This window comes from Carassius gibelio, chromosome B16 (assembly GCF_023724105.1).
Source record: "Carassius gibelio isolate Cgi1373 ecotype wild population from Czech Republic chromosome B16, carGib1.2-hapl.c, whole genome shotgun sequence".
NCBI classification, from domain to species: domain Eukaryota; kingdom Metazoa; phylum Chordata; class Actinopteri; order Cypriniformes; family Cyprinidae; genus Carassius; species Carassius gibelio.
The window spans coordinates 16726070-16787017 of record NC_068411.1 but is presented as its reverse complement, the minus strand read 5'-3'; the positions used below and the strand labels follow the sequence as shown (position 1 = coordinate 16787017).

The following is a 60948-nucleotide window of genomic DNA, read 5'->3' as shown; positions in this document are numbered from 1 at the left end:
AAATGGCATTGCTTAATTTTCCGTAACCTCGGGATAGTGGAATGAGATCGCGTCGCTCAGGTGTACACGCCACATGACGCTGTTCCCGCGGGCTGAGGCGAAACAAACGGAGAGAGCTGCCGAGGCAATGAGGTCACACGACAGATTTCATTCTGACGCTTTGTAACGACTCGTGAAACCTGCGAGAAGAAGGGGAGGGGAGGGGAGGGGAGGAGTGTCTGACAGAACCGTTCAGCTCGCGGCGTGACCTGCTCCGTGGATATTTATTATTCAGCGTGACTGACGATTATCAGAACACAACAACACACAACAGCGACGAGTTCGCGCGCGCTTATCTGACGTTTTTCAGCTACTGTTGTCTTTTGAGTTTTGATACATTCAGCCGAAATGAATCGAATGGGGAGTATGTGCACATTTGATGAAATCAACCGGGAAGACAGAATGGTATGTATCAATTATTCATTACTTAATGTCTGCTACTTCTTGAAAAAACAAACAAATGTGATTGCTTTTAAATTTGTCTGCATAGTTTTGCACCACTCTGGTTGTTATCTGTAATAAAGTTACCCATGCAATTACTGTCAATATATAATAGACGATATGAATATGGTTGAATAAGCACAAGTGAAATTGATTCAAATATGACTAAAATAGTTAGTTTTGAGGGGAAATGTTAACACGTGTTGCCAAAGGTTTCTGGGTCCTCTTCTCATCATAAAAGAGAACTTTGATCCTCTGTAATGCATCTTCCTGGTCAAATATTAAATGCGCTACGTGTTCCCTCAAGCCTGTTTACAAGGACCAGTGCTTCATTCATTTTTATAGTCAAAATGAAGTTTGTAAAGCCAAGTTAACTCAGTTTAAATGTGACCCTTTATTAATTAACAGTATTTATAGTGGCAAGCTGCACGAACCCTCCTTTCCCCCCCTTTGCCCTTCTCTGTATACACAACAGATGCTTAATCTGGTTTAATGTCACTTACTTGATATTTGGCTTCCCTAATAACCTGTAAGAGGCATTTGTGCCAGCACAGGGGACAGTTAAGCCAAATACCAGCTGCGTCCATGTCTGTTCAACCAGTAGGCAACTGTATTTAAAAATTGTAATGGCAGGTTAGATGATTATTAACCTGAGCTTTCCATCAGGTTGCTGGGCAGCCGTGTGCCCTAACTGGTTTTATAGCTTCACATAATATATTTTTCATGCTCTCTACATGCAAAGTGGGCAAGAAAATATAGGAAGTGAGACAGGGCTCAAGTATTTGCTTGATTGTGGAAGGTTTCCTTCCTTTTTAACAATATGGTCATTCAGACTGATTCAAAAGTTTGGTTTGATAATGCACCATATTGTAGCATAATAAAAAACTATGCTTTTCAGCAGCTACTGTTTTTTTTGTTTTTTTTTATAATTTTGCTATTATGAGAGGACATCATTCAACAGGAAGCTCTTTAATGGACTTGTCATGCATCACAAGGTCAAAGACCATTTGAGATGCATTTTTTTGGAGAGTCATGCACTTACAAATTACTTTTAACGGATCCATGTAGTTCTCTAGTAGATCAGGGTAATGAAAACTTGGTAACACTTTAGTATATTGACAAGTTCTCACTATTAATTAGTTACTTAATAGCATGTCTATTATTAACTTATTGGCTGTTTATTATTAGTGTACTTATAAACACATATTCTGTATGACCATATTCTACATCCTTAATCCTACCCAATACCTAAACTATACCTATTAAGTATTAATAAGCAGCAAATTGTGAGTAGTTAATGATTTGTTAATCGCAAGAACTGAACCTTAAAATAAAGTGTGGTTACACTTTTTCACTTTAATACTTAGAAACTGATTTGGAGATGATGAAAAACTCCCCCTAACAACAACAACAACAACCAAAAAACTCCCTGTTTTTTCATATGATGTAAAAGCCAACAATTTTTTTTTTTTTTCAAGATTAACAAGATGATCTGTGGTTATGTAAGGCATTCCTGCTTAAAAATAAGAAAAGAAAACATTGCTCAACGTGCTGTGTCAGTATATTTACTCTTTCTCTACTCCATCTACTCTATATATATTTTGTTTATTTACCGCTCCCTTGATCAATGCTTTTTTCGCTTTTGGCGTAGGCTTGGGAGTCAAACAACAAATATTTACCTTCAAACTTGTATTTACTCACTTTTTATGTGGCTTGTGTGAAAGTACAAATTTTGCCTCTCTCATCAAGTTTATATTATGAAGCAGATTGCACTGATAGTCATTAGCCCTCTGTGTGTCTCTGTTATTTATGCTGGGGTTATAAAGAGTACATACAATACAGTAGTTACAAATATGCAGACTATGCGAAAGCTTGGCTTGGCTGTGTGGCCTTGGGGTGACAGAGTTCCACAGGACACTGCGGTGAAACTGACTTGTGTTTGTCTTGTCTTATCGCGACAATGCTGGAAGCCCTTCTAGTACACTAATGAAAATTAAGAAGAATGTAAACTCCCAATTGAATTGGTATTTATTTACTAATCTAATCTATTTATTTATTCATTCATTTATTCATTCATTCATTAGATTTAATAATTCAATTTTTTTCCGATCTCAAAATATAAGAAAGTTGTAAAAAATCACAACCATATGCAAATACTTTTAAATAAAGCAAAACTTTTGTAAATAAAATTCAAGTACATGCTGTATGTCAATTACAAAAGAAAAAAAAAACGTAATTAATATATTGATAGAATTAATTGAATATTTATAGAACAACATAAAGCCTCCACCCCCAAGTGTGGGATGAGAAATTTTCGATTTGACGATAGTGACTTTTGGCGTTACTTATTAACTTAATATTTTCTTTAAAAAAAAATCCCAATTCTCTTCATTTTATCATGATTAATGGTGCTATCATTAATGTTCCAGTTTACTCAGATTCAGTTTTTGTGTAAAGTCACAATTGTCTATATAACAGTCTCAGGTTTCCAGCAGCTATTCAGATTTCTCGCGTGAGCTATACTTCTCACCGAGGAAAAAACGCTTGTGTGATTAGCCGAGTCTTTTGTCTGTCTCTTTGAGAGGGCCAGAGGCCAGTATCCAATGACACATTCCACTCACGACTCTCATACAATCCCCCTATGTTCCATCTCTTTTTCATCCATCCTTTCTCTATGTCCTGTCTCTCCTGAAGCTCTTCTCGTTCTCTCTCTGCTTTGTACCTCACACCTGCGTTCAGGTTTCACTCTGACCTGGTTTGATTTCCAGTGAACAAAAACACCTTGCGCGCCATCTCTCTCCATCTCTTATTAATCATCTATTTGTTTTCTTAATACCCTGGTGGCAATGCTTTTTATATTTCTTTGGTACACACAATATGCAAATCTCACATAGCTCTTATATAATCTTTAAATAATGACCACTCCTGTCAGTCAGAGACTTTGCATGCATATTTGTATGCATGTTTAAATGTCCATTTGAAAGAGAGATGTCGTGTTATCAGAGTTTTGGTATTTGATGCTCTGTTGTAATGAATAGCCTGTTCTGATGCCCCGAGCATAATCCTTACAAACTTCTTTCCAAACAGATTTTTTTTAATCCTCTCCCATTACAGACAAGAAAACTGTTTTGTGCTTGGTGCGTGTCATTTTGCAGGTGTGTGTTGTGTGTCTTTGTTTTTCTCTTGGGTTGAGGTGTGGTGTTGAACTTGACTGATCTCGAACTCTCTAAATGCTGCTTTGCCTTCTATGGATACACCCGATTCGCACACAGGCACAGGACTTCCCTGCAGTAGTGCCTCTAGATTTGTTCAGGTAAATGTATTAAGGCATAATTCATTGACTTTGAATTAGTTTAGAAATCCTAAGGCACCTTTTGTTGATTTTGTTGTGGTTTTGTTGATACCGCCTATTCAGTTGCCTTAAGTCGAGTCTGTCCGTCTTCCTGCTGCGGTGTCGTTGTTTTGTCTCATTTGTGGGATTACGATAAGTGTGTTGTTTTGGCCAGGTGGGTTGAGGTGTGGCTGTGTTTTGTCTAGTGATTTAGTAAGTGGTACAATAGTAATGTTACTCAGACAGATTGCGTTCACAAACCTGCATCACAGACTAATGATGTAATCCGTTTTTGTGACATGTAATACAGTGTGTAACTTCCAGCTTTACATGGAATGTTTTTGACAAAACATGTTGATTACAGAGTGTTCTGTGGTCATTTGGTGAACTGTATAGAATCATGCTTATCTTGTTTTGTCATGATCATGACTTAATATCTGCCTGATCTCGAAAATTACAACAGATGCTGTCTCATGCTCTTGATTTTAGACAAAAGACTGGTCAGCTGCAAAGAATTCAATCGACATCTGTCCAACATCATTCTGTAAACATGCAAACGTCCTGTTCCCTTGAGATGGCTGGCTGAACTCTGAACCACATGCTCAGAGACATTATAGAGTCTAAAATGTTGTAGCTTCCTCCTTTAGTGTTAGACACTGATTTGCAAGTGCTTTATCTCTGACGGAGTCAGTTCCTGATCAAAGCAAATCTCACAAGTCTGACTTTTTTCATAGAATTGCAAGAAAAATGTGAGAATGTTTTTTTTTTTTTTTTTTTGTATGCATTATGCAAATACATGTTTAGAGATTTAAACTCAGAACAGTGAGACATCAACTTGCAAATCTGATAGGTAAACTCAAAATTGTGAGATATAAATTCAGAATTGTTTATTCAGTTAAAGCTTCAATACTATTGTTAACTCCAGACCAATAAAACAACTTTTAAATCCAATTATTAAGAATATTCTTCAAAATTATAACATACAATGTAGCTAAAATGCTAAACTCTTCCATATATCCCTAATATAGTGCTATAGATTAGTGAATCATATTTTTGCACATACCACAGCTTATTCAATGTTTATTATAGGAATAGAAGTATACTTGATTGCTTAATCACATAATATAATACAATGTCATTTACTATAGTAATTTGCCTTCTATTGTATCTCATATTCTGTCTCATTATTACCTATTACTAGATGATCACGAAGGGATGATATAGTAATAGGTAATAATAATAATTTGCAGTATTGTTATGAATCAATTTAACTAAAACAGTCATCTGCCATTATACCCCATAATCACTGTTCACCTCCTATTTTATTTTCCTTTTTATTTGTACCAAACTGGTCTATTGGCTTCTATACCCACATTATTTATACCCTAATATTGCTAAAAAAAAATACCTGCCCTAATAACAGTAAATATGAATCCCATCTAATCTAATACCGTGTGATGTGTAATGTCCTCTGTCACCTTTGCTCTGACTTTTTAGACTCTTGATCTTCGCCCCAGTGATGACCATTTTCACAGTCGGACTGGGCCTGTCTCACACATATTTAATAAACATGTCACAGTTTGTGCATGCTGTCTACCACACGCTCACTTTCAGGAACTCCTGTCCCGCTGTGACTCACACAGACTACTTTTAGAGTCAGTAGAATGTTCTGGATTTCTGCATGGACACACACAGCCAGCTGCCCAATGTTTACTGTTTTACATATTTTAATCAGATTATGTGCTTGAATACCATATACGGTTGTTCAGTTCAACTTCTCTTCATTTGGTTATGTGGATGTTATCTTATGTATGAGTGTTTTCTTATGAGTGTTTCCTCTCATCTGTTTGTGTGGTTGCCAAAGCTGTATAGTCTCTGCTCTGTCTCTTCCTGTGTCCAACAGACATAGTTTATGTTGTTGATGGGTGTCCCGGTTGTCATGGTGATATTCCGTTCTGCGCTGGAACGCATTGTTCCGTTTAGATTTGTGGCGTCCCGCCTCCATCTTTGTGACGATTTAAATTTACATTCAAACACAAAGTTTTGGCGAAGCCTGCAAGGCTGAAGAATTTTCCAGAAGCTGAGGAACCAATCAAATCAGACTTTGTATATATCCTAGAGACTGGACTGTAAATGCCTTTCGCTTTCACATTAAGTAACCACAGACCTCCCTGCCAAACTTTAATGGGCAACTGGCCTCCAGTCAGTCTCTCTCTCTCAGAGGGCATTACTCAGTTTCTCCTCCCCACATGTTCCACTCATCCACACAGCTCCCACCCTTTTGCTTTCTATAACGGTCTCTTTGTTGCATCCCTCTCTCACATTTGTGCTTCTCTTCATGTCATTATTCAGAATGGTCACAGAAAGCTCAGACTGACTCTCCACGAGCAGAACCAGCACCAGCACCAGCAACAACCGTCTACCGCAGATAAGGTACATGTCTTTCTTTCTAGATTATTTCTATTTTACACAGTCAGATAGAGATGGTCTAGTCTTGACGTGTTCAGATATCACATTCAACTTCAGATTCAGTGTTTTTAAGCATTTATCTATGATTAAAAAATTTTGTTTTCGTGTTTTAGACCATGGGAAGGTTTTAGAAGAATGAAAAAGTGCCTGTTTGAAACTACTCTTGCATTAAATCCCTGATGTTTACGCTTTAGCTGAAGTTATACCAGAATGTTCTACTATAATACCGGGACAATGTTAGTATTATTGAGCATGACGTAAATATATATTGAATATGTATTTATATTTAGATCTGTTTATTCATATCAGTGACTTTCTGCTTAGTCATCTATTTTTTTTTAAAGACATTACATTAAATGTAAATTAGTCTAATCTGAATATGAAAAGTAAGACTTATTACCTATTTTCTAACTGCTAGTTGGTCAGACTGGTCAGCTGGCCACTGATACAGTATTGCATGTTTTAAAACTGTGTATTGTATGCTTATCTCCACTGTTGTTTATGAGCTGATTATTTCTGGTTAAGTTGTGAGTGATTCTTTAGAATCAGATCGGATTAACTTCAGTGGAATTACCCCCACCCCACACACACTCCCCTTGGTCCATTTCCCTCTGTCTGTCTGTCTGCCAAAGCTCTATAAACACAAGGAACATGTGGCTGTGTTCCAGGGGACATTCTTGTAGAACCAAAGGCTCATTGTTTCAGACTCCAGAAATTGCATAACTTTCCATGTCCCTTTTGCCACATTCTGCACCCATTCCTCCCCTTCAGGGGTTTCCTGCTACTCTTTGTGTTTTAGAGTTATTTATACTTATTGTTTAGAGGAAGCTTTAGTTTTCTGCATACCGAGATGCAAGAGATGCCGATGTAATTGCTGATTCTGAGAAAAAGTTTAGATTGGAGTTCAGTTCTTAATTGGAAATATAGAAGAATCATATAAAATATTTTTTGATGTATTTTGTGTCAAAATAATTCTGTAAATTGTAGAGAACTAAGACATCATACTACTTTAATGGGTAGAGGTCCTCCTGATCAAGCCTCTAGCTGTTGCATGACATGAAGGTGAAGTTAATAACACATGAATGCAGTAGGGATCTTATATGGATTGCTCATGTCATTCCAGCCAGTTGGCAGAGCGTTTGCTTTGGTGCAACCAACCTTTGAGAGACAGCCATTGAAGTCTGATTTGATCAAGCAGTCTGAGGACCAGGGCGAGGTCATCAAGGTGGGTCTCTCTTTATTACATTATTATTTATATTTCATTCAGGCCCTTGTTGAAATAAGCGATGTCAATGCCCTTGTTTTTAAAACATTTGTGTTTACTTGTCAGGTATATTTGGAAGACCGCAAAGAGGCACAAGTCAGACACCAACAGAGTCTAAAGATGCTTTCAGAGGAAGTTTCACAAATACAGGAGGTCAGAGCAAAAAATCCTCAGTAACATTTCCCACTTTTCTATGTTAACATGGTTTCAGAACAGGTGTATTGATAATGTTATACTGTGTGCAGGTGAGATACTGTCTGAAAAACCTCAGAGAGCAGATGGCAGCTAAAAGTCACAGGACAGAACACAAGGTGAGACAAAAAACACATCAGTCAGAATATACTTCTTTTAAGCTATATTAATCATAAAATGTTGACCTACTCTTTTTTTCTCACTCTCAGCTGGTGTTATCTGGTCCCAGAAAAGTTAATGGCACTCATTCATCACTAACAAAGGCCCTAAACGGTTTAGAGAGACAGGTGAGATACTGTTTTTGTGACATACTGTGATATTTACAGTATGTGCAATATTGCTTTGCACACACACGCAGCAGGTTATCAGTCGATACTGGATATTTAATAGTGCATGCTCATTCTCCCTATTTTTACATTTAGATGACCTTTATTGCCATCAAATTCTAAACAGTATATAATTTAAGTTTTTCTTCATCAAGCACTAATAAAACTAATAAGAACTATAGAATGTAAGCTTTGGCAAATATCGAAATAAAAAAAAATCATACTTACGTTTATAATAAACTACATAGCATTTAAAACAGATTATTTTAGCATTTAGTGTATTTATTTTATTATTTAGTTTTTTTTAATAAATAAATAAATTTATGCCATTTATTTGTTATCAGACACAACATGGCAATAATTATCAACTTATTAAAGCAAAATGTCAATATCGGTCAGCCTTCATTTTCATAGATATTTCATAACAAAGATATTTTCTGTTCTCCTAAACCCAAACCTATACTCCTCATACAAACGTGGAGAAATGATTAGATTTAAAGTAAGACATGATTTATGAGCAATAGTAAAGAACATTTCAGTTGTTCTACAAACATCTATGTGAAATGACCAGCATGCTTCAGTTCAGCTAAGTTATATAATATACATTTAAAAAATTTCTGTATCCCTTGGGTGTTAATCAGGTAATTGCTTATTCACACCTACGATACAAATCTCAACAATCTGTTAGCACACAACACATAAACAAAACCGCAGTGGTAAACACCCATTAGTATTTATGTCATCCAGGAGACAGGAATTAATTCACCCATGAAACCAAACGAAAATGCACAGCTCAGGGAACACGTTAAGCCACCTGCAATAATTATCCGTGGTTCTTTATAATCTACAGTATTTGTTTAACAGGTTTATCACATTCTTCAAATTCTTAGCTTTTGTTGCTTGGTGAAAGTAAATGTGGCGGCAGCACATTCTTTTTCGGATTGAATAGCGTGGATTAGCCTCCCACCGGGATGTGTGCTTCTGGTTAGAGCAGGAGAGCGGGTGGAAGAGCTGAGCTACAGTATGACAGCGTACATCAGTATTTTACTGTTAGAACACACACCCTGTTGACGCACACACAGAGAAGGCCCCTCCCTCTTTCTGTCTAACTTACATTATCCTCTTGCTTTCACACACGTCTATAAATAAGTGCTGGGAGAGATGTGGGCGTGTATCACATAGACATCATTTGTAATTTGTTATAATTGTAATTTGGAACTGTGGGATAGTGAATTGGTTCAAAATTGAGTACGGTTTGCTCCTATTTTTTATTTTATTGCCTAAACCACTGCGTTGCATAACTAATTCGAAACACATGTGAGAACATGAACACACATACACATTTGACTGTAACCAAACAAATTCCGGATTCTTTGCATTAAAGTTTTGTCACTGTATTCTCTCTCAGGATAGTATGGATGAACAGGAAAAAGAGAAGATGAGGGAGGCCAGTAAACGTCTGTATGCTCAGCTCCAAGAGGCCGAGAAGAAACACCAGGAGGAGAGAGAAAAACTGCTGGTTAGTCACTTAGCATGCACCTTCCACCATCTGTTTCTTTCTTAACATATAAGGATCCTAATGAGAGCACTCAAAGGAACCTTTGTTAGATCGTCTTCAGAGAAGGTGAGAGGTGAGTTTTACTATGCAGTGCCAGACATTCCTGCTGGGCATCTGGGTCAGATCCAGGTTGGGAAAGAACAGTGTGTGCAGGGGTGAGAGCACACATTCTTTCATGATGATGTGCCGTTTCCTAATCGGCTACTGCTTGTGTCTTATACGTCAAGGATTTCAGTGTTAAGCAAACAGTGGATGTCAAAATGAGGCAGTGAAAAATTAAACCGCTTGAAACGTTTAATCATTTTCAACATCTGAAACTTTCTCTGTTTACAAAATGTAGGTGTCACAAAAGCTGTTATAGATTAAATCTTTTTTTACTGATAAGCTGGTCAGGACTGTTGCTTATAGTGACATATAAATAAACATCAGTTGACCAGTCAGAATTGAGTATTGCAGAAAGATAACAGCTAAACATAAATGTCTTATGATGGAGTTTTTCTTTGTTGCTGTAGGCGGAGGCACAGCAGTATAAGCAGCAGTTATCTGAGCAGAGCGAGTATCTGAAGAGGGTTCAGCAGAGCAAAGAGCAGCAGGATCAGCAGATCGAGGATCTACAGCGTCTCATGGGCGGCATGGAGCAGGAGAGCTCCACCCTCAGAGACCAGCTCATGACCAAAGAAGCCGAACTCCTGCAGCTGCGTGAACTGAGGGAGGAGGGCCATGTAGGGAGAGAGAGGTAGGGGACACGATGCATGTATATTTGACAGATTTTGTCATGTTATGTTGCCTTTTTTAACTTTAAGCATCATTTGGGTTTTGCTATAAACAGTCGCTTAATCGTTTGACAGGTCAGAAGAGCTGGAAAAGGAAAATGCTATTCTGAAAGAGAAGATTCATCACTTGGATGACATGCTCAAGAGTCAACAGAGAAAGCTGCGGCAAATGATTGAACAGGTACGTGTTTATGCACACAAAGGCAGACTCTCATGCAAAGTTTGGTCTTGTTTGGTTCGCTTGCTAACTCGGGCTTTCCATCCGTGTGTCGTCTAGCTTCAGAACTCACGCATGGTGATTCAGGAGAGAGACAGAGCGATCAGAGAGCTGGAGGAAAAGGTGGCCATGCTGGAGGCAGAGGTCAGTCCGCAGGATATAAACAAACATGATTCCCGGCAATTCAGTTCAGATTCCTTTGAATGATTCAGGTTCCTCAACGATTCATTTACTGCAGAGTTCAGTCAGATCATTGCCCTTTTTAAAATTTGCTTGTACATTTTACAAATAATTATAAAGAAATGCAAGCAACATATTGAATTTAACAAAAATGTTAAGCAGAAAGACTAAAATTTTAATTTCTTGTACCCAAATAATATTTTTTTTTTTTTTACAACTTTAGTGATTACAGTGTATGTATTAAAATATTAAACAAAGTGTTAAAATGTGATTCATTAATAAACAAAATGCATACTGTAGGCTGTATTTGTTTGATTCACTAAAAAGAGTCATTCGTTCGGGAATCTGCACTGGTTGTGCTGTGTGTGTTTTATTCACTTAAAGCGGTGGCCAAAATTATTAGAACACTGGTTTCTTCTTAATTATTTTCCCTAATCATAATTTTCATGAAAATGCACACAAATGTTTCTTTTAAATATTATTAATTTTACCACGTACAAAAGTGATTAGTAAACTCACCCTTTAATCATCTCATGAATGTTTCCTGACGTCTGACCTTTCTGAATGTGCTCTGCTTACAGAACAAACAAATGCGGGATCAGATGGATTACTACCTGGGGAGTCAAAGGTCAAACTCATACCTGCCATCAGACAGCAATGCGCAGATTGTCTACAGGTACATGCAAATGATCGATAGCTACAGGCAAAAAATGTTATGCAAATAGCCACAAATTACATAAAAGCCCACACATTCAAATTCAATTAATGTCTTCTCCACAGCAAACCACTGAGACCATCCACCCAGACCAACAAGAGCCTCCCCTTCATCAAGGTCATTGAAATTAAATCCTGAACATTACCACAGCAACATCACAGCTCTGTTATGACAACCGCACGATCCACAGTGCAGAGGAATACTAGCAACCTAACCATCACAGACCTTCACTAAATGATATGTTATTGCTTTAGTGTCTAAATGCCTTTCCTGCAAGATTACTTCTAACAGTCCAGAGTTACTGTAATTGCCATTATTACATACTCTAACTATGAATTATCCATGTAGATTTGACAGGCCAGGGACTGTTAAAGAGCATATCCATTAATATGAAGACAAATGAAGAAAACAAATGAAGAACTCATCTTTGCATTATTCTGAGAATTGTAAAGGGCTTCTAGATGGACTCTGGGGGTATTTAGGTATTTATTTGAGGCTGGCCCTCTGAAGACGATGTCTTTCACTCAACATTAACAGACAGACAGATTGTGTTGCTAAACACCCTCATTGAGCTCTCATTATCTCTCTCATTATCTCCTTCGGTATTAGCTCGGCTAAACTTTAGTGGGTTTCTGAGTTCGTAGAAATCACAGATGAAAATCTGTTAAAATTATAGAGACAATGGATGGGGACCTTTTTTTTTTTTAAGAAGGACAAAGGTATGTGAATTAAAGGAGGATGAAGGATTTTTGTATCGTAATTGTATCTTTTTTTAAATGCAGGAAATGTTTTTTTCTGTGGTACTGTTGCTATTGCTATTTTTTTTACAATAATTCAGCTGATGAAAGAACTGAAGGGGAGACAGTGAGTCAAGTTCATCATCGACACAAAAAATGCTACAAATATTTATATTTGCTCTACATGCTTTTCTCAACCAAAGAGACACACAGCAGGGAGAATCCAGTGACTCAGCTCCAATGAAAAACAAAGACGCCTTGTGAGTCTTTCATAAGTTTGAAAGAATGTAACGCTTGTCCTCCAGTGAGCCTGACCAGTTCAGACCAGTAGGGCACGGTGTGACCTCTGTTATCCAGTCCAGCCAGCCTCTCCAGCACAATCTACAGTTGCTCAGATATTTCCAACATTCAGTAAACTGGTTTTATAACACCTAGTTAAAGAAGTGATGCGATTGCACCTGCCCACCTCAAAGTAATATCATGTGAACCATTAATAATACCACAGTAGAGATTATTTATACTTTTGTTTATTTTATTTCTGGGAGGGCTGTGCTGAAAAATGCACTTCATAACCATGTTTATCCACCTTCACATTTGTAGATAGTGTGTATATTTTCTCTTTGTGTGAACTTTTAACCATATGTGAATTTCTTAGATAGGCTTCATATTAGCATGTAACATGTTTTGTTATAATATTTTTGTAGTAAAAATGAGTAGTTTGCAATGCTTGAATGAATGGCATCTTGTATATTTAAATAAATGAGTTTCATGAATGTTGTTGTTTTTGTCTTGCCTTTTCTGAGTCTGCAATGGAATGTGGTTTATGGTTAGTATTATGGCATCTTTAAAACAATGAAATATATACCCGATCAAATATACCATTATTTTATACCCCTCACGTTGCTTGTCCCCATATTTTATCTTCAAGTTGTTTGAGGGTGTTTGCCTATATTTACATTACTGTGGGATATTATTGTTTAGCAATTCTGCATTAAATTGATAAGTCATAAGTCATAGTAAATACATAAAATGTAAAATTTTTCTTATGGACTTTGTATTTATCAAATAATTCTGGAGGAAAAAATTTATCATATATATAAATCAGCTCAACCATTTTAAACTTTGATAAGAAATGTTTCTTCTGCACCAAATCGGCATTTTAGAAACATTTCTGAAGAATCATGTGACATTGAAGACTTGAGTAATGATGCTGAGAATCAAAGAAATAAATGACATTTTACCAAATATTACAATAGCTAACAGTTACTTTAAAATGGAACAATATTTCACAATATTACAGTTTAAATCTATTTTTAACTAATTAAATGCAGCTTTGGTGTGCATAAGATGAAAGAAAAAAAACCTTTTGAAAATTTTGTATTGTATGCATTAACTTAGAATCTCTATGATATTGAAGAATATTGCTGGAGCAGTGTTAGAGCTGCACCGAACTGAAAAGGTAAGTAGATCTCAAGGAACAGCCCTGGATTACATACTGAACCAGTGATGTCTAACTAGAGGAGAACACTACTGGCAGAACAGCGCAGGTACAGACGACGCAGACAATTTATTAGATCTGATAAGATTTTAAAATACAGTGAAAGTCAATATAGACAGTCTCTTATACAACAACCATATCCATTCATGACTCAAACCACACTTTTTCTTCCTATAGACACATTAACATCAACTCATTTAAAAATTACAATTGCACTTGAAAAGAAACAATCAGTAGCACTCAAGTTAATATTGTTCTCTCAAAAAATTTTCTGCACAGCTCTTCTCATTGATGTGGGACAGGCTCTTATTTAAAAACCTCAAACTGAAGTAGTCTTAGTATAAAATTGGATAGTTAAAGGCTAGTTTACCCATGAATGCAGATTCTATAATCTATTTTGAAGAATGTTGACGGTAACCACTGATTTACATGGCATGAAAAAAAAAATACATTGGAAGTAGAGCTTTGCGTTAGCAAGCAAGCTAGCGCAAGGTTGGGGGTTCGATTCCCCGGGAACACATGATAGGTAAAAATTGATGGCCTGAATGCACTGTAAGTCACTTTGGATAAAAGCGTCTGCTAAATGCATAAATTAAATTTTTACATTTTTAATTTAAGTCAACCGTTCCAACTATTTTGAATTCATGTGTTTGTTCTAGTAAAGTCAATCCAGTTAAAATCTTATCATCTCAGCTAAAGGGTGCTTTGCTGGTGCTCTTAACTTTACACTCCCTGTTCACATTAAAAGGACATCCTAGCCTAGCAAATAAAAGCTGGTAAAACATTAGACAAAAAAGCTCTTCCTGTTAGCTCCATCAGAAAAACATTAAAACTACCAACATAATATTCTTACATTGCTCTCAAAGCAGTTGCACTGACATTTATCTGTCAGATTTGGTCATATATTAAGTCATTCTCAGTGTGATTTGAGGCCATTTGACTGCATCTCCCACTGTTTTCATTTCTACATGAAGGCTTTTCCAGTGAGATCTGAACACTTCTGATTCACAGTTTCTGAGTTGCACTCACACAGTTCCTCAAAAGGATTCCAATCTCTAAAGTGTGCTCTCCAGTGTATTATAGTTGTCTTTGAAGTTTTTGAGCTCCAGGAAGTGTTTGGGCCTCTTGCTGCGCTGTCCGGTGGACGGCAGGTACGTGACCTGAATGGTAGAGGCAGACGACGGGCCGGAGGAGCAGGTCAGATCTTTAGCTGCGGACTGGTGCTGCTGGTTTAGACTGCTGGTGCTGGAGTGGGTCTTCACACTGTGGAGATATCAGGAAGAACAGAGTGAAAAGAGAGATAATTTGAGAGATAAACAGCAATAATTGGCCAATGGTACTTACACAGCAGCCAGTTCTGCCAGATCTTCCTTATACTTCACAAACTCTGTCTCACCAAACACCTACAGGAAAGAAATCACAAGCCTCTTATTTGTGTCCTGCAGCGCCCCCTGTTGTACGTAACCATTTAACACACATTTGCACTCGGACTGACCCCTGTCCCATGGCGAGCGTTGTCATAGCCCTCCAGTAAGCGATCTATTAATGCACTGTGACTTGATTTGAACAGAGAGTGAGAGTTTCGTAGGTTCTGCAGCCACTTTTTGTAGCGGCGGCCGGTCAGAGCGCTAGCACTGCGACAAAACTCCTGAAACGGGATATCTACAGGTGGGACAGAACCAGATCCCATCAGATCAAGCTAGACCGGTATACATGCGGTTTTCTATTTCACAAGCTCATTACAAAATTAAAGTTTAATCAATTTAAAGTTAACACTGCATATTTAATTCAGAAGTTAAAAATGAAATATATATCAATTAAGTGTATAATGTAACTAAATTATAAAAAAATTTAAGGTTCACCACTGTTCAAAAGTTTTGGGTACATTTTTTTTATTAATTATTTTATTCAGAAAGGATGCATTCAATTTCACTTAAGAAAGGTAAAGATATTTTAAATGTTACCAAATAATCTATTTTCAATAGATTATGCTCTTTAAAGAAATACATAATAAAACAGTTTCCACAAAAATAAAATAAAAAGATTAAGCATCACACCTATTTTCAGAAATGATAATGATAAATGTTTCCTGCGTATCAAATCAGCATATTAGAATTATTTTTGAAGAATCATGTGACACTGAAGACTGGAGTAATGGCTACTAAAAAATTCAGCTTTGCATCATCAGAATAATATAAATAAAATAAAACAGAAATCAGTTATCTTACATTTGAATAATTTCACAATACTAGTGTTTTACTGTATTTTTTATCAAATAAATGCAACCTTGTTGAGCAATGCATGTAAGACGTCTTTAACGAACATTAATAAAAAATAAATATCTCACACAAATATCTCTCAATATCACACAAATATCAAATCATTAAAATAAATTAAAATAAGAACATCTAGGCCTTTATATTAATGAGAATTTACTGTAAATTAATATAAAACGTCTTTCCAGTAACCACTGCGCTTGACACGACACAATCTTTGGCTGCACGCGGTCAGGAGAGGGTCTTACCGGAGTCTCTGATGGCATCTAACGCTTGCATTCTGAAGAGGTAATTATAACATCCTGCACAAACACAGACAGACACAAGAGTTCACATCTGCACCAGTATTTACAGAGAACTGCCAGGGCCTTCTGTTCCTCTCACCATTCAGTCGATCATCATCTTTAGAGAGTAAAGGTGGCTCATAACGAATATCGTTCACTTTTGACAAACGGTTATCGATCTCCTCTCTCAGCTCCTGTGAAAGATGGAGCCTTTTTTCAGTGCATTACAAACTTACTAGTACTTGCAGCAAAAAGCATCATAAAGGTATAAACAGAAGAACAATATCATATTTAATGAAAGAGTGGCCAGTCATATTGTTAATACAATGAAAGTTAAATGGATAAATATGGGACTCTCCACAAGAGGACTGAAAATTACTTCATGCCTAAACAATAATTAAGTAGGAAGTAGAAAAAATAATAATAATAAAAATACAAAACATAAGAAATGGAAACATTTTACGGTTTATAATTTTATACCAACGGTTTCCTCCAAAATATTTTAGTTACTACATTAATCCAAGAATGTGGGAAGTAAGGTCTTGAAGGAATTAATAAAATGAAACGTCCTCTACAAAGACAGATGATATTTTGTATTTGATACCTTCGGTGCGTTGTGGCCGAGCGGCACGTGCGGTCCTCTGCGAGACTTCATAGCGAAGCGCATGATCTGTCTCTTCACGAAGATGAACAGCAGCACAAACACCTGCAGAATGACAGATGGCTCATTCAACAAATACGGTTCTGACACGGTCTGCTTTATTTTAGCTGGAATTCCCAGAAGACATAGGCTCAAACGTTAGTGAGCTGCTCATATAGACAGTATTTTTTAGACATCATGGATGAAATTATAGGATGGGCAACTCCTGCTGCTGCAAGTCAGTTGTTATCACTATTAGTCAACTAAGCATTTAAGTATTCAGACTACGTTCAATAATTAAATTAATAAAAATGTTATGGAATTGGGTAGCGTTACTTACCAAGCTGCCGTAGGCCATAACAAGCACAACATTTACACCGGAAAGAGTGTTTCCTTCCGCCATTGTGAGATCCTTGTTAAAAGCTCATGAAAGGAAGACGTCGGTCGATTTTAGTGGTCAATTCAAAAATGTAGCTCTTTATTATTCGAGTTAACAGCAGTTTTGTTGACATCTCTTGGGGTCTCTTCGTCGTATGTTTTGCTCGAAACTTCCGTCTAGTCGTCTGTGACGCCGCCTTGTGGCTTGGCATAAATAACGCAACAACCATTTTTATTGACATTGATATTTTTACATTTATTTCCAGATAGATATTATTGAGTTTACAGGCTAAAGTGGTATTGCTGTTGTAAACACTGTTGCTTTCGTAGAAAAAATATTTGCATCACATTTAAAATATAATTATATTTTAATTCATTTCTGAATTGTTTTTATTTTTATAATGATAATTCAGAGAATGAGAAAATCTGAATAAGCCTTACCAGTGTTGTGATAATTATTTTTACGTGTTAAAAATAAATAAGTACTGTAATATAATAAAAGTTTATTCAAATAACATAAAAAACACCAGACCCCTCGATGCCTGTGAAACTTTTCTCCCTCAAACAGCATGCTAGTGTTACTTCTACACTACAGGCTACACACAGCAATATAAACAACGTATCTGCATGTTCTCACATCACATCGTTCTTGTAAAATAATAATAAGTAAATAAACACCAAAATCACTTCGCTGAGAATGAAACACCACTTACCAGCTGCCACGATGTTGAAAATATCCTCTAGCATTTAAAAAATGCGCGTGCAGCATGAGGAATCTTCCCGGTTGGATGAGGTCGTAGTCAGGTGAACTGTCATCATGTTGGTCATTTTATTTACGGCTAAATTATTATTAATAAATTGTACTAATATTATGATTCGGCGTGGGCAGGCATTCACAAAAGTTTATGTTATTACAAAAAAAAATTGAGGAAATTGTGCTGTGACAAAAGGGCACTTAAGGGGCAAAGGAGCAGGTGCTCAAGTGAACCGGTTCTTTCGGACAATTCGATCAAATAAACCAGCTGAAAAAAAAAATGGTTCACCGGTTCTTTTGCGCTCGATGTAATGCCGTCATTGGCGATGATTGCCCTTCATTCAAGCCTTTGGTTTACCCGCGCTTATAACATTAGCAAATAATCAGTTCAGAATCAATCACCAAAAGAATCAGTTCGGTTCAGATGCGCTCTGTGTCAGTCTGCTTCGCGCTGAATCACGCATGCGCAGTTATCATCAGCTCATCGGTTCTCGAATCGGACGCGTCCGACAGAAACGGTTCTCGGTTCAGTGTATGAATAAATGTCGAAATAATTATTATTTATTATTGTTCTGCGTAGTTTGAAGAGAAACATTTTTGGATCTTTATCCCGATTATATATATTTTTTAATCAGGAAGAGGCTGGGGGGTCAAATGGGGGGTCAAGGCATTTTTTGGCAGGGTCTTGAGACCCCCCAAGACCCCCCCTGGCGCCGCCGGTGAATTCAACACAATTCAATTCAATACAAATCAAATCAATTCAGAATTGCTTTATTGGCATGACTGTAACTGATACAATATTGGCAAAACTTAGTATACATATACAAAAAGATACAAATAATAATAATAATATAATAACAATAATAAAAATTAAATTAACATCACAATAATAGAATGAAATATTATTATTATTATTATTATTATTATTATTATTATTATTATTATTATTATTATTATTATTATTATTATTATCTCTCTCTCTCTCTCTCTGGTTTTAATGGTGGGTCGCCACCAACTTGTTCAGGTGCATACCACCACCTGTACCGGGGTGTGCAACTTTAGGGCTTCATGTATTGCACATAGTTGTAATTCTAAAAATTAAAATAAATAAATAAAACACACTCTCACACACACACACACACACACACACACACACACACACACACACACACACACGCACACACACACACACACACACACACACACACTAAACACACCTTTAATACTGTGCTCTTACCCTGTATCTTTAAGAAAATTAAAGAGAGCCTTACTACATTCCCACATTTTCTCAGCTCCCAAAATCAGCAACAAAACCTTGTCGTCTTCTTCTTTTTAAAGTTGTATGGCAGTTTAACGCTACATCAGTTCAAGCCCAGGGTTTGTCAATAATGTCCACTGGCTTTCAGTGAGGCACAGGTCATATTCAGTTTAGCGAAACAAATATCTCTGTAAATAGTTAAAAACAACACAATTTCATAAATTATTGTATGCATGTCAAATATGCCACCATTGCTAGTATAGCCTATGTAATAGCAAACAAAATATAAATACATTTGTAATGTTTATTTATTTTTTAAGTTTGCTCCTTATCAGATAAATTATTCTCTATTTTTCTTCCTATTTTTAAAGAAAATATTTTTTCCCTCTTTTGACCACATGACGATGCCTTTCACATTCCAGCATCCTATTTTAAGGGAGTTACTCATAAGTGGTATATAGGGTATATAAATTTTCACCAGTACCACTGTGTCTGTCCTTATTCCAAACCACAATGCTTTCTTGTCATCTTTTCCTCTGTGTAAGATTATAGCTCTCTAGGAGCTCACAAGCCAAATGCACATACTGTCAATGTATCCAAACACTATGCACATGGTTTTTCGACATTCTAGGCTTGTTTTCAGTGAAAATGAAGTGAGCTGTCTGAGAACATTTGAACTGGGGGACAGATGATCTTTATCAGATCAACACATTAAACAATGCACTGATTCTTTCAGAAGGAACAGAAGTGGGTGGCAGATGCTTGAAATGACAACAGGGAATGAAATAGTTTCCCAGTAACATCCCGTAACAATCATGACTTTTTCTCAGGCCTTGGTAAAGAACTATGGCATAAACTAGAAATTAAAGCTCTATATATAATACAGACTGTGGTAGAAAAGAAAAAAAGAAAAAGAAAGTGACAGACACTCTGTCCTGTTAAAAATGAACCACACTAACCATTTGTATCCTGCATTTGTCAGATTAGTATGACAATCAGTGCAGAGATAAGCATTCGATTTTTAAAGCTGCAGGGAGGATGCAAAACTATTCAGCAGCTAAGTAGTTAAATTCCTCCACTGTGACGGATTTCTCAAGCTGTTTTGGCTAAACAGGTCATCAAACGACAGAAGATGCTAAAACATCTAATTATACCGTGTGTCCACAAGCAGCTCATCAATGTGGCTTATTTTGTTTACTTCATCATTCCATCCCATCTTTCATGTCATGTGTGTGTTGCTTGAGTTTACTTGCAATCAAAACTGGTCGAAAGAAACAGTTGTCGTTACATTTTTGTCTCTCTGAAACCACAAACCAGCTTCCTCTGCCGTTGCCATCAGCAGTGTGCATGTGTCTGTGATGCAAGACAGACCGTTGAGTTATGATGGTTACTGCACACACACACACACACATTTATTCACAGAATGCTCTGAATGCTTGGGATTTGTGCAGTTTGCTTTGGTTCGCAATATATATGTGAATAATGTATTGATATGTAATGCTTAATGGTTAATTCATCTCTGTTTTAGTTATTTTGGTTAATTGTGGTTTACATTTATATCACAGTGTGAAATCAATATATGTTTATTGATCCTTAATAATAAAAATAATAATAATACATTGTATTATATAATGTACATGCAAAAGCAATATAAAACAGAACAATAACACATATTTTTGAGCTTTTAAAAGGTCTGGCTGTCTCTCAAGCTTCACACACATTTCAAACATAACTCCCGCCCATCTGCTCTCTCTCAGTCTCTAAGCAGCTCCTTTTCCTGCACTCTTCATTTGCTCTTGCAGCTGCAGGAAGTCGAGCAACTCAGCCCACAAGTGTGCCACAGAAATTCACCCAGGTAATCAATTGTCAAAATGTTTTGTTACCTTTTACAATGCATACTTCATTGTATTATTATAATGTTTAATCCAAGTGATGCAGTGTTAAAGTCAATTACACCTTTTACTACATCCTTTAAGGTTGTGCATGATCAGTTTTGCTGTTTATTGGGGCCTACATCTACAGGCTTTTGCATTTTGAATTTATGTACATGATGCCTGATGACAACTAACATGTTTTAAAAAAATCATGTGGTAGCCGTTTGCAAACAGGTCCTTGGCATTTCTGGTTCATGGTTTTCATGATCCTAAAATTATGCAGTATACTATGCCGTTGGTGTTTCTGGTTTCACTTTGGTCATAGCCAGCCTATTCAAAGTTTTTAATCTTCTTTTTCAAACACTTGCATTATTTTGCATTCTCGTTATTTAAAAAAAAATGCTGCTTTGTCATCTGTCATTGCTGTTCACTGTTTGGTGCTTGATACAAAGTAAGTCTTTAGTATTTGCCAACATCTGGCATACCTCTTCATATTGGATGTTTATAAACTCACATTAGTCATATAGTGTTTCATGTAGTGCTGCATCTATTTAATTGGGTCTATTATTAAAGTAGGTCTTAAAAATAGGATACTTGCTCCTCACTACAACCACAGTATAGAAGGTCACTGAGAACTGTAAAGAACTGTGAGCAAGTAAATATGTACAGAGGAAATGCATGAGCGAAAACGAAAAATGGAGCAGATAAAATTACAGTGAACTGATTGGATAAACAGATTTCTTAGCATTAGCATAACGAAACCCAAGTGCATCACTGATGTCAAGACTAAAGGGTGTTGTCTAATAGTACTGTAAATGAGTTTCAGTGCATGTGTCTACTATTTGAAACATGGTTAATTGTCAAAATGCAGAAACTATTTGAATATATTAAACGCAACTGGAGAGTTAATTATGCAGCTGAAGACTTCAGATAGGGCTACTCAATCAGTATGTTTATTTAAACATGATGACACAATGTATAATCAAAGATTAAGTACATACTACATGTCACTTTTGTCTTTTGTAGGCCAACTGCTGTCCATTTAACAGGTATACTGTACATAGGCTCCAAATGTATTATCTAGGCCTGATAGTCCATCTTAACAAAATCCACATTTTACATGTGTTTGCATTTTAATTTTTAAGTATGCTTAAATGCTGTTTCAAACAAACGTCAGTTCATCTTTAATTCACTTTGGGTTCTGAATTCATCATATATGTGAACCATGTCAGGAGGTCTTATAACTCCAGTACCAGATGTCTGTCACGAGATTTTACCACTTTTACACTTACTGAGTCACCAAGAAACCGCGGACCAGGAATGTTCTCATTAGACATGAAGGGTGTGCATGTTGACAGGTGTGTATGTGTGTATGACACAAAGAAACTGAGACACAAATAGATGGAAGGAAAAAAGAAAGAGACACAGACAGAAAGAGACGGGGGAGGAGAGAACGAGGTAGGGAAATGAGAGAGGAAGGCATAACAATCAAAGGGGGTGGAAAAGGGTAAGCATGTCAAACCAGTCAGGCAAGTTCTTATTACAGTAAAAATGTATCATAGAAAAATGACAGGAGTGAGAGAGTTTAGAGGCAAAAGGCAGGATGGGGAACACCTGTTCTCTCAAAAAGCTATAGGAGACACAGCAGTCCTCTAAGGTACGTTACTTCTATTTGAAGAGCTAAAACTCATGTATGGTTAGACTATGTGGCAGGTAAAGTGTATGGCCATTGTTGTTCAAGTGCGTGTGGCATGGGACAACAGGTGTTTCTGTAAACTGACACTGACCTGTTTTCCTTGGAAAATATGAAATGTTGCAGTCATGTGGGACTGGTAATCTTATTTTGCATCCATATCTGTGAAATACAAGGCAGCAGTACAAGGCCATTTGTGGTTATGAGCAACCATGTAACAACCTATATTTACTGTGTCAACTGCTTTCAATCAGTTCAGGTTTATTTTCATCAGGTCTGTATTTGCGCTCCTGGAAGGAGTACGTCACACCTCCTCCTACTTCCACTCTATCTCGGCTCGCTGTTTGCTCATGTCTTTTATTTTAAACATAACTCCTGGCATATATAAATGTTCAGTTTAAGGTAACAAAAGCAATCTTCACAACAGAACAAGGTGGGGCAAACAAATCTGGACAAGACCATTACAAAAATCCTGATTTAAAGTGCTAGCATTTCAGCTGTTGATTCAATGTTGCCCAAAGAGGGTTTAAACTGATTTGTATGGAGATTTGCTTGCACGATTGCATGTGACTATTATCAGATGTTACTGAAGTGTCTGAATGAATTTCAATGTGCTGCTTTGAATAATGGTAGGTGTGTAAGTGAGACAATGTGCAGAGTTCTTGCTAGACTATTTGACATTATTCACAGGTTTAAGATACATTAATCCTCTATTTTTTATATTCCATGTTGTTTATTCACGCTTAAAAAAATCAAGTAGCTTTAGCAATGTGTGGACTCTTACTCTGTAACACATGTGGTGTTTGATAGGATTGTAGTCTGGTGTGTTTGACCTGTTATCTGACTGTGTATCAGGTTTTGTAAAAGAGTTCAAGAGTGTGACAAGTAGCATCAAGAATGCTGTTAGAGTAAAAATACAACGAAATGCCCTGGCTCACTGATTTTTAAACATTGTCAAAATGTTTCAGATTCATTTGCCCATAGTTTCTAAATGTTTACATATGAAGGTATGGATGCCATATACCCAGAAAAGGTTTATGGACTCTCATTGTAATAAATACCGAGTTTCAGTATGTTGAAATCCTGAAGTACTAGAATGAAGTATTTACATTTTAAGTTAGAGATGGTGTAGATTATTGATTAGTCTGGACCAGGTTGTACATTCAGGCCAGAGTGGCAGGGTAATGATTCAATTCAATTTAAGTAAAATTAATGTATTAAAACTTTAATTTAAAAAAATAAAAATCTAACCTCTACATGTTGTTATTGCCTTTACATGACAGAACAAGACAAGGACCAGAGAGTACTGAGATCAATTACTAGCTCTTTTTTGGATCCAGACACCGTGAAAGATCTGTCAGAGGAGCAACATAGTAAAGCTGAAGTTAGGTGGTCCCCTTCACCTCCCTGGATTACAAACAGATTTATTCCAGCTTTTACAATGATGGTAGGAAAATATAGCCAGCCATTACAAGCAAAAAGAAAAAAATGTTTTTTCAGAAGATGTTAGCAACCAGCTTTCAATTCCTACTGTAACGAATACACTTTTGCGACATTCAGCATGAGTTTGCATACTGGCACTTCTGTACATCCGTTTCCTGAATCAGACACGGCTAGCAGCACAACTGAAGGTGCAGAATCATCCAATGGAACGGCTGCACAAAGTCATAGTCAGTTATCTGTAAAGCCGTTTGGCTCCACAACTGCTAGATTCAAAATCCGCTCTGCTAAAACGCTTACTACCAAGGACCTCAGGACAAAAAGCTTTTTTTTCGAGGGTGGAAAAGTTCAAGACTCAAGACAGAAAAGTTATCCTAGTAAGGACCTCAATAAAGCCTGTACTTCAACTAGTTTTACCCACACTAACACTGATGACAAAGAGTCATGTAAAACGTCAAGTAAGGATACACGCAAGGACTCAACTCTTTCCAGCAGTTCTGAGAAGGGTGATGTGAGCGCCAAGAAGTTAAACACTCAAGAAGACAAGAGTCAAGCAGCGAGTGACAGGAGCAGAGGAGATGAGTTGAGGAGATTTTATCATACAAACAAAAGCAAAAGCTTAGACTGGAGAGCAGGACATAGCAACAGAACTGGGACACCAAGTGGGACAAGAGAATTTGACAATTTTATGAGGCGATCTGATTTAGAGAGTTTAGAGAGTACAGGGACAAACGACAAGATAACTTCATACACGCAAGAGAATCATCCCAGTGGTGTTTCACGGAGGATTCAAGCTTTCAGTGTAGCCAATCAAGGGAATCAGAACAGTGACAGAAAGATAAACCCAATCTCTGGAACTACATCTGTGAGAATGAACCGGGTAAATTTAGTTCTGGAGCAGGCAAACAGTGGCCAGTCACTCCCATCCAGACTGAAGCCAAGACTAAGCCAAGGTTCTATTGGAGAAGATAGCAGTCTGTGGCAAGGTCAATCAAGTCTTGATCAGACTGACAATAGGAAAGGATCCTGGGCCAGAGAGCAAGGATCTTCCAATCCTGAGGAAATAACTGGAAATCAAACGATAATGGAAAGAATTGCAAAACTGTATGGGGCGGATGCCAACTCTGACCCACACTCAAAGGATTCAACCAGATTAAAACGCAGCAATACTGCAAATTCTGATAAATCATTTCCCAAATCTATGGACATGGTGGACTCTACTCCAAGTCACAGAAAATACACTACTGACCATGTGTTTGGAACGTCTTTAGATCATACTGACAGCCAACAGGGGAAACCTTCTTATGATACAGAAAAAGCCAGAACATTCCCTAGAGGGTTTTCAAAAACATATTTTGATCGGAAGCAAGAACCCTCTACAAACAGGGAGAACAGAAACGATCAAAGAGACAGTTCTTCTGGGTTAAGTTTTTCAGGGTCATCAAAGCCTAAAAGGAGTACAGAAACGTCTTCTGTCAAAAAACCTCAGTCACTTCTGCCTGATGACAATGAAGAGCCAAGCAGAACGTTGTTTACAGGGTCTTCAAAGTATTGTAGTCAGTCCTTAGAAAGGACCAGAAGTAGAATGTCAGCAAGTGCTCAATACAATGCTCACAGGAACCAGCCTGACAGTTCAAGCATCTCCAGCCAGGGTGTCAAACACCTGTTAACCACATCTGGGGCAATCAAGGAGGAAACTGACAATGACAAACAACCAGATAAAGAGATTACAAAAAGGCTGGACATAAATGAAAACAAGTATCTTGGTGGTTTGCAAGATGGAATCCCCCAACCTAAACACCCGCTAGCCTCAGAAGGAGCAGCACACAATAAAATCCACAAAGAGGAAGAGAAAGATGATGTATTCACAGGTAAAACTAAAGGAAAGATAGGAGAAAGTGTGTTAGAGAAGTCACGTGCACCATCCTCGGAATCTGTGAAGAATACAATCAGCATGTTTGAGTCTTTGGCTCAACAAAGCAAAAGCACACCAGCGATTCTTCGCACCAGGAGGGCCTTTTCTGTACCAGAGCATCCCAAGCATGTGGCTCTAGTTAAGAAGAGTGATTCAGACAAAAATCTACATTTTGGAAATGTTGTAAGGGACACAGAAAGCATAAGAACACATTTCTTTAGCAAAAGCGATTCTAATGAGGAGGTTGATTGCACTCTAGACCCAAGTAGAACTCCTCACTCAAATTCCACAGTCAAAGTAAAACAAACATTACAACAACAACAAGAGACACACAAAAAGAGTGTTGAGCTTGCTCCAGCATTAAAACAAATGAATGAATCAAGAACTGAACAAGGTATCAACATGAGAGATGAAGATGAAAGGAGGAATGTGAATAAAAAACACACAGATGAACCAGATTCTACTATCACTGGCTTCTCAGGTTTCAGAGACATAGGGACAATAGAAGAAAAAGCAAGAATCCCACCAATCTCTCAACAGTCAAATGTGAAAAGTTTATTAAAGCAGAAGTCAATTAATGTAAAAATAGTTGACAATAATGACGATGAAAACACACCAACTAACTCACCCGACAGAGCCCCTCTCACAATTAACATGCAAAAGCAGAGTAGCCCTGGAGCTGTGACAGTCAATGGTACCCATCCCAAAGTGCTGCCCAATCATTTTCAAACTTCTCCTCCTGTCCAGACAATATATTCCTCCCTCAATAATTCTAATAACAACAACACTGAAACAAGGAAGGATTTCACCACAATCACTACTAGCATGGCTAGGTGGAGCTCTGACGAAGAAGACGATGATGAGGAAACAGACACTGAAGAAGACTCTGACTCAGGAGAGTCATCTGTGACTATCACAAGCAACATGAGCCAATCAGAACGCAGAAGTTTCTCATTAAGGTAAATGATAAAAATAGAAAAGTTATTTATTAGACTTAAATGGATTGTCAGCTTAGTTTACAAGCACACACCAGCAGGTTACCGGTTTAAACACCCTACATTTCTTTTTCTTCAATGTATATCTCCACTGTATATAACCCCCTACTTTCTTTCTACATATTTACCTATCAGTTTTGTGGAACTATGTACTTATGGTGGAGTGGACTATAAATCATCAACGGATGATGAAGATTTGCCATCCACACGCTCTGCATCCTTGAGCTCAGACATCTCTGCCTTCTCTTCTGTGACACTGCTGAGCACTGATGAACTTGATCGTTTACTGGATGATGTCAGGGGCTTGGGAGATGACACCCTACAGGTAAAACAAGTTATACACATGTACTTTTTTAATGTATAAAAGCTACAATTTTACAATGAAGCTACACTTACACTGCCATGACGTAAATTTTGTTACAAAAATATACAAAGACAATTATAGACAACAGCTATATCCTTTTGCTATTATAACGTGTACCTCTGACTTATGACAGAAATATGAAGATGTGCAAGTGGTTGTATTACACAAGGAGGTGGGGAGTGGCTTAGGATTTACCTTGGCAGGTGGAGTGGATCAGAATAAACCAGTCACAGTGAGTATCAATGAATGCTATAACATTGACTAATAGAAACAAATCCATGTGATAAAAAAAAAAAAAAAAACGTCCATACAAAAAGTAACAAACGCATGAAAATTTCCCTGATTGTGTAGCTTTAAGTACACCACAATGCCTGTATGTTTTTGACTTTTTGGAAGTCATTGCTATTTGGCTTTAACCTAAATGGCGAGTTTCACTTAAATCTCATCTCTTAGGTCCACAGAGTGATCCCAGGTGGTGTAGCCGCACAGGAAGGCTCTATATTTGAGGGTGCTCAGGTGCTGTCAATCAATGGCACTGCCCTGCAGAACTCCACCCACTGGGAGGCTCTGCGTACACTGAGGAAAGCGAAGGGGCAGGCCATGGCCGTGATTGTTCTTCAGAGTTGTAACAACAGAAAGGAGGTCACTGAAAGACCAGGAATCACAGGTGAGTGATGGACAGATATGAAAGAGTAGGTGGTCTGAAGGAAAACATTTTTTATGCATATGCATGTAGTGGTCATTATGAATGTGAAAGCATCTGAAAATCAGTCAACACTGAGGAAAGGTCTTAGGCTATTTGATAATAACTCTGATTGTCTTGTCTTGTAGACAGATGAGATAAAAACCTGTAAAAAAGCAGAGTATCTTGTGAAATCTGATGCTGATATTTTGTGTGTGTGTGTGTGTGCGCCCCCTACAGGCAGCAGAGTCAGTGTTATTCTGAACAAGTCCAGCTCTGATCTTGGCTTCAGTTTGGAAGGAGGGGTGGGATCCAGCTCAGGAGACAAACCTCTCACTGTACAAAAAATATTCCGTGGTAAAACCATTTTTTCCCAAAATTTTAAGCAATCCCATTCAATACAATTATTCAAACAGATTTGAATAATTTTACAGTTTAGATTGTGCTGAGTCTCATCCCAAGTCCCTCAGTAACAATAAATTACATTACTTGTTTCCAGGTGGCCCAGTCAATGACGTGTTTCCTGGGGATGAGTTGTTGGAGGTGCAAGATCAGAGTTTGGTGGGTATGATGCGTCTTGAGGCTTGGAACCTCATCAAGAAACTGCCCCTTGGTCCAGTGAAGCTCTTACTACACCGTCCTCAGCAGCCACGTTGAAGACCTCCACTTTCCTTCATGCACCTCAATTCTCAAAGAAATTCAGTCATAATTTAAACACTGTTTTATTTTAATGATTTTTGCTGTTACAGGTTCTATGAAGTTATATGCTTGCAAATGTTCAGTTCTGCAATTAGGAAGTATCATTCATCATAGTATTTTGGAGTGTTTTTTTTTTTTCTTTACTGATATTAGAAATTAAGAGCATAAAAGCACTGGAGGCCAGTTCATTTATTTTAAATAATGTTTAAGCTCTCAAATTGTGTTACTATTAATGTAATATTGCACTATCATTCTTTTTCAGAAACCATTACATATGTTTTTATTTTCTTTAATGCTACTATGTACAGTATATGTGTATATGTTGGCTGTACAGCACAAATCTGCCCTAATTTAACTTTTTTTTTTTTCAAATTAAAGACAAAGGAAGCAACTACATTTCTTTCATATGGGACATTTATAGCATTTACATTCTTTTTGTCTGTTTTTCTTTTTTTCAATAACAGAAAATATATTAAGAAATTTTAACTGTCAATCAGAAGATGCTTTTTTTTACAGAAAACAAATTTTAATGAAAATGAATTGCGTTGCTTACAGAGATCTTTCAATACTGTTCCAGTTCGCAGGTTCCATCCCTACTGCACTTTCCTGCCTCCTTTTAAATAAATAAAGAAAAGAAAAGAAAAAAAGTAAAAAGAATAAGAAACAAATTGTTATGATAAATCGTTGTATTTTGCAAAATCAGAGCCTCAACCAATAGCCTAAAACTATATATTTTCTAAACCAATCTTTCATTCAAACCAAGCAGAGAACAGTTAAAATCATTTTACTCATTCTGTAAGAATATACTGTTTCAACTATTGCTTGGTTAAAACAGCAATATTCATCCTAATGGTAACATTAAACATAATGTTAAACATGGACGGTGGCTTTGGGAAAAAAATTTGGGTGAATAAGTATCTGAGCTACATAATTGCACAGTTACCTAATTTATGTATGTCTGCTAATTTACCAGTCCTATCTGATTGTACGGAAAAAGCATGATAAGTGTTTTACAGCAGCGGATCATAGATCACCAATTCTTTCTCTTGCCCTCCTCCCTTTCTCCTAGTCCTACATGATTATTAATGATTTATTAAGGGGTCGTAGTCTGCGTAGACAAGCTATGATGTGGGTGTTGACTGCTTAATGTGGGATGTTTTTACCCTGCAAGTGTATTTAAAAAAGGGTTTAAAGGTTAGCTGAGCTAATAGACACAGACTAAGGTCAGAAGATCATCTCTGAAGAGCGGTACAGTAAATTTTGGACAAAACCTAAAAGACAATCCTAAAAATGAGTCAGGTAAAAAAGATAATTAAGAGGATGAAGGTGAAAAACGAACTGATGCGGCAGATTATGGGAGAGCTCTTAGGCACCTTTGTACTTCTGGTAAGTTTTTGCATATTCACTATTAAACAAACTTTGAGTATAGTTATTGATTTATAGAGGTTTTTTCTCACATACAATTTTTCTATTTTTCAATGCTAATTCATGCTTGTGCAAATTATGTAAACTAATGTTATTTTATAACTAAAATATATTATATGTAAACAATTAGCATGAACCTATATATGCAGTATAAGCATTGCTCATTGTAAGTTAACGATAACGAACGCATTAAGTAATAAAGCATCCCTTAAAAACACATTAAAGTTACACAAAACCAAGTTATTTATATATTTTGATGGTTGTCTACATGCTGCTTTTGCAACATTTATTGGATTCTCTGAACATGGGTTATTATTAATATATTGTTTAATCTCTGAATTTATTATTCAGAGATTTCATTTATTAATTACATTTATTGTATAATACTCTTAAAAAAGGACAGGATGCTGGTAAATATAACAGCAATATCAGTGATATGTCCATGCATAAGATGCAAAACATGCAATTTAGAGTGGCTTATGTCAGTGTTATCATAAATGTTACACCATAAGATAAGCTTTTACAATGGACAAATCGAATGTTCTGTTACCCTAGAGTTCTGTGTGCATGTGCTTTTGGTTATAAATGCTGACAATGTGTTTCTTGGTGCAGAAGGTTTTACCTGATATATCACCATCCATAATATAACAAATAATCCAGTGCAGGGTAAATATTTAAAGTACTATCAGGGCCAGTTCCAATAGAAAAATCACATAATAATTTTTACCACATTTCTAAATATTACCACAGCTGCAATACAGCTGCAGGTAACTGCACTCGTTGCAGACCAAGAGCATGACTGTTATGGGGATATTTCTAATTCAAATAGTTAAAAAATATATAATTGATTATTAAAAAACTTGAATTTACTTAATTAATGTTTCTAACTAAATCTGTCCAGTTAATTTGCGTATTTGTCCTCCACCAATACATTTTTTTTTTTTTAAGTCTAAGCATCAAGCTTTGCATGCCACCAAACATTCGTGTAAAATGCATTTATACACAAATAGATATATATATATAAAAAAATTATTATTATTTTTTTTTTCTCCTGTAGCTGTTTGGCTGTGCTGCAGCTGCTCAGGTGAAAACCAGCAGGGAAACTAAGGGACAGTTTCTGTCTGTAAACATGGCTTTCTCTGTAGGGGTCATGTCTGCCATGTACCTCAGCAGGGCAGTATCAGGTAAACTGCTAACAGCTTGAGCTGTTTTAGGAGCATTTATGCCAAAATGTTTTGTAATATTTATCTTTAATTTTATATATTTTTTTGGACCGAGAACACTGACCTCTCTATTAATATTTGTACTCCTTTATTTCCCCCTTAGGAGCTCATCTAAACCCAGCTGTGTCTCTTAGTTTCTGTGTCTTGGGAGACCTAGCCTGGATAAAGCTGCTACCTTATTCTCTGGCTCAAATACTGGGGGCTTACCTCGCCTCTGGACTTGTGTATCTCATCTACCATGGTAAAAGAAAAAAGGAAAATAAAAATACTTTTTAAAAGATGGTGTTAATTTCAAATTCTATACTTGGCAGTTTTATGTGTTTTAAACAACTGACTTCTCAACTCTCCACCAGATGCGATCATGGAGTTCAGTGGTGGAGTTCTGACTGTATTTGGTCCTAATGAAACAGCCAGTATCTTTGCCACCTACCCAACTGATGTGGTGTCAATGCAGACCAACTTCCTCGATCAGGTCAGCAAAAGGCAATGGCAGATTAGACAAGTTCTCTTTAGTTCATGCAAGCACAGTAGATATAATACTGATATAATAAAATTGTGTAATCTAATCTGAAAGCAATGTGACATGGGGCCAAGGATGGTAACCCATTCTCAGAATTAGTGCTCTGCATTTATACCATCCTGTGTGCACACACACACAAACACACACACACACACCATGAACACACACCCACAGCAGTGTGCAGCCATTTCTGCTGTGGTGCCCCGGGAGCAGTTTAGGGTTTGGTGCCTTGCTCAAGGGCACTGAGACTCAAACCTGCAACCTTTGGGTTACGAGTCCAACTCTCTAATCACTAGGACACAACTTAATCTGATCTAATACAAATTGCTCTAAAGCAATAAAATATTATACAACATTAAAAAGATTTTCAAACATTAATCAATGATCTAATATAGAGAACAGATCGTGTTAGAAATAAAAAAGGCACTCATCTGTCTCCTGTATGTCTGTGTGCAGGTGGTCGGCACAGCCATGCTAATGTTATGCATTCTACCTCTGAACGATAAGAGAAATGCTCCTGCTCCTGAAGCGCTGCTCCCTCCAATTGTAGCAACTGTTGTCCTAGGGATTTCCATGTCAATGTCGGCTAACTGTGGAGCTGCCATAAACCCTGCCCGTGACCTTGGTCCACGACTCTTCACCTTCACAGCAGGCTGGGGCATCGAAGTCTTCACGTACGTAATCAAATCTGTCTACTACATCTATTCATGTCAGATTAACAAAGCCTCATTATCTCTGCACATTTGCCTCTCACCTTTCAACTTGTATCTCCACCGATAAAATTAATTACTGGTTATATCACTTTGCTTAGCTCCGGTGTTCTATTAATGATCTCAGCACTAGTTGCCACATTGGTATTTTCACTGAAGTGTGTAACCAGAGCTTGACTTCTCTCAACAGTCAGTTTTAATTTGTTTCTCTTTTTTTTTGACCCACACAGGTGCTATGATTACTTCTTCTGGATTCCATTAGTGGCTCCTATGGTGGGGGGCGTGCTGGGGTCCATGATTTATCTGGTCTTCATTCAGTGGCATCTGCCTGAGCCTGAGGATGAATCTGAGTCTGAGGGGTTTAATGAACAAACAAAGGTCACTGAGCACAACAACAAAAAGGACGAGTTTTTCCATAAAATGTCTTCACTTTAAAGACCTGGGGACTGCTGAATCTCTCTTCTCCATATTATTTCCAGATACATTATTTGTTTTATACTGTAAATAAAAAAATGGTAAAAGGCTAAAAAAAAAATGAAAGAAAACATACTCAAGGTGGCCTCTTAAATCTTTCACAGAAGAGCAAAAGCCTTGATATTCCAAATGTTATTTATTATTTCAACTCACTTTCATCCCTTCTGAAGTATTAAACTGTGACTTACATTCAACCACACAAAGAAAATTCACATTGTCTTCACATTGTCTGTTGTTTCATAGACGTGAAGTATAGTAGGCCTATGTATATTATATTAGCTTATTTTATTCTAGACCAGTGGCAGCTACACACACACACACTACAGTTTCAATCAAAATTACTCAACCCCCCAGAGACTGCAGTACTTTACAAATACAAGCTTTTCTGAAGATCCAGGATAAAATAAAAAAATTATCTATAACAGTTCACTGGCATATTAAAAGTGATATTGTCAATACTTGTAATACTTTTGAGTTATAAGATTTTTTAATAATACTGCTATGTCAAAATTATTCAACCCCTATTCAACATTGCTGTTTTTAAATCACTTATTTGCATGGTGGGAAATAAAACACAATTAAGCTTTTAGAAACTCTATTAAAAACAGAATTAGCTTGAGCCGTTACACATACAGTTAGCCCATGCATGTGTTGAAGTTGAGTAGCAAAAATGTCAACAGAGATCTCACAAAAGCTAAAGAGAATAAATATTGTAGTACTTTAGAAAGGCTAAGGCTATATGAAGATTTCCAAGACATTGAAAGTTCCTAGAGACACAGCTCTCAGCCTTATTCCTTAGCTTAAAGTGTGTTTTACCAGAAATTCTTTGAGGTTGTGGAAGAAAAAGCACAATATCATAAAATGTTTAATCAGAGCAACTGAGAAAAATCTGCAATGTTAAGCCAAAGACTTGCAAGATGACCCGATGAAAGGAGGGAAACCATTTCAAAGCAGTGTGTAAGAAGAACACTAGACAAGTATTGCCTTAATGTTGAGACATCTTGATAAATACCACTCTTGATCAAGAAGAACAAAGGACAACTTGAACTTGATAAAATACATTTGTGTAGACTTGTGGAGCTCTGGAGGAATGTTATATGGAGTGATGTGACCAAACTGGAACTCTATGGACCCATGGATCAGCGGTATGTCTGCTGCAAAAAAGGCAAAGCTCATAAGCAGAAGAACACCATCTCCATCCCCAAACTTGGAGGTGGATCAGTCCTGTTATGGGGTTTCTTTGCTGTAGAAGGAAGTGGAAATCATGACTGTATGAAGGACATCATGGATTCTTTAAAGTGTCAGGCCATTTCATACAAGAATTGTGATGCCTTTGGTGCAAAAACTGAAGCTGATGATCAATGGACTTTCCTGCAGGCCAGTAATACCAAAGTACACATCCAAATCTACTTCTGCTTGGTTCAGGGATCAGTCGTAGAATGTACTTGAGTGACCTGTTCAGTCTCCAGGCTTAATTCTCATTTCAAATATCTGGTTGAATTTGAAGAAAGCAGTGGCAATGTGAAAACCAAAGATTATCAGTGATCTGGAAGCTTTTTCAGGTGTGGAATGGGCCAAAACTGTAGTAGAGAGGTGACAGAAGCTTCTAAACACTTACAGACAGCGTTTATTGGAGATTTTAAAGAATAAAAGATTCTGCACAAAGGGACATGAATGTTTAGAGCCAATTCGAATTTTCTCAGAATCACTCAAAAGTGTATTAACAAACTTTCTCTAATACTTTACTGAAGCCTTTGTTAAATTGATTTCATAAAATGTTATCCTCCACAGCAAATTGTCTTGCAAGTCAAGGGGGTTGAATAATTTTGATTGCAACTGTATATGCTAAAATTTATGTCAGCTCAATTTATTAATTGTAATCTTGGAGAAATGTAATACAACCACATCAAACTCTCATATTTGTTTGTTGCCTAGTGCTCTTTCTAGTGTATTTGCAGCACTTTTACAGTGTGCACTTTTGTGGTGTACATTAACAGGTTCACAAACAAAGAGTTTTAAAACCTGTTTGAAGCCACTATTGAGCAAACATTTATCTAATCTTTGGGGAAAAGGTATATTGATTATATGTACTGAGAAGGCCACCTTCTTTTTCAAGGAATATCCTCTGTTGTGAGCCATCATTTCACTACACGTTAAATGAAAGATCTTGCTATTAAATATAATGTCAATAATAGTTCTGCAACCATACTGCAAGAATACAGTTAAGTTCTATCTTCTGTCATCAAGAGGTTTCAGTAAAATTACTGATCAGGGAGTTGGGTTCTGTTTGATTTCATTTGAGCAGAAAACATTATGAGAATGTTTCCTTAGTGTTTGGGCTCAGTGGCTAATTCCGGACAAACTATTCAATCAGGCATTAGCTTACATGATTTGCAGGTTACATGTGACCATACTGAAAGATTTAAAAACTAGCCTACTAACTCACAACATCTATTTTTTTAGAGTATTTGCTAATCTGCAATAGGTCTATTGGACGTTTCCTATCAGACGTCAAATACAGACATATGTTAGATGTCTTTAAGTTGTATATGATTTAGAATGTATGTAAAACGGACATTTGAAAGTCTGTCAGACGTTTGTACACATGCTGTTGCAGACATGTGCTATCATCCCAGATGTGTGGGTCAATATCCACAACACCCATTAAAAAAAGATGTCCTGGTCTTATGTTCAGGTCATTATTCCCAAACTTTAGATTAACAACAACTTTTAAATATAGGCTAACTTACTTGCAAAATTTACCTTCCACATCGACGAAGGTGTCTGAATTGCTTTCTAATCGGCTAATCTTCCTAAAAGGCGACAAATGTATGGCGCATGCGCATATATTGTGATCACTTTTTCAGAAAAACGGCAGTAGAAACGGGAAACACAGAAAAGGATACTGTTGTCTAATTCTTAAAATAATAAATACACAATTAATTTTAGTCCTGCAATACCAGGACTGAGGTGCCCTTGAGCAAGGCATCGAACCCCCAACTGCTCCCTGGGCGCCGCAACATAAATGATGCCCACAGCTCCGAGTGTGTGTGTGAGTGTGAGTGTGTGTGTGTGTGTGTGTGTGTGTACTTTGGATGGGTTAAATGCTGAGCACGAATTCTGAGTATGGGTCATCATACTTGGCTGTATGTTTTTTATTATGTCTTACTGTTCAGCCACCCTGTACTAAAATGAATAGATTAATCTGTGTGTCCAGCAGAGGGCGCACACAACAAACCAAAACAACGAGCACATGGTGAATGTCAGTACTGCCCCCATGCCACTCTGCAAACCAAGTTGCAGCAGGTATCTGCTGCATTCATTTAAAATTGTATGTTAAACATTCTTTAAAACAAACAGTAAATTAAATTAATATGGATACATAAGCGTTCTTTTAACATACTGCAACAAGCAGATCAAATTCTGATTTATTTTTTCGCCTTTTATCTAACATTTAAAACATTTCTCTTGAGCAGTGCAAGGCTGAAAGTGGAAAACAGCAGATGCAGATACAAACACCGCCCCTCCACCGCCTCCCTCATTCTATTACTATGAGCAGCTGCTGGCCTATCGAGTCCGATACACTTTCACCTTTCAAGGATGTTTTGAGCGTCAAGCATCGCGTGCATCCGATACATAATCTATGTTGCATTAAGCCCGACGGAATACATGTAGAAAAGGAAAAGGATAACAGAGATGCCTGGAATCAACATTGCTTAACCTACAGGAGGAGCTGCTGATAATAAAGGTAACGGTGGTCTTATATCCGCTCACAATAAAAGCTTTACATTTAGTTCAAGACTCTACGTGCTAACAGATTGACAGTTACAAAATAGGCTTACTTAAATATCACTTTTTTTTAACTTCTTTTCAAAACTGTTGAAATAGATTAGTGAAACTCCACCACAGCGGCGTCCTGCGCATTACCAACCTGCTTTAACTGTTTTGTTGTTCTATTTATTTCGAATCTGCACCAATAAGCACGCAGCAGTAGGCTATATGAACAATATGGCCACCGAATGCAAAATACTATTTATTGTCACGGGCCTATTAAAGAACTTACACCAAGTTAAAATCATTTCTAAGTAATTTGTGAATGTCGAAGATCTGTCTTGTAGAGTCGCATCTCAACTCTGAAATATTTTTGAGCTGCGCATGTCTCAAGACCAAATGTGTATATATATATATATGCTTAAACGTTTATAACTGACATGTTACAAAATAGGTAAGAGTAAAAAATGCCATGAAAATGTTAATTCTATGTTCTATATCGTGTCCAGAGGCCTCACTTGTGTACCTTCAGAGACCCCTGGTTAAAAACCCTTAATTAAAACCCTAATTATTACTGTTAGTTATGTTAAAAAGAATATCAGACTATAGCAATGTTTTGTGGTTAGAGATATGGGTTCAGAATTTGGGTTAGGTATTTTCGTGTCATTTGTAATCTTAACTGATCCAGGGATTTAAGCTAGTTCTTGAAATTCCTTTGAGAGTAAAATTCTGACTGACAACCAAGAAATGTGCTTTGTTGTGCTTAAAGAGCCAACAATGTAATAATTCCCTAGAGAAAGAAAGCATGTTAACACCATGCAGAGGCATGACCAACTTATTTGTAATCTGTAAGAATTTTACTATTATTATGCATTTTAAAGGCCATATCTGTGTGTATGTGTGTGTGTACAAGAGTGAGTAATTTTCTGAATAGTCAGTCAGTACTCATTATTGTGGTTCTGGTTTGATGCTGATTTCCTACTCAACCTTTTAAGACTGCGAGTGTAAAAGATGGATAAAGAAATTAGGGATGCAACGATAAAATTTTTCAGAACCGATCCAAGCCGATACCGAAAATTCGGAGTATCCGCCGATACCAGTGCAGTTTTCTTTTTGAATCAATATAGAATTTCTATACTTCTCTATGTTGACCTGATCATCACTCTTTTGTGTTAAACAAAGACAACTTCATTTTAATTTAAAATAAAAAATGAAAAAATATATAATCATAATCTATGACAAATATACTATTATAAACTAGGTTAGTGGATAATTCAGCCGCAAAAGATACTCTAGATTCTAGAAAAATCACGAGTGTACAATAATTTGATCAAATCTATTGAAATATTTTATTTACAAATAGAAGTGAATAAGTCTAAATCTGATAAAATGTACACATTGCTCTTACACTCACCTAAAGGATTATTAGCAACACCTGTTTCTCATTAATGCAATTATCTTATCAACCAATCACATGGCAGTTGTTTCAATGCATTTATGGGTGTGGTCCTGGTCAAGACAATCTCCTGAACTCCAAACTGAATGTCAGAATGGGAAAGAAAGGTGATTTAAGGCATTTTGATCATGGCATGGTTGTTGATGCCAGACGGGCCGGTCTGAGTATTTCACAATCTGCTCAGTTACTGGGATTTTCACGCACAACCATTTCTAGGGTTTACAAAGAATAGTGTGAAAAGGGAAAAACATCCAGTATGCGTCAGTCCTGTGGGTGAAAATGTCTTGTTGATGCTAGAGGTCAGAGGAGAATGGGCCGACTGATTCAAGCTGTTAGAAGAGCAAATTTGACTGAAATAACCACTCGTTACAACCGAGGTATGCAGCAAAGCATTCGTGAAGCCACATTTGTGTAGAGGATGGGCTACAACAGCAGAAGACCCCACCGGGTACCACTCATCTCCACTACAAATAGGAAAAAGAGGCTACAATTTGCATGAGCTCACCAAAATTGGACAGTTGAAGACTGGAAAAATGTTGCCTGGTCTGATGAGTCTGGATTTCTGTTGAGACATTCAGATGGTAGAGTCAGAATTTGGCATAAACAGAATGAGAACATGGATCCATCATGCCTTGTTACCGCTGTGCAGACTGGTGAAGGTGGTGTAATGGTGTGGGGGATGTTTTCTTGGCACACTTTAGGCCCCTTAGTGCCAATTGGGCATCGTTTAAATGCCACGGCATACCTGAGCATTGTCTCTGACTAGGGATGCACTGGTTAAAAGGCCATAATTCGGAACTGTCCGGTTTTTGCTTAAAATACGCGATCGGCAATCGGATGGTTTTTGGTCTTTTTGCGGCCGATTTTTCCAGAAGTGCACCCGCGTGCACAGACTGCATTGTAATCATTCGCTATCATGTCATTTGTGTGGAAGTATTTCGAAATCTGTGCGCAGGACACGGACAGCCAATCAGCACTGGAAGTGCAGAGCTACACATCTGTGGCACATATAGCAGGAAAAGGACTGCACAAAATAAGAGTCCCTTTCCAGTGCTCACTGAAGCTGTGCGAGCGTACTGTACCTGTCCGCGCCATACATACACGGAGACAGTGAAGGGATGGTCAGCTCAACTTCTCACATGTTGGATGTGAAACGAGACGGACTAAACCATGACAGCTGAATTTATTTTTTTTATTTTTTTTGTAAAGTAGAACTTGCATACATGTTTGAAAAGCCAGAAGTAAACATCAGTTCTGTATAGGATGATTATTTTATTTTACCTTAAAATTATATCAACTGAATTTGATTTTAAAATCACCTGCTGTAGCACACTGAAAAATTGTTTCATTCATCCTATTAAAACAAATAAGGGTAATTTAGGTCTATATTTTTTTACTTGAGACAGTAGTTATTTATTTTTCATTGGCTCAAGTAAAAAAATACAGATGTGAATTATTACCTTAATTATGTTTTTTTTTTAATTGGATGAATGAAACACTTTGCATCTTTGTTTTATTCGTACCAACAATATTTAATATTAAAATTTAATATTTTTAATATTTTTAATATGATTTTAACATTTTGAAATAATATTTATATAGCATACTTTTATTTAGTCTCACTGGTAAAGACCTTGTTTTAAATTTAAAGCCAAATTTAAAAACTAAAATACTGAATGCTGATGCTGAATGTGTGTTGATTGTGGTGTTTGGACTATAGCACTATGCTGTTTTTGCCTTTAATTTAACATGGTCACAGTTAATCTTTTAATTTAAGGCCAGTTCTATGTAGTTGCAACCCAATTCAAAATCAAAAGCTAAATGCTGATGTTTTTACCATCTATGTTTGTATTGAATGTAGGCTAATTACTGTGCAGTTACTACCGTTAATTTCAGATGGTTACGGTTATTGTTTTTAATAGCCAAGCCAGTTTGGCCTATTAAATACCAAATAAACATCTTGTTTATGCACACTTTCCTTCCTTCTTGTTTGTTGCTTAAAGATTAAAAAAAAAAAATGGAAATCGTTATCGGAATCGGCCAGTTTGCTTGTTAAAAAAAAAACGGTATCGGAATCGGCCGTGAAAAATCATGATCGTGCATCCCTAATCCTGACCATGTCCATCCCTTTATGACCACCATGTACCCATCCTTTGATGGCTACTTCCAGCAGAATAAAGCACCGTAACAAAGCTCTAATCATTTCAAATTGGTTTCTTAAACATGAAAATGAGTTCACTGTACTAAAATGGCCCCCACAGTCACCAGATCTCAACCCAACAGAGCATCTTTGGGATGTGGTGGAACGGGAGCTCCGTGCCCTGGATGTGCATTCCACAAATCTCCATCAATCGCAAGATGCTATCCTATCAATATGGGCCAACATTTCTAAAGAATGCTTTCAGCACCTTGTTGAATCAATGCCACGTAGAATTAAAGCAGTTCTAAAGGCAGAGGGGGTCAAACACAGTATTAGTATGGTGTTCCTAATAATCCTTTAGGTGAGTGTATTTTTGTAAAATACATTCATGTAAAAACAAGTATATACATTTATATAGAAATATAAAAGAGATTTCTTTTAAATGTATAGCACAGCAATAAAGGCAGCAACATATCATAGATAGGACAAAACAAGAAAGATTATTAATAATCTTTAATTGTGTGGAAAAGTATTATAATACTAAAGGCGACAATATAGAGTGGCAAAGAGTGCTTATGCACATGCTGTGTGCAGAATAAAGAGCTTGAAACAACACAGAGTCACAGTGTGCAGGCTGCACAGCCCTACGAGTCCACGTAGAAAAGTTAGTACAACACACAAGCTGCTGTGCTAATGTACATCTTCAGTTCTCTCTTCACAGCAGTTCAGTCAGTGTACTGTTTGAGTAAATTAATTACTCCGGGATATTGGTTAATTAAAAAAAAAAAAAAAAAAAAGAATAACTTAAGTATTTGTGGATTAATGCTTACAGGAGATGCGAACCGCTTCAAACAATTCAGTCCTGTTTGGTGATCCTATTTTCAGTCCACATATGCTGATCATAAATTATAGATCATAAATCTCAAAAGCTTACTTGTTCAGTCTTACATGCCGTTATCTCTTGATTCAAATGCAAAAGCCACTTTCTGGTTTGCATTGTGTGAAGGCTGTGTGTGCATGCATGCTTGTAAAATGCACGTGAGAGAATGTGTGCTGAATGACGTTTGTCAGAGATGCTGAGTCAAATGATGTGCTTTACACCACTGCAGTCTGTTGTCAGCATGAAGATGTGTACTTGTCTGACTGTGTTTATATTCAACATGGTTTACAAATCTGGGTTATTTAGTGTCAAAACCAGCCTGTTTACGGAGTCTGTCCTTAAGTAGGTTTGTGTGTGTGTGTGTGTGTGTCTGTTGTGGGTCATTGGTTTTGACATGCTGGTGTAGAAGACTCCAGTCAGATACATGGTAATAGACTCTAATCACATGTGTGTTTGTGTGTGTGTGTGTGTGTGTGTGTGTGTCACTATCTATGCTTGACTATCTATGTGAGTGTGTGTGAATAGTCAGAATTAATCCATCTCACCTAAGCTAACCTTTAGTGTTGAACTAATGTACTGTGCTTTCTTTGCATCCCTGGATTCTATCATCTCTGGATTTGTTAATTTTTGTGAGAATATTTTTACCTGGAGCAGCAAATTTATTTATTTTTCTTCTGTTCTCAAGCATCCTCCAGCCGAACTCTTCCCAAACTCTTGAACAGTCTGCTTTGATTGTCTACTTAAAATTAAATCTTATTTATTGTGGGTATTAAATCTTATTTATTGTGGGTATTCAAAGCAACAGGTGATTGTCAATAATCTTCTGAGGGCAGCTCAGAGACCAAGAAAATATATCTCTGATGACTGTGCATGATGAGCCTTGCTGGTTAAGGAAATATTAAAGTCAGCATTAGAAAGATATTAGTAATTCACAGAGGAGATGCAATGGAGCAGGCAGGGCAGTTGCAAGCCAGTTATGATGACTGAAATTTCCATCAGGCAAAGTCAGAATGCCATAATGTGAGATTATATTTGGTTAGAGAGTCGGACTTGCATTTGAAGAGTTGTGAGTTCGAGTCTCGGCCGGCAGGAATTGTGTGTGTGTGTGTGGGGGGGGGGGGGGTGCATATACAGTGCTCTCTCCATCCTCAATACCATGACTTAGATGCCCTTGAGCAAGGCACCGAATCCCCAACTGCTCCCCGGGCGCCGCAGCATAAATGGCTGCCCACTGCTCCGGGTGTGTGTTCACAGTGTGTGTGTGTTCACTGCTCTGTGTTTGCACTTCGGATGGGTTAAATGCAGAGCACGAATTCTGAGTATGGGTCACCATACTTGGCTGAATGTCACATCACTTTCATGATTATGGACATAAGCACTGAAATCAAAGCATTGTGATGTTTTTTGAGAAAAGGTATGTTACTAAACTATTAGTAAGTGATACTGAAATTGGGGTATGATGTTATACTGATACTGATACAAATACTGATGTTACATGTTATGAATGATATTATATGGCTTTGTAAAAAGATTGGAAATTAAAACTTTTAAAACACTTAGGTCCGGTTTCACAGACAGGGCTAAACCAGGATTAGGCCATAGTTCAGTTAGGACATTTAAGTGATTTTTATTAACATTCCATAGAAAATAAACATTACTTGTGTGCATCTTAAGACAAAACAAAGGCACTGATATATTTCAATATCAGTCAGTGCAATTTCTTTCAGTTAAAACAGCTCAGATTTACACTTTAGTCTGGGACTAGGCTTAAGCCTGGTCTGTGAAACTGGGGGATAAAGTAATTTAGACATCACAATATTTTAATACAATACTAAACATACAAATTCCTTTTGAATCTTTCTATAGAAAATAGTATATACTTTTTTATATACTAGTATATACTAGTACTAGTATATAAACATAAGCGTTCAAAATAATAAAGGAAGGAACCCTCCACTGGTCAGATATAGAGCTCTTAAAGTTAACGATAGTTTGCTCACTAACTAAAAGATTTTCCAACAAAAAAAAAAAGAACACGAAAAAAACAATTGTCTATTCATGTGAATCTGCAGTATAACTTTACTTTCAGTTGAGGATATAGGCAAATATTTTGTACCTTTATGAACTATGTTGCCTGATTTATGGAATCTGTATTTTCGTCTTTTGTTTCATTAATAGTACTCCATAGATTCACACTAATATAGAAAAGAGCAATTTAGCCTCATATTCTATGAAACGTCTTAACAATTGAATGGTCTTCTTTCTGCCTTCATATTTCCTTTCTATCAGGCATAAGAGACAGAAAGCAGACAGCATGTGGCATCTTCAGAGATAAATTTATTGGAAACCAGACCTGCAGACATCTATGTGCTTCTGGAGCAGACCTAACCAGACTACTTTCTATCACTTAGCACTAGCATTTAGTCCTAATAACAATGATGTTTCCAGTTTGTTTCATAACTAATGTGTATGTGCAACCACTTTAAACAGTCTTATTAATTATCTTAATATTGGCATGATTAAAGAAAAAGAGATGGACAAATATTTGTCTAGGATTCACAACAGTCAGACATCAAGATTATGGCTGCTGGTTCATTAGCAGTGGCTTAGTTTTAGCTGACTGATCTGCATACTGTCGTAGTCAAGGCTTAAATGTCATTGAATTTCCTGAGTGAGCGTAAACTTGGTATGTCCCTTGTTTTACCCTTGAGATCCTGTTGACAATGTGGTTCTCTCTCTTTCTCGCTGTGTGTGTGTGTCTGCATGTCAATGTAGATTTTCCCATGGGACGGAGCGGCAAAATTTCAGAGGTGTGGAAATGTTCAGAAAGAGACCTCCCCCAGGTAAACAATAAGCTACCCTCCCTAAACACACACATACACAGACTTTTAAATGTAATTGCCATATTGTGCTCTGAATTTGAAATACACACTTTAATGTGTAGAGGAAGTCATGGCTGGTGTGTGTTCACTGCTGTGTTTGTGCACTTTGGATGGGTTAATTCTGATTATGGATCACCATACTTTGGTGTATGTCATGTCACTTTTTAATTTTATTTTAAACATTATGTATCAGCAAAATAATGTTTGTTAATATTCATTTTAGACGTCCCCTCAACACTCAGCTTTACCTTCACTCTCATGGCAACAGTGTTCATTTTGACAGCAAATTTTGATTTAGCTTTAGTAATGGTCTTAGTACTAAAAATTCAATTAAATTAAATGTATGCATTTAGCAGACGTTTTTGTCCAAAGCGACTTACAGTGCATTCAGGCTATACATTTTTACCTATCATGTGTTCCTGGGGAATCGAACCCCCAACCTCGGCGCTTGATAGCACAATGCTCTACCAATAGAGCTACAGGAACACAAAAGTAAAGTACTAAAGTACCATTTAGTTATTGTGTACAACACATGAGTTTAAAGGTTTAAAAAAACACACACACTATTTCCCAGAACAAACCCAAGGTAGCTAAAAAAAAGCACCTTCCTACATTCCATAAGAGGTCTGCACAATAAATCGCATTTCTTATCGCGATAGCAATTACGGATGGCACAATTACATAATCGTTCAAATCGGCAATTAATCGTTCAAAGTCCACTTATGTGATTCTGCATGCTTAAGATGTGTTTTTTTCTTTCTACATGTTATCTTAAATAGTTTTCCCATTATTTAAATTTTTGTTTCAGTATACAGTATTCAGTACATTATAATACCATTCAATACAGTATTTTTACTTTTTTATAATTTAAAGAAGAAACCAATCTGATGTATATAAGTTTTTCAGTTAGTGTTTTCAGCTTGTTTCTTTTCATATAAAAATATGTCTTGCAGTTGTATCAAAGTTGTATGTAAGGGAAGTCTTGGCCTAATGGTTAGAGGGTTGGACTCCCAATCGAAGGGTTGTGGGTTCTAGTCTCGGGCCGGAAGGAATTGTGGGTGGGGATAGTGCACGAACAGCTCTCTTTCCACCTTCAATACCACAACTTAGGTGCCCTTGAGCAAGGCATCGAACCCCCAACTGCTCCCCGGGCGCCGCAGCATAAATGGCTGCCCACTGCTCTGGGTGTGTGCTCACAGTGTGTGTGTGTGTGTGTGTGTGTGTGTGTGTGTGTGTGTGTGTGTGTGTGTGTGTGTGTGTGTGTGTGTGTGTGTGTGTGTGTGTGTGTGTACTGCTCTGTGTGTGGTTAAATGCAGAGCACAAATTCTGAGTATGGGTCACCATACTTGGCTGAATGTCACTTCACAATATTAATATTAAACAATGGTATAAACATTATTCAATGTAAATTGTCATAATCGTAATTAATAATCGCGATTAGATTAGATTGGATTAGATTCAACTTTATTGTCACTGCACATGTAGGTACAAGGCAACGAAATCCAGTTAGCATCTAACCAGAAGTGCAATAAGCAGTAAGTACAGAATATACAAGGTCTACAATAACTATACAGATAAGCATTATGGACATAATTTACAGATATTAAATACTATTAGCATGATATACAGATAGGTGTACTATGAACATACTATACAGATGGATTATGTAAAAGTATATGTACACTATAGGCAGAACTATGAACATAATTTACAGTATTGCAATGGACAGTAAAGTGCATCGAAAATATTTCAGTGTGCAAATGGATTAAACAGTGTTCCTGGATGAACAGACAGTAGTGCAAGTATAACAAGTTACTGTTTTTGCTTGTTGTGATTAAATAAATAAATAAGTCAGAGTGTTGAAGAGGGGGAGGAGTCTATGTGTGGTGTGGGGGGTGTTGAGGGGTGTCAGAGGGCAGAGTTCAGCAAGGAGACAGCTTTTGGGAAAAAGCTGTTCCTGAATCTTGTGGTCCTTGTCCGGAGGCTCCTGAAATGCCTCCCGGAGGGCAGGAGGTTAAACAGTCCATGGTCAGGGTGAGAGGAGTCCTTGAGAATGCTGCGAGCTCGACGTAGACAGCGTTTCCTCTGGATGTCCTCAAGAGCAGGAAGTGGTGTCCCTGTGATGCGTTGGGCAGTTTTCACCACCCTCTGCAGTGGCTTGCGGTCAGCCACTGAACAGTTCCCATACCAGACTGTGATGCAACTGGTCAGGATGCTCTCGATCGCACACCGGTAAAAGTTCACCAGGATGGATGAAGACAGCTGGTTCTTCTTCAGTGTCTTCTTCAGTGTCCTATATATATATATATATATATATACAGTACAGACCAAAAGTTTGGACACACCTTCTCATTCAAAGAGTTTTCTTTATATTTTTATTAAATATTTATTAAATTTATAAATTTATTAAATTTATAAAATATTATTTTTATTATCACACTGAAGGCATCAAGGGCTATTTGGCCAAAAAGGAGAGTGATGGGGTGCTGCGCCAGATGACCTGGCCTCCACAGTCACCGGACCTGAACCCAATCCAGATGGTTTAGGGGTGAGCTGGACAGCAGAGTGTGTTGCAGAACATAATGCAGCCCCATGTTTACTGCATCGTCCACAGACCTGTTTGCTCTGTAGGCAAACTGAAGAGGATCCAGCAAGGATCCAGTAATGTCCTTCAGATAGGCCAGCACCAGTTTTTTCAAAAGACTTTATGACCTCAGATGTTAGAGCCACAGGTCTGTAGTCATTTAGACCTGCAATTTTGGATTTCTTTGGAAGAGGATGATGGTTGAGCATTTGAAGCGGGAAGGGATTTTGCACAGCTCCAGTGGTCTGTTGAAGATCTGTGTGAAGATAGGGGCCAGCTGGTCAGCCCAGGATTTCAGACAGGCTGGTGTAACACAATCTGGGCCTGATGCTTTTTTCCTTTTCTGCCTCCGGAAGAACTGGCTCACTTCATCTTTGCTGATGTGAATTGAAGTTGTGGGGGAGAGGGGGTTTGCAGAAGGTGTGAATGGTCATGTGGAGAGGTGTTCAGGCTGGGTGTGGGGTGTTTCTTTCCACATCCAGATTGGTAGCAGCAGCTTCAAAAACACTCCAGTCAGTGAGGTCAAAACAAGCTTGTAAATCCTGCTTTGCTTCATTAGTCCATCTATTTACAGTCCTTAATATAGGTATAACTGATTTCAATTTCTGCTTGTAGGTCTTTATAAGATGTACCAAACAGTGATCGGACTTCCCCAAAGCTGCTTGTGGAAACGGGTGATATGCATTCTTAATTGCAGTGTAACAGTGATCCAATATATTACTGTCTCTGGTGGGACATGTAACATGCTGTCTGTATTTTGGCAGTTCACTGGAGAGATTTGCTTTATTAAAGTCCCGAAGAATGATTAAAAAAGAGTCTGGGAGTTGTTGTTCTGTCTCTGTGATCTCATCAGCGAGTTTCTGTAAAGCTGGAAGCTGGAAACTCTGTAGATTTGTAGATTTCCTACTTCCACTCAATTTAATTTCGCTTCTGTACTCAGTCTGATACAGCGTCAGAGCTTTCTGTTTGCCACCGGTCTGGAAACAGCCGGGCCAATCAACGAACAGAGGGCGGGCTGAGAGCCGTGACGTAGATGCTAAGCGCCGAGTTTTACATTGTAGGTTAGAGAAATCGAAAACCGAAACGACCGCGGAGATGGGAAACGAGACACGGGATGCAATTCGCTCTGTTATGGAGAACATTCAACTCTTTTTCAAACTGCAAAAGTCGTTTACAGCCATGTTCACTCCGGTATTTCGCTCGCAAAATCATGTGTTTACAACAGGTTTACAGATTTGAGTTCGATGCATGATGTCTGTGCTTCGATGCGGCTGTACAGGGGCATAACATACGTCATAACTAAACGTATCTGATTGGCTTACGGGTAACCAATGATTTTAAACTTCAGACAAGCGCCCCCTAGCGAGAGAGAAAACACTTCTCCATTATGCCATTCCAGACTCTGTCTACGAAGCAAAGTGAAGTAGCAGAGTCTGGCATTACCAGGCTAGCAGCAGAGTGTGAGAAATCTTTATTTGTCTGGGAGAGCAGAAGGAGTTTGTCCGTTTTGTTGGGTAGAGAGAGTAGGTTCGCCAGATGGATGCTAGTCAACGGCGTTTGAAATCTGCTCTTCTTGAGTCTTTTATTGCTGGTTTGATGTGCTCACCAACAGCCGGTTAATGGCCATTTCAATCATATTTTACCTCCAAAGATATTCTGGTTGTTTCATAAATTTCAGTGCACTTGGTTTTGGTGACCTGCAGTGGGACTTCTCCTACGACGAACATCAAATTGTCTTTGTTATTCAGTCAGATTTAATGCTAGAGAATTCTTATAACGTCGAATAAAGTCCCGAACTAATGTAGAACTAAGGACAAGTTTTCTTGAGTGCACCTCTTTTTAATGCATCTTGACTGCTGTACAGTCTGACAATAATGACAACTGAGTGTGACATGATCATCATCTTTGTACAGTCTGACAATCCTAAAGGAATTAAAAAAATAATAATAATAATCGCACAATGTGAGCCTGGTTTAAGGCCTATAAAATGCAACCTCGTTGTCCTCTCCTTGAACTTGTCTATCTGATTTAATTTGCCTGTATTGTGTTATGTGGTGCAGTCAGATATGAACAAAAATGTGTGGCGTATGCTTGACGTTGCTAAAAAGACATTATTTGGTGTAATGCAATGTGTTTATGTGGTTTCAAGTAAAAAAAAACACATCGTTTTCCATATAATGTACATTATTGTTGCTCCTCTTTTCCCCGCCTTTCTGAAACATGTTGATTTTTAAAAAAGCACATTGTTATATAAAAGCAAGGTATACGCTGATAGGCCAGCTATCCAGTGCATTGTGATTGGCTAAATGCCTCAAGCGTGTGACGGACATATTAAGCCCCTTACCAAACTGTGGTGCCGTCTCCCAGCACAATGAGACTAGACCAATAAAACCCATTACACATGAGGCATTTGTTACATCCAGTGGGGACATAATTACTGATTATAATGACTTGTAATGACTTTTTACACCTTGCATTATGTATCATGCTGGGTAAACAAAACCATGTTTGCATTTGTGATCAGACAAACTACAAATAATAAGCACTACTCTACAGTACTGTGCTCAAAATTTACATTTGAATTATCAGTGGCAAATTCACTGAAATAGGCCTCATTCTCCATAAAATGTGCTGCACACATCTGTATATTTGGGTTGAACTGTTCTGGAACCAGTGTTGTAGTCAAAACCAGCTCATTCAAGTCCGAGTCCAGATCGAGTCCAGAGAGAGTTGAGTCCGAGTCAATACCGAGATTGGGTCTGAGACGAGACCTAAAGAAATCTTTAAGAGTATGTAAAATGTTTTGTGGAAACAATACAATTGGTACCATACTCAAACAGTATATAAAATGTAACATGGCATGTACACTGTATTTTATTTATTTGATTAAAGTGACGTGAAATTCAGCCAAGTATGGTGAGCCATGCTCAGAATTTGTGCTCTGCATTTAACCCATCCAAAGTGCACACAAACAGCAGTGAACACACACACACACACACACACACCGTGGACACTCAGCCGGAGCAGTGGGCTCACATTTATGCTGCTGCACCCAGGGAGCAGTTGGGGGTTCGGTGGCTTGCGAACCCACAACCCTAGGATTAGAAGTCAAACTCTCTTACCACTAGGCCACGACTTCCCCACCATATATTATAGGTATAAAAAATATTATCAGTTAAGGATAAAAAGGCCACATATCACAGAATGTTACTTTTTTAGAGTCTTAACTGCCTCTGAACTAATGTTACACTCATCTCACATCACAAGAAAATCACCAATCATTCAACATGTCAATCATAGGGCTCTATGAAATCCGTTTTATTTTTTCCCAAATTTAGTTTTTTCAATTAAAATTTTTCTAGATACATTTTTTTTATGTTTTAATTTTTCTAAGCTCCTTTTTAAAGGTTAATTTTAATTGTATTAATCAAAAAGCATGTCTAATTAATTAAAATCATAACACATACATTTTCACAACAATTTATTTAAAGTTTAACAAAAATTACGTGTTTAGGGCCCTATGAAATGTTTTATTTTTTCTTCACCATATGTTTTATTGTTACCTAATTCTGTGTTTTAGCTTGTCTAATTATTTAACTGCATAAAACAACTTAATATTATTTTTATACATTTTTTATACAATTTATTGAGACGGGATTTGATGTAAATGCAATGACCTACTTTTGATTAATTCATTCAAAATTTGATTCCGCGTTAAACTGTGAATTCCGTTTTTATGACTGGATTCCGCGATTCCATCCACGTTTTCTGCATCGCGGAAATCATAGGGTCCTACAATCATATATCAATTTAAAGAAATATTAACATACAGTAATAGCATAATCATGAAATATTTTGATTGAGACTCGAGTGGACTCGTTAATAAGTCCAATTCCTAATATGTTCGAGTCCGAGTCAATACCGAGTCAAAATGCACACGAGTCCATGACAAGACCAAGACCATTAAAATACGGTCTCAAGATTGTAAATACGACTTAACCACTGATTTCTAGTTGTGTCCTCTTTTGGAAAGACAAACAAAGTAGTTTTGCTTTCAAAATGAAACACAGTGTCTCCATGACATGGCGGCAACGGCGTCAACAGCAACAATAAAAGTTACGCCTTCTTTCTTTGCGTGAACATTTGGGCGGCATTATGCAAATCTTCCCACATCCTGACATAGACATGTGGGGGCATCTTACAATGAGCCATTTTAGGTAGGAGTGGTTGAATCTTTACAGATCTTCTTTATGCACCAAAAGACTTTGTAACATTCCAAAAAGAAAGGAACCATTTTAATCGCATCATATGACCCCTTTAAGAAGCTATTTCAAATATTAGCATCCACACTAATATATATAAAATTGTGTGATTGGATAGCCATTGGTGCGATATTGTCCCAAAGCTTGGCTCTTGTGTGTTTTCACTGTGGTGCAGTGCAACATCAAAAGTTAAAGATGGACACGTGAGTATATGCTGGAGCATTGTGTTTAACAGTCGGGAGTTTTCCTTCCTTGGCACCAGACTCCCTCTCTCTCCACACACTCCTGAGTGAGAGACACAACAGACATAGCACGTGCAGAGACACCTGACTAGTCCAGATGTCTTCTGCAGTGCCACCATTTCTCACTCTCTTCTTGCCCTAGTGTATGAAACTGTCTGTTTATCAGCCATTTTGGCTCTGAAGGTTATTATTACTGTATGGATATTTCATTGCCAATGAGTCTAAAGTTGCTGGCTCCTTAACCATACATGTTTTACAGCTCTGCAGTATTAAGTTGCCCTGGCAACCTCCTCAGCCAGTTCCTATTGGCCACATTCTCGACCAATAAAACGGCTTTCAGATTATGTCATATAAAAACAACGTCGTAGTTCTAGTGGCGCTGCTCAGTGTTTTGACAGTGTTAATGTAGCTAACATGTCGTCTTTAGCCTGGTCAAAATAGTTATTTTAGTTGAATGTCAATTAATGTTTGCTTATTTATAAGTTTAAAGCCATATTTCTTTATTGGACTTAAATACTTAGTCAAGAACAAACATTTTGCATGAATATCTGGAAGGCAGAATGTTTCTTCAGTTGACATGGATGTGCAAAGACAGTGCAGTTGTATAGTGTAAAATACTCGCGCTGCGTAAAAACATTTGAGAACTAGTTTAGTGAAAGTGTAATCGAATCACACTGAATGACCTCAACGACTCTGCGGCAAATCAAAACTGAGACGGAGTGAAGTGTATTTTACCGCCGCGTGTGTGTAATCTGATGTCTTCCACGCAGCGCTCCGTCATCCGGCGCCAGTCTGCCGCTGCAGCGCGCGTGTCTCTCCGTCGCTCCGCCGCTGTCATGTCCGACTGCTGTGTGCGCAGAGCTGTGTAAATGAAACGACGGTGGGACAACATGACTATCCCGAAAGAAATCCCAGAGAAGTGGTTTCCAATCATCCTCCCTCTAAAAAGGAAGAAAGAAGGAATAAGCAACGCAACAAAAATAAGAAAAGGAGCAGGTACCTTTACGTTAGCCTATGTGTCATTTGTTTACCACACCACAGGTGAAATATAGTTGGTAATTACTATCATGCTAATATATGTAACATTCATATTAGAATAGAGATCATTCAGATAATCATGTCATTTAAAAAAATAATAATAATTTAATAACACTTTCCTGTCATGTAAATAAACCATTTTGTCTTATTCCATAAGTGTGCTTATTCATTCATTATTTCACCCTCATGACAATCACATCAATGCCCAGTGACCTCTGTGTGTGTCTGTGTTTGTCCCATGACCTTGTGATTTTATCCATCATGCTTTTCCCTGTAAACATTCACAAATCACTCAGTCAGTTACTTGAATCTCAATTTAATATTTTTAAATGTAAGACATTCTGTACAATCAAGCTTTAGAAGGTCTTGTTGGTGTTATTGAAATGATTGCATAAACTAATTTCTACATTGAAATGTAATGTGTTTTACAATCTGCCACACAGTATATCTCACATTTATCTACCCAACTTCAAATCACTTCTTATTTGCATTTTTCCCATGGCCTCGTAGCAGCATATGTTTTAAATGTCATTTATGTAATGACTTTGCCTGCAACATTTTCACCGTCATGTTTTGTTGCTGTAAAACAGTGTATTTTTCACTGAAGGGAGCGAGTGTTGGTGAAATTAAGTAACTGGATACTGTTCTGGTTTGTAAAGGAATTGAGCTGTACCTCTCAGATTCTGTAAAGCCAGACTGCACATGATCAAGAATTGCTGTTTGGGGAACTTTATGTGCCTCCTTTTGTTTTTTGTTTTGTCTGGGGGATTTTTATACTCTGTGGCCTCAATATATGTGTAGCCATTTCAGTTTATAATGTGGAGTCATTTGTGCCACATTTTAGAGATTTTTTTACCTGTGCAAAAGGCTGGAAATGATTGTTTGAGTACTGTTTATTAATCTCTTCATCTTACATATTTATGTCTCACTTTCCTTATGACAAGATAATTTAAGATGTATGTCACATATCACAGTGTCTGTCACAGCATAGGTGCTCTCATTATCAGTCACTATACAGATAGGACCATCTAAAAATGCTCAGAATGACTCAGGTTATACAGACGTGGCTGGCTGCCATGTATAAAGGTGTAAGTTTCATTTCAAATCAAGAAGAGTCCAACAAAATCACCTTTGCTGTCTTATTTGTACTTGTTGTCAACCTTTAAACATTTCAAATGTGATTAGACATGGAGTATGGTTCCTGTCCTTCAGTTGACCTTTAAAGGCCAAGAAATATCTGTGGATAAGCCGCAGAAAGAAATTCAGTTTTGTAGTGTCCTTTTAAACTAGGAACAGTTATTGTGTTAGTAACCCCAGTAACACTGTGTTCCTGGTCTTTTCAGGGGTTGATTTTTTAACACTGGCTTTGAGAAGCAGTCTGTTCTGACACAGTTGTGATATTCTCCTGCCTGACTTGACTATCAGATCTATATAGTGCATTTAACATTGCCATTATTATCATTACTTCCAGTTAGAGTTCCTTAGAATTTAAAAGTGCATGGGAGATGAGTTATCATTTCTGTAGACCATTTATGCTATTAAAAATTGATCTACATCTTTACGGCAGATTTAGTGATTTCTGAATGCACTGGTTATTTATTATAACGAACAATATCCTGTATAATTGAGGGTTTAAATATTCAAGTTTTATTTATTTATTTATTTTATACCTGCAGTTTTCAGAGTGCTTTTTGTGGTTACACACACACACACACACACACACACATCTACTAAAATAGCCTTTTTGGAACATGTTTGTTCTCATTTTTGTCGCACTGAATGCATGTTTTCTGTTCGAGTGAAATGTTCTGAGATGAGTGATAGTGAGTGTTAAGTCTGTCCCCATGTGAATCCCAGTAATACCTTTATTCAGAGAGTCCAGCTAAAGAAGGAATAGTGATGGTGAGAGATGGAGAGTGTATTCTGGTACGAATAGATGAGTCAGCCAGATGGCCATATGAAGGCACTTGGCAAAGAGAGGAAGGGATGGGGAAATGCGAGCATGACTGCTAGAGGAGGGAGAGCAAAAACAAGTAAATGATGCATAGAGACTGAAATGGAGTGAAAGGTCGCGTGGGGGTCATGTGCTTCTTTATCAAATAAACAAATTCTTCATGATGCTCAGCATATGTTTTGCCGATACAGCACCGTGCACATTCTCTCTACATGCATCTTTTTCAGGAGAATGTGAAAGAGGTAAAATTTTAAAGCAGTAAATTAAGAGAATATCTCTTTAGGCAAATGCAAGCGTTTACATGAATACATTAGTGAGTATTTGGGCTTTGTTAAGGATGGAGTCATGCATTTGGCTCATGTTGCTGATGCTCTGCTGTGTGTGCAAAAAGGTTGGAGTACAGTAGCAATTAGCTCACCCACTAAGAGGCTAATTTGAGCCTATGGCTTGTCTCTTTTAGAAATTAAATGAGACAAATGCTTTTAAATAGTGGAGACAACAGAAACCTCAGTGGAGCTTTAGTGTTGCTTTGACACTTTGTTTAAATTGTGCTGTTTTCTAGACCAGACTGAAAGATTCCCTTTGATAGCAATCGATTTTTTTTTTTTTTTTTTTTTTATATCAAAAGGCAAAGTTGGTGTTAACTTGAGAAGAACCTATATTATATGAAGTTATTTGAACTTTCATTACTCTCATGTCATGGTTTGCTGCACTCAGACTTCAAAGTCAATAAAAAAGTGTTTTATAACATGCTCTTTGTTTTCCTTTTAGATTAATATGGTTTGAAAAACATTCATAAATATGCGAGTATCTCATTTTATTTCATAAAAAAAACTTAAATTTTATTATTATTATTTTAAAAACTATGAAAATATATATCTAGGTAAAAAGTTAGCATCATGTCAATCATAACAAAGCTTCGCATGACTTTCAGATAAGCCTATGCACCACTAGCTTACACAGACATGTATTGCAACACTGCACATCCACTTGCTGGTCTGTTCGAATTTGCACAGATTTGTGAGCTAGCATAGCGGATGTCCTCGGCAGTAGTGCTGAATCACAACAATAACCACTCCTTCTCTGTCAATGGCTGTTTTTTGAGATACGTCACACAAACAACGTTTCACTGCAGCTCTTGCTTATCCTTGGCTGTATTAGTAAGGGCGCTGTGTTAAAAGTGCTTAATGGCCCAGTTTGCTGAGGTGCTCTCCGGATGGAACCAGACCCCTCCACGGCCAGTGCAATTACATCATTGGCAGCCAATAGGCAGGTAATGCGTTCTCAGACTCTGATAGCAGCAGTGTGGTTTTCCATCAGGACTGATAACAGAGAGGCAGAGAGTACAACATAGCCACAAGCAGAGGTAAGGAAAGACGTGACCTTAAGGAAAAGAGGAGAAGATGGAAGAGTTTAGGATGAGTGATGATGGGACAGGAAGGAGATAGCATAAGGATTGCTGAGAGGACTGATACAGATTTTAGCTTTTCAAAATATAATAAAAGGAAGTTAGCTAAATAAGAGAGTTAAATAAAGACCAAGTCAATCTTCATGGCTTTTTATGTTTTTTTTGTATGATACTACCATTGATAACTTTCTGATGTAAAGTATATGAAGAAATAGTAATATTAATGCTAAATATTTAGAATTATGATCTTGAAAAAGATGTTTTAATTGTTTATTTCATGGAGTATAAAGCGTGTACTTGTCAACAATGACAAAAGTTGCTTCAGTCAATTGAGGGAAAGAGATTTTACTGAAGACCAACCCAGCAGACTGAACCTCCAAATCGTATAAAATATGAGTAACTAGTATACAAAATCACTTGGTATCAGGGTAAACTCCCTGATAAATCTGGAAATATTCCAAACATTGTAACCCGTTTCATAAAAAAAAAAAAAAAAAAAAAAAAAAAACTTTTTTTAGAGAAATACAGGTTTCTTTTATTAGGCCTATAATTGGAACACAATGTCTATTCCCACCAAGAATGCTGAATAAAAAAGATAACTGTATTGATAAATATATTAGCTTCACACCAACGCACAATAAATGTTCTGTTTAGCTTACATCTGCAGCTTTAAATGCTTGGACTATAAAAAGTTGGATTTTGGTTGCATCTCAATGTTTTTATCATTCAGCAGCTGAAGAAATAGTTTGAAAGTGATTCCCATCCCTCTCTCAGGATCATTTTAGTTGTGGTATTCATTTCCTATTCTCATAGAATAAGAATGATTATTAAAACTGCATTGTTCTAATACACTTTGTGTACAAGGCTGGTGCATTGTTGACCCAAGTGACCTTAGGAATGGTACCTAACAATAGTTAACCCCAAAAATCAGTACTCGCCCATGTCATTCCAAACTTGCGTGATTTGATTTTCATTCAGTTTCATAGGTATGGACGTTTACATTGAGGTCCAAACAACATTTTTATTGTATGGACCCCCCAAAAAAAAAAAAAACGTTTTCTGCAGAAGAAATAAAGTCAAACCAATTTGAAATGATGTGAGAGTGAGAAAATGCTGACAGATTTTTCTCTGTCTTTAAGAGCACATATTAGTACCCTGACCTACTTAGCTTCATACAGTTAAGAATACAAAGGTGTACTTTTAAAAGTACTGCCCCAGTAACAGGATAAATGTGCAATTTTTACTGATGGTGTATACATAATGTTTTTTTTTTTTTTTGTGTCAACTTAAAGTGCTTGCTTCAGTGTGTTGCTGTGTGTTGACTATGTGGGCAGTGCATATAAATCGGCCATTATAGCGGCAAAATATGAGAGAGCTGAGCTGCCTTTACACAGGAAACCACAGGCAGAGATAGTCTCGATGACTGAGCAGAGGACCAGAGCAGATGTGAAGGGCTCATGCATGAGGAAACAGACTACAGACTGGTTATATATATTCGCGTGCATGGGTTTATGGGTTTGACCTTTTGATGCATATGCAAGTGGTGCAGATGCAGCTCTTGCCCATCCATCAGACGTCATTCTCTCACTCCTGACCAGGAGGTAATGAGGTCAGTCTTTTTATTTTCGTACAAGATTCTCATCAAGATGAGGCCAGCCAAATGCTTCCACTTCTCTTTATCTGTATCATAAGCCTCTTGCAAACTACCACAGTGAAAGGTTATGTTGAGGGTGAGGATGAGTCACTTTTGTCTTCACAGGGAGAGATCTGATTGGGATGTTTTGCTCAACAGTTCCTTGGTTCATCAGTACAAGCCAACAGAATCTTGAGTGTTTGGAAAATCATTCTGGTCTAAGATCTATTCAGCAGGGTAAAGCAGAGGAACGTGTCTCATCCAAAAAGTTGCAGCGAGTCACCCATGGATAATATGATGTGATAAACACACACACACACACTCAGGCTGTCACATGGAGTGGCCATTACCCAGCATAAAAAAAGCTGTGCAGCTGTGAGCACAGGATGTGAGAGATGCATAGCAAAGTGAATCAGAGAGCCATGTTTGTCAGCTTCTGTCAAAAGACGAGAGAACCAAAAGAAAAAGCTTTTCTTAGATACCAACTGGTGTGTTTATTTATTACTTTGTGTGTTTTTGTATTTTATTTATCTGGCCGGAAACACTGTGGTGTTTTAAGAGCTTTGTGTGAGCATTTGAAACCGCGAGTCACATTTTCAACAGAAGTAAAACCTGCAGGTTTATGACTATATGCTAACCACAGCTATTCTGTCACAGTCCAGTTTTCAGTCTCATAATGCAGAAATTAATCTGTCACACTACAATTAGCCATGACTTCCTCCTTCTTTGTTGTGTTGAGCTTGCCTTAGCAACCACAGATCTATCTCGCTTGATGAAAGCTGGTGTCTAGCACTGACACGACCCTCTGATTGTGTCGTTTTGTCTCATGGGGAACTGAAAGTTGCTGTATATGCTACTGTAACTGCATGTTATACGAGTGTGTGTGAACATATAAAAACCCCACGTTGAGCGTTTTCTATTTCCCTTTCAGTATTGTTTAAGCATTTTAGAAGCTTAGGTGAGAGACAAATCAAGTTATTTGACCTAGCTAACAAATCTATGTGCTAAGAATGTTTTCCATATATTATTTTTTGTTTGTGGGAACAGTGATTTTGAGAGGTTCTAAAAATATACAACCTTCCAGGTTTCTTAATGTTAGTAGAACACTTTTTTTATAGGTTAGTATAATGTTCATGAAATGTTCTTTAAACCAAATTTATTAATAAACTCAACTTTCTAGGATTGTTGAAATGAATTGTTTTTTATATTTCAGGCAATTTTTACAACTCAGTGTTTGTTTTCTTCACAGAGGAGGAAAGGAGAGTCCGAGCCAACGATAGAGAGTACAATGAGAAGTTCCAGTATGCTGTAAGTTGCACAAACAACCTATACATCATAAAAATACTACAGATTATTTAAGTGTACAGTTTTCTTCTGCATCTCCTTCACCTGTCCCCATCATCTCTTTCACTGTCCACAGAGCAACTGCATCATGACCTCGAAGTACAACATCATTACCTTTCTTGCAGTCAACCTGTTTGAGCAGTTCCAGGAAGTTGCCAATACCTACTTCCTGTTTCTCCTCATACTGCAGGTATATACTGCAAATGAATTCTGACTTTAAATGCTTATTACAAGTGTAGAGGAAAAAATTATTTATTTCATAAAGGTCATTTCATGACTGCGACCATGGAAACATTGCTCCATTCATGAAGGCTACAGTTAGCAAGCACATGGATGCTAATAAACAGATTGTTTGAACATGTTCGCACTAATAACACTAGTAACACAATTGGGTGAATTAGTGAGTGCTATAGAAATGCTTTAAAAAGTAATTGTGTGTGTGTGTTTGTCTCAGTTAATTCCACAGATTTCCTCATTATCCTGGTTCACCACCATTGTGCCTTTAGTGCTGGTGCTGAGCATCACTGCAGTCAAAGATGCCACCGATGACTATGTGAGTCTCACACACACACACATATAACTTACTGTAACTGCCAAGCCCCCCTCCACACTGAAATATGGTAACACTCATGCCAACACACCACAGCTACCACACGAAAATCCTTCAGACACACACATTTCACACACATCTCTGCTTCTCTCACAGTTTCGTCACAAGAGTGACAACCAGGTGAATAACCGTCAGTCTCAGGTCCTCATCGGTGGCATGTGAGTCTCAAATTAATACACACACTTCATTTTACATTGTTTTTTACAGAAAAATGTAAATGTTGTTTACAAAAAATATAAATGTGGCGAGTGGATAGTGACTCACAAGATAGTGACTGTTCATGGCATAAAAGCACTGTTGGCTTATATATATATACATATGTGTATGTGTGTAATATACATGTTAATTGTAATGTATAAATCTGTCTGTTTATACTTATAATTGTTGAATAGCAATCTTCCAACCGTCACAAAGCATTAATAAGTATCCTATACTTTTTTTTTCGCTTTCTCAGTCTTCAGAAGGAGAAATGGATGAATGTCAGAGTGGGTGACATCATCAAACTGGAGAACAATCAGTTTGTGGCAGTGAGTTTTCCTCAGTAGTCCTTAATGACATAAATGAATTAATTAAACTCAGTTTAATAAAACAAAAAGACACTTTACTAGCTCAGCAGTCTCAGACACATTACTTGCAGTAATTCAGGGTTATGTACGCATCAATGTCTGATGCATTTGCTCTTGAATACCGCACTGTGATATTGATCCAGTAGCCAAGGTCTAATTCGCTGATTATGTAACCCTGTCTCTCAAGGATGCAGTTTAGGTGTCTTGGTTATATACTGAATGCAGTTTTTGGTCTCTCTGTATATCAGTGTTATTTTAATATTATATAGATACTATTATAGTTTGTAATGATATTTTGAATAGCTTTCCTTTATGTACTACTAATTTATCATTATTATATTTTTTTGTAATTTTGTCATCGTGCTTTCATAATTTTGTATTATTATTATTATTTTTTTTTTATATTACTATTTAGATTTATTTTTATTTCAATTTCAATTTTAGTTTTCATTTATTTTATTTCAAATTAGTAATCTTAGTGTGTCAACTTTAGAAATGCTGCATTTGAAATAAGTTTTCACCGTATATTTTATATTATTTCAGCTTATTTTACTTAACACAAACATTTGAATAGTTTCAGCTAATAATAGCACTGCTGTAAACTGTATGTGTGTTACAGGCTGACCTGCTTCTGTTGTCCAGCAGTGAACCACACAGCCTCTGCTACATTGAAACTGCAGAACTGGATGGGTATGACTTTCGTGATTTCTCGAATTTGCTGTGTAACATGATTTCATGGTTCCACTGCAGCTCGATAAAAAAAGTCAATACTTTTTTTCTGCCACAGCGAGACGAACATGAAGGTGCGTCAGTCTCTGTCTGTTACCTCAGAGC

General features: G+C 37.3%; 5 protein-coding genes across 10 annotated transcripts in view; 4 read left to right on the top strand and 1 right to left on the bottom strand.

Moving 5' to 3' along the window:
* The first annotated feature begins 226 nt into the window (after positions 1-226).
* Positions 227-13015, top strand: LOC127974941 (tuftelin). 2 transcript variants are annotated; one of them, XM_052578548.1, is made up of 12 exons: positions 227-444; positions 6164-6244; positions 7404-7505; positions 7611-7697; positions 7790-7855; positions 7946-8023; positions 9471-9581; positions 10133-10356; positions 10469-10574; positions 10671-10754; positions 11372-11466; positions 11571-13015. In XM_052578548.1, exons 1-12 carry the CDS (start codon positions 388-390, stop codon positions 11641-11643), a joined length of 1164 nt encoding a protein of 387 aa, XP_052434508.1. In that variant the 5' UTR covers positions 227-387; the 3' UTR covers positions 11644-13015. The 2 variants fall into 2 exon arrangements, with proteins under 2 accessions (XP_052434508.1, XP_052434507.1); XM_052578547.1 differs by lacking the exon at positions 227-444 and adding an exon at positions 3710-3793.
* Positions 13016-13790: 775 nt separating this feature from the next.
* Positions 13791-17500, bottom strand: LOC127974940 (protein C1orf43 homolog). The gene is made up of 7 exons (XM_052578546.1): positions 17281-17500; positions 16905-17006; positions 16401-16494; positions 16265-16318; positions 15236-15402; positions 15085-15143; positions 13791-15003 (listed from the first exon to the last, which is right to left on the bottom strand). Exons 1-7 carry the CDS (start codon positions 17341-17343, stop codon positions 14796-14798), a joined length of 747 nt encoding a protein of 248 aa, XP_052434506.1. The 5' UTR covers positions 17344-17500; the 3' UTR covers positions 13791-14795.
* Positions 17501-21047: 3547 nt separating this feature from the next.
* si:dkey-92i15.4 (uncharacterized) lies at positions 21048-29399 on the top strand. The gene is made up of 7 exons (XM_052578911.1): positions 21048-21185; positions 24181-27211; positions 27383-27572; positions 27745-27843; positions 28065-28278; positions 28534-28650; positions 28793-29399. The coding sequence occupies exons 2-7, from the start codon at positions 24459-24461 to the stop codon at positions 28948-28950; spliced, it is 3531 nt and encodes a 1176-aa protein (XP_052434871.1). The 5' UTR covers positions 21048-21185; positions 24181-24458; the 3' UTR covers positions 28951-29399.
* Positions 29400-30130: 731 nt separating this feature from the next.
* On the top strand, positions 30131-33556 carry LOC127975113 (aquaporin-10-like). Its single transcript, XM_052578912.1, has 6 exons — positions 30131-30378; positions 31475-31601; positions 31744-31881; positions 31994-32112; positions 32617-32834; positions 33101-33556. The coding sequence occupies exons 1-6, from the start codon at positions 30283-30285 to the stop codon at positions 33303-33305; spliced, it is 903 nt and encodes a 300-aa protein (XP_052434872.1). The 5' UTR covers positions 30131-30282; the 3' UTR covers positions 33306-33556.
* A 3331-nt stretch (positions 33557-36887) lies between these two features.
* LOC127974582 (phospholipid-transporting ATPase ID) overlaps positions 36888-60948 on the top strand; it is a 42031-nt gene continuing 17970 nt past the window's right edge. The window contains exons 1-10 of one of the 5 annotated variants that reach the window (XM_052577952.1): positions 36888-37092; positions 44367-44434; positions 52332-52557; positions 58844-58902; positions 59015-59128; positions 59393-59491; positions 59645-59706; positions 60003-60075; positions 60734-60804; positions 60902-60948. The exon at positions 60902-60948 is cut by the window's right edge and continues 33 nt beyond it. In XM_052577952.1, the coding sequence (XP_052433912.1) occupies positions 52431-52557; positions 58844-58902; positions 59015-59128; positions 59393-59491; positions 59645-59706; positions 60003-60075; positions 60734-60804; positions 60902-60948 (652 nt within the window). In that variant the 5' untranslated portion in view covers positions 36888-37092; positions 44367-44434; positions 52332-52430. Of the gene's footprint in view, positions 37093-44366; positions 44435-51296; positions 52558-57315; positions 57571-58843; positions 58903-59014; positions 59129-59392; positions 59492-59644; positions 59707-60002; positions 60076-60733; positions 60805-60901 lie in introns of those variants that run through there. The other 4 variants (XM_052577953.1, XM_052577956.1, XM_052577954.1 and 1 more) reach the window with 4 other exon arrangements.

Bases quoted from the DNA above. Each gene is read 5' to 3' on its own strand.
- LOC127975113 (XM_052578912.1), top strand. From the start codon at position 30,283: ATGAGTCAGGTAAAAAAGATAATTAAGAGGATGAAGGTGAAAAACGAA. The intron at 31,602-31,743 runs GTAAACTGCTAA...TTTCCCCCTTAG, and splicing joins CCTCAGCAGGGCAGTATCAG to GAGCTCATCTAAACCCAGCT. The intron at 32,835-33,100 runs GTACGTAATCAA...TGACCCACACAG, and splicing joins TGGGGCATCGAAGTCTTCAC to GTGCTATGATTACTTCTTCT.
- si:dkey-92i15.4 (XM_052578911.1), top strand. From the start codon at position 24,459: ATGAGTTTGCATACTGGCACTTCTGTACATCCGTTTCCTGAATCAGAC. The intron at 27,212-27,382 runs GTAAATGATAAA...TTTACCTATCAG, and splicing joins CGCAGAAGTTTCTCATTAAG to TTTTGTGGAACTATGTACTT. The intron at 27,844-28,064 runs GTGAGTATCAAT...CTCATCTCTTAG, and splicing joins ATCAGAATAAACCAGTCACA to GTCCACAGAGTGATCCCAGG.
- LOC127974940 (XM_052578546.1), bottom strand. From the start codon at position 17,343: ATGGCGGAAGGAAACACTCTTTCCGGTGTAAATGTTGTGCTTGTTATG. The intron at 15,403-16,264 runs GTAAGACCCTCT...TCCCACCTGTAG, and splicing joins AGATGCCATCAGAGACTCCG to ATATCCCGTTTCAGGAGTTT. The intron at 15,004-15,084 runs GTAAGTACCATT...ATATCTCCACAG, and splicing joins CTGGCAGAACTGGCTGCTGT to TGTGAAGACCCACTCCAGCA.
- LOC127974941 (XM_052578547.1), top strand. From the start codon at position 3,728: ATGGATACACCCGATTCGCACACAGGCACAGGACTTCCCTGCAGTAGT. The intron at 7,856-7,945 runs GTGAGACAAAAA...TCTCACTCTCAG, and splicing joins GTCACAGGACAGAACACAAG to CTGGTGTTATCTGGTCCCAG. The intron at 8,024-9,470 runs GTGAGATACTGT...ATTCTCTCTCAG, and splicing joins TAAACGGTTTAGAGAGACAG to GATAGTATGGATGAACAGGA.